We start from the raw sequence: 72,089 nt of genomic DNA, 5'->3' as shown, positions 1-72,089 counted from the left end.
GCTCTATTTCACAGCTACCATCTTTTCATCCTTTTAGGATGAAATATACAGTTTTGTAAAAAAAAATCACACTATTATCTTTCAATTTGGTTAATTAATTTTCAATTCTGTCAATTCAGCTTTATGGGTTTAAAAAGACATTAATAGTCTTAATGTGGTACTATTCCTTTGGTCAGGGAATTTAACCCATTCATATTAGTGGGTGGGGCCTAATTCAGTCTTCTGTTATGGCAACCAATCAGCTGTCATCACAGAGTTTTAAAGCTGTTGTGGTAGGCGTTTCATCTAGAGAATCATGCATTCTTTAGTTATACCTACAAAGCTTTACTCCTGTTCTTCAAAATCTGTAAGTGAATCATTTTTATTCTGGCCCAATAAGATGTGTTAAAGTTTCATTAATCTAAATATGTGAATAGTGTAACTGAATTTATTTTATTTTATTTTATTTTACCCCAGGGGATACATTACTTGAGGAATTTGCTGATGATTCAATTTTATATAATTTCCTTCTTTTTAACAACTTTAGGTAGTGTATAATATTTAGTGTATCACTAAATAAGTTTATTTTGTTTACATTCGTTTACAGTACATTGCATCAACTATATTTGCTGTACTAATCCATAAACCTTTCCAATTTTTTTTATATCAATGGAGTTTCACTTTTCACTTTTTTTTCAGGCAATACCTCTAAGGAGGTAAATATTCAGTAGGTGGGCTGAAGTTTGTTAGGTTTGGTGAAAATATTGATCTGACTTGTTCATTTTCATCCAGTCTTGCTTCAACAACTGCATGGTTCAAACACACTCCAGGAGAAAAGCCTCTTCTGATTGCCTCTGCATACCACTCTGAACCAGTTTTGTACTACAAACATTTTAACAAGACTGGACACCATAATGCTATAAGAAATGGAACCAACTTTACTCTGAGTATGTCCAATGCAAAACCATCTGATTCTGCAACATACTACTGTGCTGTTTCATATTATTCACATATTGGATTGGAGGACTGCACAGTTTTAGTGCTCAAAGGTAGGTGCTGGTCTGTTAAAATACTAAATGCACTTCATAATTTGCCATGAAATAATTTACTGTACAAATCAGACTGTCTCCCTCAATAAACACAAAATAACTTTCTCTATAGATACACCTGCCATTCACTATGATGTTCTCCAACATCCTGTTTTAAATCCTGTCATGACAGGCAGTAATGCACCTTTGAAGTGCACAGTACTCACAAAGAGGTATGCAGGAGAGCACAGTGTTTACTGTTTCAGACATGGCTCAGGAGAATCTCATCCAGGAATCATTTACACTCATGGAGACAGGAGTGGTCAGTGTAAGAATTGCTCTGAGGCTGGCTTTTATACACAGAGGTGTATGTACATGCTTCCCAAGAAGAACCTCAGTCTCTCTGATGCTGGAACTTACTACTGTGCTGTGGCTGAATGTGGAGAGATAATCTTTGGCAATGGAACTAAATTGAACTTTGCAGGTAAAAACTAAATGAAACGATTTGAATAAATAATAATTAAACAACAACAACAACAACAACAACAATAATAATAATAATAATAATAATAATAATAATTAGAATTTCTTCTGTGTGTAACAAAAACAAACTCAGCATAAGAGGAAAAATGTATATCTTTTTTTTAATGCTAACAAAACATTTTTAGATTTCAAATTAAATATTAGTCTGACAGGCAGCCATTTATTACCATTTGAGTTGGATTAAAACAAAAGTTGTTTTGCTATGACTTTTCATAAACAGTGAATGTTCAGTGCATGTTTTATTTATTTTATTCTGAATCACATTTATCATTTTGATTTAACTATAAGTATTCTTATTTGGTTATTGCAGACAAAGGTACTATGGACCCAACTATTTTTATTTTAGCAGCATCAAATATCATATGCCTGGTTGTGGTTTTATTATTATGCAGAAGATTACACAACAGTCATCATAAAGGTGCATTTTATTTTTGAGACGTAATTGTTCATTTCTCATTGTGGGTGAATGTACCTTCCATATTTCACATTGGTTTAATTGATCTAATTATCATTTGTTTAAGATTCTTCTGAAGGTCAAAGAGTTAAAGTAAACCAGGTGATTATTTTGTTCTATAATAACTTTAGTACATTAGGTTACATGTGCTAAAATGTTACATATGTTTAAAATGCTCAAGCATTCTCTCATTGTGCTACCTGTTGGGTTGTGATTACTTTCAGACTGAGGACCCAGGCACCTTGAACTATGCAGCTCTGAGCTTTGCTCATTCTCACTCTCCCCAAAGAACCAAAGCAAAGTTCAACAGTGATCAGTCTGTATATGCACAGGTGAAGGCACTACAGTAGAAAATCAAGTAAGGATTTCCTTACAATATTATTTTAAGAAATGAATGTATGGTGGTATAATTTATGTAAATGATTGGATTTCAGTTATTGTAAAGTTCCTATTGCTGAAATAATAACAATAATACTTAAAACCAATTATTATTATGTTTCTTGTTAGTAGTACTAGCAATGTGGGAAGTCTGTCTATTTTTTTAGCTCCAAAACAGCTATACATGTGGTACAGCACCTAGCTTTTAATCAGTCAGTTGTAATTCTTATGTGTTTATGCAGTTTGTTTTGTACAGTACTGTTTTAAAATAAATACTTATCATTTTAGGATTTCTGTCCTCTAGCACACTTTATCCAGCTTTTATCCAGGACAGTAGCCCAGTGGTTAAGGTACTTAAGCTGTAATTGGAAAGTTGCTGGTTCAAGCTCTTCTACTTCCAGCGTTGGGCCCCTGAGCAAGGCCCTTAACCCTCAATTGCTCAAATTGTACTCAGTCATAATTGTAAGTCATTTTGGATAAAAGCGTCAGCTAAATGCTGTAAATGATTTAACCTTTTTTAATTAATATAAATGATCAGTGTTTTGTTTGATCTGCAGATCACTTGCATTTTTTTTTTATTTTAAATTTTTTTTTTTTTAAATCTGTGAATATGAAGCTTTACAACACGTCAGTGTTCCAATTACAGGTAAATGTATTAGTAGTAATAGTAAGGCTTGGGCATAAGAAGGCTTGAGGTTTAGAATGTTTCCATCCTTTTTTGGGGAGTGGGTGGAGGGGGTTTGATGTGGACAGAACCCTCAGATCCATGTCTGTGTTATCTAGAAAGTAGTTAAAGATAAATATACACTTAAACATGGAACAAAGTTCAAAGGAAAAGAGGTTTTCACAAAACATTTTCAACATACACTTAATTCTAGCATACTGTTTCTAATATATGTGCTGAAGGAATGTATTAAGGATACAAATAAGTTCTTCGGATGAAAGATCTCCATGCTTGAGACTTGAGCAGCCCTGTTTTATCCCAATCATCTTATTTCCACCCATAGGACCACTCAGTTATGGCCACAGGAACATTGCTGAGACCATGCTCAACACAATATTGATTCAAGCATGATAATAGGTGTTGAGTCTGTGCAAGGATTTTTTTTACACAAATCAATTTTTCAGTTTGGTTAAGAGTGGTCTGCAACAGTGCCAACCAGACAACAGGACTATTATTTTTAGAAACTGATGTAGCAGTTTTAATACTTTTAATAGATTGTCAATTACAATGGATAAAATTACTTGGGGCAACAATTTGATTAAAAGGAAAATGTATTAATTTTAATACATTTATTAATGATTGATAATCCAGTCTGAACTCATGAAAGTCGCAAGTTTGGTACATGATTATTTCTCAACTACTAAACATTTGAACATCACTTCTCAACTCACAGAATAATAATCAAGGGATATTTATTGAATAAGCATAAATAGGAAAAACCTGCACAACAATCAGTGACTAGAATTCTATTAATGATCAGGAGTATTAAATTCACTAGAATAACCATCCTAACAGGCAACTAAACAGAATGTAACACTTAATTCATGGTGGATGGGGTAGGCAATTAGGCTAATAAAAAACAAACTGTTTAAACACCCTCTGGGAATGATCAACTGGGTAATGTACTTATCAACCAAACCAAACTAATGCAAACGTATTAATCAAACAAAATTCATGATCCAAGCATAAAAGGAAGATAAGGGGAACAAGGGCCAGCCTTTATGACACAGTGTACGGGAAACTGGGCTAATAGTGGTGTTAATGAGGCTGATTCACAGATGAGCGGAAAGATTTAACTAACCTAATTTAATTAGTAAATAATAAAGTTACTATTGATACCAATTGATACCTACCCATGTATGTGCCCACCATTTCACTGCGAGTTATACTGTGTATGACTATGTATGTGACGAATAAACCAAACTTGAATTTGAATACCAACTGGTAATGTAGAAGGGAAATGCAGGATGTTATGACACGCTGGCATCTGAACCATCTGTCAAAGCGTGTGTTTCAACAAAGCCGTCTGGATAGATGGGTAACCCCTTTCATTGGAGTTGTCTGATGGCTATGAGGGAGAAGTTCAGTCTCCATCACATCGCCAGAATGGGTCATGCAGACAGAGTCCATTTCCTTGAAATCATCTCAATAGCGTTGCATGAGCTATGAAGGCTGATGGCAGAGACAGGACCAGGATTCTTGGACAGGGGGTTGCTCAATATAAGCTGTGATGTGCAAATTACACAACAACAATAAGAAATTAGTAAGATAATAATGAAAAGAAACAAAAAATGTAAATATAAAATATGGTAAAACAAACTAATATAACCTGGATTTGAATCTTTCTAACCACTTAGCAAGAGGTTATTCACTTATTGTAGGAATGAATTTCCGCTGAAGTTCTCTGTTGGGGGGGGGGGGATATGCCTAGTTCAAGCAAATTTAATAGCCTTTGTCACGGTATCTTTCTTATTGTCTTGGTTTCTCTGTCCAGTGTAATTATTTGGCTTCTGTGTTTCATTTTCTCCACCCTTGATTTGTAGCAACTTTGTCTTGTTAAGTCCTCATGACTGTTAGAAACTGGTTCAAAGTGACCAGCCCTTCAGATTTGATCTCCTCTGCCCTCAGTCCTCTGTAGCCGGATCCAGGGAAGTCAAGAGACACTGACACCAAGGTAGTGAATCAAGAGAGCCAATTTTTTGAGGAAAGCACACAGTATATATGTGTCCTATATCTACTATCTAAATCTAAAGGTTGACAGGTAAAAGTGAAGCATGTTCTAAGGGTTTACGTAGATAGGAAAGAGACAAGATTAGTAAAGATTAGATGTTCTATGTATGAACGAGCCACGAGCTGTTCCCGTGCCCACCATGAGCCACTCCTGTGCTTAAAGAGAGACAGGGAGAGAAAGAAAGAGAAAGGGAGTGGTAAAGGAGACAAGAAGAGGGAGCGGATGACCTTTGGCGACCACCTGGCGGTCAAGCCGCTATGTCATGACTGATAGGCAGAGACCTTGCGTTGGGTGCCTGAAGACATAAAGGCTCCAGGATCTAACAATTACACTGTGTATGTATACCCTGCCTTTTTGCCTGTGGTTTGGCTGGTCATTGTGAATCAAATCCTCTGTTTGTAGTCCATGCCTTGTTCGTGATTCCTAGCCTCTTTGTTATAGCCTGCATCATCTGTTTCTCATGTGCTTTTGTTTGTTTAAGATGTATTCTCAGACTCTGTTTTAGGTTGATGACCGATTAGGGCTCTAGATTTGCCCATAATAAAACTCGCTCTTCTCCGCACATGTCCGGCTCCTTTGCGTTCAACGTTAAAGCCTTTGTATTCAAAATTGAGGAAAAATTATTTAACAGATATAGGAATAATAGGATCCACCATGAATCAACTATAAAGAAAATAAATGAATAAAGAAAAATAAACAAAATCAAATATTCCTACCCATTTCTGCCTCCTCATCTTAGAATGAAGTTTATTAACAAACCCTAAGAGGTGTAAAGCAATTGGATAATTTCCAATTTTCCAGAAGTTACAAACTACTTACTGTAATATATTGTCTAATTGGTTCATATAAAATTTCTGGTAAATGCAACTAGGAGTGAGTAACAATTTGTTTACAATATGCATGAGGTTACGCAACATACAGATGAAGTAATCTGGATGAGTACTGCAAATTAATACGGAACAAATAATGAACAGAATAATGTGACAATAGATACATATAAAATAACAGGAGCAAATGTCATGATTTGGAGATTATGTTAAAATAACCATATATTACTATTTGATTATCATTTGACATCATATTAGAGTAAATGGCAAGTTGTTACTTTGTGAATCTGTGGGATGAGAAAAGATATTTGCCCTGGCAGGGATTTGAGTGAGTCTGATGGAATTTATGGTCACAGTTTCTTGAAGTATAACCAGGCTAGGAAGCTTTCCTCCTTCTCATACAGGAGTTTATGACTTCAAAGGACAGGGGGTTGAGGGTCAGAATACAAGGCTATCTTGACAGCTAGGCTGTTTATGGCTGTCTTGCTCAACCTCAAAACACCATTGGGTCCTGGGTCTGGTCAGTGGTCCGGGGGTAAGATAGGGCCCCCCTTTGACCAGGTCAAAGTTTCATCAGGGGAATAAATGGTAGTCTTATCGTCACTACACTGAGTATTCATGACTAGGGGATGGCTAACAAAAAAATAAATGCCAACAGACATCTACAACATGATTCTAATAAAATGTCCAGTGAATGAATACAGGGTTAAAGCTGTATATAAATGTATCCATGTGCTGTCCTTGTGTGCAGTTACTGAGGGTACCACAAACATTTTTTTTTCAGAAAAACAAAAATCATGCCAAAATATTTACTCTGTTATTTAATTCTCAGTTTGGTTATTTCATTTTTATGTGTATATGCCAAAATAATTGATGAGCCAAACTTAAAATGAAAAATACATAACAATATCCTTTTATATAATTCATTGTCAGTTAAGGTGGTTTCTTTGCCTGACAATTTCATAATGCATTAAGTGTTAACACATGCTTGTGCAGACATTTTAGGCAGGGAATAATGCACGCACATGGCACATTTGTATTGCATTGAAGCGAGGCAATTTCTGCTTCACCTCTCATTCATTTCTAAGAATGCCAGCATGATCTGGTGCATTTTGTCATATCACATCAAGCCATAAGTTGAAACCTGTGTTGTTACAAGATGGAGGAGAGTTGACCAGGTAAAGTTGTTAATTGGTATGGGATGGTCCTCGTGGTTGACTCTTCCCTAGTGTCTCTGTTACCTTGGCAACCCTATCTTGTGTCCTTGTTTACTTCATGGTTTCTTTTCCATGAGCTTCCTTGTTTTGGATCCATTCCTTATTTGTGTCTGGTTCATGATTGTTCCACATTACAGAATGACCAGCCCTATAAGGATGCAGCAAGAGAGCAAGACTCTGTTATATGGTTGTTCCGCTGGGACAAAACTGCTGCTGTTTATACACAGTTCTGGTTTGTCATGTCTCAATGCCACCAAACCAGAGACAGCAAATCCCCTAGCACTGCAGGTACAAGGGTGTCTCTTCATTTGCAGAAAACACAGCAGGTAGTTTCACATGCAGCTGGTTTTTGTAATGAGACCCCAGGTAAGCGTACCCATCTTGATCAATGCTACAGGGAGGAACGACCTGTAGCACAAGATGTGGATCGATGGATAGAATGCTCAGATAGCCCATTCTATGGTACGCAGTCGAATCTCAAGTGGCACTGCAAGCTTCTTATAGCTCATGTGAGCCTTAAGAGCTGCTGAGTGGTTTCTGTGTCTGTGTGTTCTTCAAGAATCAGAGCACTGCACATTTGAAATGTCATCTTCCCTAACAAACTTGAGTCAAGTTATAATCTCAGAGGACTGTTTGGGTAAGTTGTGATAGGTTGGACGACTAAAACAGCTTTACATCATCTTAACCATTGGTAAAGTAGCTTAACTTCAGATAGCTTAACATCAGCTCTATATATGTGGGTATGTATACTAAACAGGCGTATATTAGATTTTACCCATGTCATTGTTCAGGTGCATTCAGTTAGCAAGATTATTGTCAATATGTTTAATGTTTTACTGAGTGTCCTGTTTCATGTTGCAGGAAGCTTTTAGATAAGATTGTAATTCAAGACTCTGGACAAGGCTTGAGCATGCTCTTTCAAGTAATACTCCTGATTTTGTCTACTTACTCTATCTTGTCAATAAAGAAAGAATCTTCATAAATGCAGCTGGTCTTAGTTTGCTACCAGATGTATTGAATGAGGCATTGGATGGGCTTTACTCGAATTACTCTAGAAAACCACAAGTACTTTGTTCCTGGACCATTGTGCATGCAACACATTCACACCAATTACAAGCTTATCAGGCAGGTAGCCAATAATGTTGCATGCAGGGTACTAATATTATACCTTTAGTTATGTGCCTACACAGTTATTATCAATCATTCTTGTTTTCAGCTATATTTGTGCTGGTATATTAGAATCAATAATACACACATTTGTATACCCATCATTTTTCCAAGTGTTTTATTTAAATGTAAGTATTTGGATATCGAGTGTTACTCATGAAGGGTGTTTGTTGACAGGCTGAATGATTTGACGATAATATCCAATTTCAATTTTGATGTTAATGTTTACAAAGTCATTCAGAGTAAGGTTTGGTGTGGTTCATTGTAGAAAAACTTGCTGACTCAGATTTTTTTCCAGTGGTGGTGAAAGTAACCAGGGGTCATCAAGAGCACAAATATATCCAATTCTATGTCCAAAACTGTCAGTTAAGTAGACATGTCTTCTGAGTTTTTATATGTAATGTTGATTTAAAAACAAAAAAACCTGACACCTTGAATGTATTTCTTTACCATGACCAAATAATGAATGTATAGTTGTGGCCAAAAGTTTTGAGACTGAGACAAATTTAGATTTTCAAAACGTTTACTACCTCGGTTTTTTAGATCCTTTTGTCAGATGTTTATATGGTATAGTTAATTAAAATTATAAGCATTTCGTAAGTTTTTTTTTTTTTTTTTTTTTACTTTTTATTTTCAAATATATCCATGTCAAGCAAAGACTTAATATTTACAGTGTTGACCCTTCTTTTTTAAGACTGATTCAACTTGCCTTGGCATGCTGGATATCACCTTCTGGGCAAAATGTTGACTGATGGCAACCAATTCTTGCCTAATCAGTGCTTGGAATGGATCACAATTTCTGTGTTTTTGTTCAATCACCCTCTTTTTGAGGATTGACCATAGGTTCCTGGCCATGGACCCAAGTTTGATGGTTTTCACAGAGTAATTTGCTTATCACTTTTGCCTTGTGACATGGTGCTCCTTCATGGTGGAAAAAGCAGTGAGCATCACTAAATTGCTATTGGATCATTGGTAGAAGTTGTTCTTGGAGGATGGTTTGATACCATTCCTTTTTCAGGGCAGTATTCTTAGGCAAAATTTTGACCAAACCCAATCCCTTTCATTTTTGGTTGATTTATGCTTATATAGACTACTTTTATCAAAACGTCTGAGATCTGGCCTCAGTTCCACTATCATTATCTCTTACTGGGATGCAAAGTTTACCAAAGAAAGTAAGAATGAAAGAAGTAAAATACTTTAGAAAGATTGCTTTAGAAAGATTCCCCCCCCCCCCAACACACACACAGGGTTATAGTTTTTAATCCTGTTAGTGTATTTTGACTTCAGAATACAATGAGTAATGATTTCTTTTTTCTACAATTCTTTTAGAGGTTATTGGCCTTGGAGCAAAACTTAATGATACATAATTCACAGCATCTTTGTCTTCACCCTGATAAAGATAAATAAAGAAAAAACACAAACATTAGTTTGCTTTTGTGTGTTTGTAAACTATGTAATATAAATAATGTTAAGATTATTAAGATTTTATGTGTGAGCATATTCTCTCTATATTTCCATTTGTAAAGCATATATATTTGTACAGCATATATATTTATATACATAACTCCAAAATGCATAAATACATATTGATTTTTAAACAGATGTTCTTGGTTAATAGGCTATTTGTGCTTAGGGCACAGACAGGGCTATATAGCTTTTTGTCTTTAAGAAAGTACTTTGTTTCTACAAATTAAAACATTTTTCTCTTTGAGCTCAAACGTTTCCCATAGTATCATTGTGCATGCACAGTCTACACACCACATCATACGTGCTGAGGCCTCATGTATCTTTTTTGGCTTCCACAGGCAGCTGACTTTTCTGTTTTCTGTTGTTTCACAAGGGAAGATACTACACATCACCTTGTCAATATGCATCCAGAACCACTAACTATGTATGAACCCATTCTCTCATTCTCTATTTCTTGGGGCTTGGGGAACATCTCAAGGCATTTGTGGACTCTGGAGCAGCGGGCAGCTTTCTCGATGCTGGGTTGGCCAACAAGTTAGCCCTGCCACTGGTCCCACTGGACAAACCCATTGCTGCCATTGATGGCAAATCCCTTGAGCCAGGGGCTGTTGGTCATCAGACCCATCCAGTCACATTGCGAGTTGGAGCACACACCCAACACATTGTACTGTTCATTATCCATGCTCCCAACTGATTTTGGGGTATCCCTGGCTTCAGCGACATAATCCTCAGGTAGACTGGCTCAGCCGGTTGGTGCTGTCATGGGGTTCGACATGTCAAACCTCCTGCCTGCAGCCACCCAAACCCTGGTCTGGGGCTGGTCACAACCCCAACGGTCTGGATCTGTCTCTAGTCCCCCAGGAATACTGGGACCGTAGGGAGGCCCAACTATTGCCGCCCCACCGGCCATATGATATGCCCATACATCTTATCCTGGGCTCCAGTCCCCCTAGAGGCCACTTGTTCTCCCTTTCAGATCCTGAATGTCAAGCAATCGAGAAATGTATCCAGGAAGGCTTAGCCCTAGGATTCATCCAACCATCTGCTTCCGTGGCTGGGGCGTTTTGTTTTTTTTTTGTTTTTTTTTTCTTGGGAAGAAAGAGGGTGGGTTATGCCCCTGTATATACTACCGGGGTCTTGACATGGTGACTGTCAAGGACCGTTATCCTTTGCCCCTCATGACCTCCAGCATTTGAGGCATTGCAACAGGCCTCCATTTTTACCAACTTGGACCTGCATAGTGCCTACAACCTGGTGAGAATCCGAGAGGGAGATGAATGGAAGACTGCTTTCGTCACCCCCTCTGGGCACTACAAATACCTGGTTATGCCATTTGGGTTGATGAACGCACCTGCCATCTTCCAGCAGTAGATCAACGAGGTCTTAAGAGAGGCCCTTGACAGATACGTGGTCGTCTATTTGGACGACATCCTAATATACAGCCAAACGGTAGACGAACACATCACTAATGCTAGGCGGGTGTTCCATACCTGTACCATCTCCTTTTTGGGATTTGTCATCTCCCACAATAAATTGTGCATGGACCCCACCAAGGTGCGGGCTATAGAGAACTGGCCTAGACCCACCTCGGTGCATCTGGTCCAATGCTTGCTGGGCTTCAGGAACTTAACCAGGAAGGTGTTAACCAGGAAGGCGTTGGGTCGGTTCTGCTGGTCCACCGAGGCCCAGCAGGTGTTTAATGAACTGAAACGCCATATGATCATGGCCCCTATTCTACAGCTCCCTGATGCCGAGCTTCCGTTTGTCATTGAGGCAGATGCATCTGAGGTGGGCATTGGTGCACTTCTGTCCCAATGGTCCAGAAAGGATGACAAACTGCATCCCAGTGCCTACTTCTCTCGATGTCTGTCCCCATCAGACTGGAACTACAACGTGGGTGACTGCAAAGTGCTGGTGGTCAAGCTTGCGCTCGAGGAGTGGAGGCAATGACTGGAGGGGGTAAAACACCTCTTCCTGGTCTGGACAGACCATAAAAACTTGGCCTACGTACAGCAGGCCAAGCAACTTAATCCAGGTCAGGCCAGATGGGGACTGTTCTTTGCCAGTTGGATTTTTCCATATCTTACCGGCCAGGCACTAAGAACATTAAACCGGATGCCCTCTCTCGGCAGTGGGAATCCTTGCCACCTTCTGCTCCACCCATCTTAAAGATGGCACTGGTAAGGTCAGCTGCCATCACTACTGCTCTGTCCACACCTGGCACTTTTTTCACTCTTTTTTTGCTATCTTTTTCGTTCTTCCCACTACCCCTGATTTCTCCGCAGCCCTTCTTAAACCACGACGCATATCTCATACACCAGAGATGCTCTTATTTCTTTTAATCTACATAACACTCACGTCAAGCCGTCTCTAACCCTGAATACAAGATGGCCGATGGAGATTCTGAGGCAAAACAAAGGACACAACTCGAGGAAAAGGCCTCAAGGGAAGCGAGCCGGCATCAGGAACAGGCTGAGGGCTCGGGACAACAAGCTCGATGACCTCCGGGCCAGGATAAAGTTCCAGAGGGACATTCAGGACTGCAACCTCCTCTGCTTCACAGACGCTGAACCCAGTGGTACCAAACCATGCCATCCAGCTGGCCGAGTTCTTCTCGGATTACCGCATGGACGGGACGGCAGATTCGGGGAAGTCTAGAGGCGGTAGAGTGTGTGTGTGATGGTAAACAACAGCTGGTGCAACAATGCCAATGTTGTTACTCTCGCCTGCTCCTGCTCACCCAACCTGGAGCTGCTCGCCCTCAAGTTTTGTCTTTTCTACTTTTCTTGAGAGTTCACTTCAGTCATCATCAACACCATGTACATCCCACCTCAGGCCAACATGGACACTGCACTGTAGGAACTTCATGAGGCTCTCATGCAGTTTCAGGCACAACACCGGGACACTGCACTTATTGTGGTTGGGGATTTCAACAGCGCTAACCTCAAGCGTGCAGTGCCCAACCTTTACCAGCACGTAACCTTCCCCACCAGGGGAAATAGGACACTCGACCACTGCTACACCCCATACAAAGACAGCTACAAGGCACTAGCTCATCCACCGTTTGGTAAGTCGGACCACGCCGCCATCTTCCTCCTACCAAAATATAAACAAAGGCTGAAACAGGAAGCTCCAGTTCAGAGGTTGGTCGAGTGCTGGACAGACCAATTGGTGGACGCTCTGCAGGATGTTCTGGATGACACAGACTGGGACATGTTCCGGCGCAGCACTGATGTCAGTAAGTTTATGGAGGCAGTAGTAGGGTTTACTGGGAAACTGGTGGACGACACGATTCCAAGAACCACCATCATGAAGTTTCCCAACCAGAAGCCCTGGGTGGACAAAACCATCCGCGAGGCTCTGAACTCTCGCACTGCTGCCTACAATGTGAGGATCAACAGCGGGAACATGGATGAGTACAAGTCTGTGGCATACGGAGTGCGCAGGGCGGTGAGGGAGGCAAAGTGGTGCGACGAGAGGACACCAGGGACACAGTTCCAGCAGAGTGATTATAGATCCCTGTGGCAGGAACTATGGGTGATCACAGACTACAGGAGCCCACCCTCTGGACTGATGAGTGCGGATGAGTCTCTGGTGAATGAGCTGAACACATTCTTTGCTCGCTTCGAGGCTACATCTAGCAGCGCTAATGCTAACAGCCCTTACGCTAACAATGGTAATGGTGCTATCGGCGCAGCCAACGGCGCATGCGCATAGCCCACCATACAACAGCGTCCTCTCATCATCACAGAGAGTGACGTGAGGAGAGTGTTCAAAAGAGTGAATACCAGGAAGGCGGCAGGGCCAGATGGTATCTCCGGGAGAGTCCTCAAAGCCTGCGCAGACCAGCTAGCCCCGGTATTCACCAACATCTTTAATCTCTCCCTGATGCTCGGTATCCTCCCATCCAGCTTCAAGCATTCCACCATCGTCCCCATCCCGAAGAAACCTAGACCCTCCTTCCTCAATGACCACCGCCCTCTTGCCCTCACATCAGTCTTGAAGTGCTTTGAGAAGCTAGTCAGAGATTTCATCACATCTTCACTGCCAGCCTCAATGGACCCACTGCAGTTTGCATACCACCACAACTGCTCCTCTGATGATGCAAGTGCACATCTGCTCCACACCACACTGACCCACCTGGACAAAGGGAGGGGTAATTATGTTAAAATGCTGTTTGTAGACTACAGTTCAGCATTTAACACCAAGTTGGAGGATCTAGGACTGCATCCATCCCTGTGCGACTGGATCTTCAACTTCCTAACAGACAGACCACAATCAGTATGGGTGGGCAACTGTGTCTCATCCACCCTCACCCTCAGCACTGTAGCTCCTCAGGGTTGTGTCCTAAGCCCCCTGCTCTACTTACTCTACTTACCTACAACTGCACAGCCACTTCCAGCTCCACCATCATTGTCAAGTTTGCTGACGATACCGTCGTCATGGGCCTGATCTCGGACAACGATGAAAGGGTCTACCTGGAGGAGATTAAACACCTGGAAAACTGGTGCCAGGAAAATAATCTCCTTCTAAACGTCAGCAAGACAAAGGAGCTGGATTGCAGTAAGAAGCAGGAGCGGCACTACCAACCTGTGAGGATCAGTGGAACCATGGTGGAGAGAGTAGATAGTTTCAGGTACCTTGGTGTTCACATCTCGCAGGACCTGTCCTGGTCCCGCCACACCAACTCCCTGGCAAAGAAGGCTCATCAGCGTCTTTACCACCTCAGACACCTAAGAGTCTTCAGACTGCCCTCCAAGGTAATGCGGAACTTCTACACCTGCACTATGGAGAGCATCCTCACGGGGAACATCACAGTCTGGTTTGGGAACAGCACTAAGCAGGACAGACTCCAAAGGGTGGTGTATTCAGCAGAGCGCATCACTCATATGGAACTTCCTGACCTGTAGAGCATCTATTACAAGCGGTGCCATACCAAGGCCAGGAGGATTGTGAAGGACCCCACCATCCCAACAATAGGCTCTTCTCTCTGTTGAGGTCAGGGAAGCACTTTCGCTCCCTGATGAGCAAGACAGAGAGACTGAAGAGGAGCTTCTTCCCACAGGCCATTTGGACCCTAACTCAGGGAAACTAATAAACTGTGGGGACCACCACCACCATGTAACTGTAAATATTCAATTTTAAGATGGACCTGTACATTGTGTACATACATATTCATATAGACATTGTACATTGTGTATATAAACATATTATTATACATATATTGTACATACATTGTTAATATATTTTGTGTGTATATATATATATAATATAGATAGATATTTCCCTATGCACCCGTTTTTTTTGTTGTTTTTTTTCCTCAGTTTGGACAGAGCACTCAAACCATTTCACTCCGAGTTATACTGTGTATGACTATGTATGTGACAAATAAACTGAACTTGAATTTGAACTTGACCATTGTCCCTGGGGCCGCGTCATAGCGCCAATCCAGTGGTGGGTTGAGAAGGCAGTACGTCAGGCTCTCCTTACTAAACCAGACCCGGGAGGAGGCCCACCAAGAAGGATGTATTTCCCTAAGGTGGTTAGAGCTCAGGTCCTCGAGTGGAGACATGCATCCCCATTTTCTGTGCACCCAGGAGTCAGAGGGATGCTTGAATTTCTCCGTTGGTGGTTTTGGTGACCCCGCATGGAACCCGATGTCTCGGCGTTTTGTGAACTCCTGTCGCACCTGTGCTCAGTGCACGGACCACAGGACAAGGCCTGCTGGTCTGTTGCGCTCACTAGCTGTGCCTTCACGCCCTTGGTCTCACCTGTCGCTCAACTTTATTACAGGGCTGCCCCCATCAAGGGGCAACACAGTGATTTTAATGGTCGTAGACAGGTTCTCCAAGGGTGGCCACTACTTTGCACTGCCTAAACTGCCATCGGTGAAGGAGACAGCTAAGTTATTGCTTACCCAGGTGGTCCATCTTCATGGGCTGCCTAGCGACACCGTGTTAGACCGTGGGCCTCAATTCACTGGCCGGTTCTGGAGGGCCTTCTATCGGAAGCTCGGTTGTCCTCCGGCTTCCACCCCCAATCCAACGGCCAGACGGAAAGATTAATCAGGATTTGGAGTGCAAGCTCTGCTGTCTGGCCTCTTCCTGTCCATCCTCTTGGTCTGAGCACCTATTATGGGTGGAGTTTGCCCACAACACCCTAGTTCACTCCTCCTTAGGCATGTCACCATTTGAATACCACTATGGTTATTCTCCACCCATGTTTCCTGATCAAGAAGTGGACATGGGTGTTGGGTCTGAGAGAGCAGATGGTCAGGCGCTGCCGCTTCACCTGGCAACAGGCACGCAGGGCTCTTTTGTATGCCGCTGCTACTCAAAAACATTATCGGCCGGGGCAACGGGTTTGGCTATCAGCCAAAGACCTGCCTTTGCGTGGTTATACCCGCAAACTCGCCCCTCGCTACATCGGGACAATCAAGGTTCTTTGCCGCATAAACCCTGTTTCTTATCACCTTGCCCTTCCCCTGTCATTGTTTATCCATCCCACTTTCCATGTGTCTCACCTTAGGCCCGTGTTGTGTGCGCTGGGACCCTCCAACCTGCCAGGTCCAAGCATGGTGGATATTGCACCGGCATACACGGTCGAGCGCCTCTTGGACGTCCAGCGAGTTCATGGTGGAGTCCAGTATTAGGTGGACTGGGAGGGATATGGGCCCGAGGAGCGGTCCTGGGTCCCCTCCCATCACTTCCTGGACCGTGAACTCATTCGGGCTTTTCGGCGGGATCGTGCGGCTGGCCTTGGGACATCAGGAGCCACCCCTTCCGGGGGGGAGAGGGGGTACTGTAATGGTCGGCACCAGGCCGAGTCCCCCTCCAGCCACCAGAGGGAGGCCCCGAGTCAACCATACCACTAATCAGGATCAACACCCAACAGCTGGACTAGAGCTTATATATGCCAAGTGACCCAATCGTTCAGTGCTGGGTCTTTGCCAAGGTTTTGAGCCAAGCTCCTAGCCAGTAACTTCAGGTACTGAAGTCTGTGAGCCCTCATGCTACACTTCACTTCTTGTCTTCAAGGAAGTTTGTTTTTACATGTCTCCTCCCCTCTCAAGTTTTCCCTCTCGATTCTGTCTCTTTTTGAGGCTTCGCTTAGCCATTCAAGTTCCTCCCCATTTCTGGTTTTGTTTGGGAAGTTATAGTTTGGTTTTCCCCAGTGCCTCAGGGTTGCCATTTCTTATTGTGGCATCCTTTGTTCTCCCTTTTTCCACACTCGGCATGGTGTTTAGTATTTTCCTTTTGTTTTACCTGAACCAAGATCTAACTGTTCTGCACATGGGCCCACCATTGTTGGTGTGGTTGCTCACCTAGCTGTCCTCACCTAGCTGACGAGGGTTCAAGCCCACTTTACAGAATAGGAGTACAGCATTACTAAACAGTCTCTCATATGCTGCAGAATTTGAGCGATAATTTCTTGATTTGAGGAAAGGAATGCAAAATGTTGATACTTCCATGGATGAACATGAAAGGTACCACTCCAGCTCTCCTGTTTACAAGTAAGTTCCCAAACTTCATAGATGCTAAGAAATTTTAATCAGAGTGGCTATTGTTTGCAAGAACCTCATCATTATCCAAGTTCGTCTCAAGGTGATTCCGGATGTAGTCAAGCCCTGTGCCAAGACATCATTTTCAAATAATTTTACTCAATTATTGTATAGGCTAGCAGGACACTATTTTGGAGCTATCTCTATTAGAATGCCTACACCGTTTGAGTAACAAAAATCTTTGACGTATTACTATTGTAAAGACTAGAAAAGCATGCACATAAGAGAACTATTCAGTTTTCCATTTGTACAATTGTTCTACTGTTGATTTTTTTTTTATATTTATTAATGCACACCACCCTTCTTAATTTCTTTAATAAAGATACTTTACCAGCTTTCAATAACACTTCCTCTGTGGCCCAAGATGTTCTGAATTGGGTCTTTATCCTCTTCCTTTATATCATCAGAAAACACTGAAAGTATGGTTCAAGGATCGAACACACTAGTCAGTACACTTACTGCAAATGTCATATGTGCTGCTCACTTACATTTCAGAAAACAACTACAATGATTCCATTGTGCATATGAGTAGCTAGTTCTTGTATTATTTTGCTTTGAAGGTGAAAAAACTGATTAAGTATTTTCACTGTAAGAATAAGTCTCATGCTTGTCTCATACGTACTTGCATTCAAAAGTGTAATATATGTCATTCAAGTACAGTGTTATAGGCCTTTAGTCTTGTAAATTAAGTTTCCTTCTTGCTTGCCTGGTTTGGTGTTCATGTAAGTGTGTTTTGATACTTTTTGTTTTTCTTTTCTAAATCAAAAGTAATAAATAATGAATTCAGTGACTAGGGTGTACCCCTTGAGATGTTTTGCTTTGGCAAGGTACTATCAGGAATTTTTCAGTTGTAGCGGCAGCTCTTACCTAGGAACAAAGGTTTAAGATGGAGTGTACACTGGCATATCAGCAAGCTTTAGATGATCTGAAGTGACTCCTTTAGGTAACCCCAGATGAATCAGCCCTTTTTCACATCATTTTGATGCTTGCAACATTGGTGTTGGAGCTAATTTGATGTAGTCTTCTGAGCACAAATGGGTGTAGCCCATCCTGTGGGTTTTCTTTTACTAGGAACGTCAGTTTGTATCAGTTGGATTATTTTGTGATAGATAATCTAAAGAAAGGGTTTTGCAGCATTTCAAGGTCTATGTGCTAGCCCTCTTGTGGTATGTACAGATCATAACCCTCTCACTTCTCCCCATTCCTTACAGAACCCCAACCAAAGGCTTATGAGATGGATATATTACACATTAGGGCATGAAGATCATGATTGCTGATGCCTTATCCCCTATTGCTTAGACCTTGTGTATTTATTTATTTTTGTTTGTTTTTGGGCAGTGTTTCATCCTGCTCTCTACCTTGCGTTCAGGTTCTACCTTAAATTCTGTATTTTTGGTTGAAAGCAGCCCCTCTAATTTTACTTGTGGTAAATACAAATTCTGAAGCCTTTGCATAATCATTAGCCCAAGTTAAAAATACCTTACTAATTTTTAGCTATTAGGAGTCAAATTCCTATTGCAATTCAGGCAAACAATTATATTATACAATTGTTTTCGATCTGCAAAATAATTTACTCCCCCTTTTATTTCCTGCACTCGTGCTTTGCTACTTCAAAATTGCACAGCCACACCCATCTTCGTAATCTGAAAAAAATCCTGATACATTTCTTGTTACAAACCTGACCTCTTATTTGAATACATTTCAAATATCTAATCAGATGCATCAACAGAAGTTCTACATTAATTAGCCAAGAAATTGCTTAGTTTTAATTTGTTTATCTTGTTTATTATTACAGTTATATTATTACAGAACCATAATCCCACCCCCACACATCTTACACACACACACACACACACAAGTACATATGCACACACACACAAACATTTATGTATCCAATGATAATCAAGCCTACAACCTTAAAACTATGAATGATTTTAAATTAAAACTCAAATAAAATTCAGGAGCCTTTTCATTCAAGATCCAAACAGAAGACAAAATTAAACTACAAAATATAAAAATTGTTTAATTACCTGAACAAGCCTAAATTACTAAGTTGCTTCTCTGTGGCATTAAAAGATAGGACCAAGGTTGTTGACAGGACCCTGTTCACATTTTACTAAGATTCAAAGGTTGCCAGAAGAAATCTTTCTATAGCTGATTAAGCTTTAGAAAGAAGACTTTTATTTAGATATAAAATTGCTTTCTCTGACAAGTGAAGGTTTTCAGTTAGACATTTAAAAAGCTAAGATAAATTTGTAAGTCGTTAATGTTTGCTAGAATACAATATGCTTTAGTATAAAAGAAACGAATCCAATGAATGAATGCAAGACCCTGTTTATTTAATTTTTCTGCATTAATTACATTTAACTGTATATATACATACTGATTCATACTGAGAATCATACTGAATCATACTGATTCTCTATGTGGCCTGATTTTATAGTTTTCATGCTGGTGTATTTTCACCTGAGCAATCTTAATTTGTACTTGCTCCAGTTGTTCTAGAGATGGATGGTCTATGAGGAAAACTTAGTGAAACATAATTCAAGGCATGTCTGTCTTCAGCCTGTTATAGAATGTGAATAATTAAGATAGACATGGTTAATGTAGAGATATGTTTAGATAAATATATGTAATAGAAACTGATAATATTTCAATTTTTTACAGTCATAAGTAAGTCTTACACCAGTACAAAATAACATTCTTTTGCAAGAGAGGTGAAGATTATGTATGAAGACTAAGAGACTGCATACCAACCACAATCCATCAATAATGCTACTGTCACAGTAGGCCAGACATACAGCAGGAGGGACATGCCCACACCTGCACATACTCATGCACAGCACCTGCCCCACTCCCAATCACCAGCCTACTAATTACATTCACTTGTTCCTTATTTTCCCCGTCTTATTTAGGCGTATAGGGTATTTGCCTATTAGCAGACCTTAGAGCTACGCACTATGACCAAGCGGAACACTGATACAACGCTTGTTTTGTTTTCTTTTGGTCATTGCTTCATAGCCATTTTATTGATGGAAAATAAAGACGTCTTTATTTCAGTCACACCTCTCAATCCCTGTGTGCTGCCACTGTCACAATTTCTAAAGTTCTAAAGCAAATTAAATTATGCCAGTGTCAGTCATTAGAAATTTGTATGTCTAGAGCAGCATACTTTTTTCCTGTTTAACATTTGAAGTAACAGTTCTTATATATATATATATATATATATATATATATATATATATATATAAGTTCCTATGCTTGTGTAGAATATGACAATCCAGTATATGACAATAATGCAAAAACTAAAGAGCAGTACTGAAGTTCTTAAAATGGAAAAAAGAACCAAGTTGTTCATGTGTGCAGAGCAACCCACACCTGAAACAATATTGCACATATCATAATTGATAAATTATAATTTTATCCCACAGTTTTATTTAGAAACACAAAGTGCAAGTTTATATATTTTTAAAATAAAATCACACGCAACTCACTTTTAATACTCATCTTCACTTTAGTCCCATTTCCAAAGAGTATCTACCCACACATGGCCACAGCTCAGTAGTAAATTCCCGCATCAGAGGAGTCTCTTGGTGTCTCACCTGCTGCAGCAACATCATCTGACAAGGACTGTGCTACCCTGAAAAACCCTGTTTGTTCACAGACTCCTGAATATTGATTGCACCTGTGGCTTATGAATCTGTTGTTTCTTTGTGTATATACATTCCTAGGACTTTGTTCAATCTTTACAAAGTCTCGTTTGCTTTCTTTGCATTTCTAAGTGATATTCTGTAGTTGTATTGCTTCTTTGGTCTCTTAACTCTTTGCACATGTTTTTGGATTAATCTTTTGCCTGCCCCTTTTTGGATTTGTTTGCCTATCGTATTGGACCATTTTAGCCTGTCTGTTTCTCAGACTATGTTTTGGATAGCCCTTTATTTTTAAATTGTTCAGTATTCCTGCACACACTCCATCCCTGTTCTCCCCATGTTACACTGAGGAGCTGGTACACACAGCTCTGTGTAGGAAATCCAGCCTCAGAGCTCTTCTTACACTGATTACTCCTGTCTCCATGAGTGTAAATGATCCCTGGATGAGATTCTCCTGAGACATGTCTGAACCAGTAGAACAGTCCATGTCTGTGTTCTCCTGAACAGCTTTCAGTAAGGACTGTACACTGCAGAGTCACAGCATCTTCTTGATGAACAGGATTTAACACAAGTTGCTTTAGAAGTGTTGGACTTTTTGATGCTCCATGAGGGAGAGAGAGAGAGAGAGAGAGAGAGAGAGAGAGAGAGAGAGAATAATTATATGCATTTTATAGTGCAGTATATTGTTACAAATTATTTTTAAATATACAAAACACTATTCACATTACCATAAAGGATTAAAAATGTTAACTCATATATTTTATAATTCAAAATGAACAGCTTAGTGCTGATATTTATTTTTGAAAACATGATGAAAACATGATATTGAATTAAACTTTAAGTTCAGCAACTCCAAGTGGAAAACCCCAGAGGCTATAAAACTTGCTTGGCATGAAATTCACTGGCTGATTATCTTCTAATTCTGGCAAAATCAACTATTTCTTCCATCATGCTCAAAACGACTATGTGAGCAGAATTTGTGACAATGGACAATCTGTGACAGAAGTTCCACAGAGAGAGCCCAAACCTCAATGGAATTCCTCAGGAATCTGAGGAAACTGAAATATCCTCAGCCTGTATGGTTAAATCAATAGCACTCACTTTGAAGACTCCCCACTCACTGCTCATCTTCTCTATATAAAATATGTCCACTATGACTAACCAACTATACTTAGTGCCAGGCCAAAATTTGCTTTCACTGCAGTAAAGCAGAAAGGATAAAACACAATCCATAGGTGAGGGCTAAATGCAATACTGCTTATGTAGAGAGGACCTGGTGATTTGAACTGAAGTTACAGCATATCCATTAGTTTAAAAGAACACAGGCTAAGTAGACGCAATGGCTTATTAAACACCTAGCCAGGAAGTGGAGGAAATCCCATCAAAACCAAATCTAAATTATAGTGTACAATGGAATATAGTGTAAGTATATGTGATCCATCAAGAACCAGTTTAACACTGCATTGTTCATTTAACAGCTTTACTGTGTATATTGCAGTATTAATTTACAGCAATACTCCTTAACTACATCATAAGCTATAGCAGATTTTATAGCAAAATCCCTTCTACAATTACCAGGTGTTTGTCCACCTGCAGTTTAAATGGTGTCAGTCCAACAACGGAAATTTCGCTGTGTAGCACTGACAAGTTGTACATGATATACCAGTCTGCCTACGCCTATGCTTTCAGATGGAAGCTACAGCTTTCAGAGGTTTAGCTACAGGTCCCAGGCAGGAACAGGAGAAACAGAAGATGTAGAGGCTGCGTTGCAATGGACAGGCATGAAAACGTAACACAAAAACGACCACAGATAGGTGTATACAATAATCGCTGCATACTGCTATAGGCTGCATGTAAATAGAACTATAAGTCACCACAACGAAATAAAAATGTCAGCACTTGTACCTTGAACATAAGTAATTAAAGCTGTTCAGAGTGATATGTTTATCAGGAAAAATGTTAGCTAAAGGCTTTAAGCAATTAAGTGTCTGTGTGGCGTCCTTAAACCCTTAATGATATACTTACTGCACTGCACATGGTTGTATTTGTAATTTGTAATGTATTTGTAATCCATTACACTATTCTCTAGTATAGTATGGATTAACAAATTAATCGTAGGTGGTTGCACATGTCTACTTCCTTAAGTTACCGGGTGGCTTTTCGAACAATGTATGAGTGAGTGAAGTCCTGATTGTCGTCAAGCCAAGCCTTCATCCTTTCGCTTTCTGAAGGAAAACCTTCCATAGCTTGATAAGAAATTATCCCACAGTTACCTCCAGCAGAGACCACAACCTGCTTAGCATCATATCTCCTCTGGTATGATAAGGGGTCATGTAAGGTTGCACATCCTGGAGAAAACTGCAGTAGAAATGTTCCTGAGTGAACAACTCTGAGCGCTCTGGTGTTTGGATGGAAAAGTTCAGGAGGAGGTATGGATGGTGGTAGTGCTGGTGCGGGGAACAAACACTTCTGTGCTCTCACCCCTTTCTGTCTCTCTCACTCTCCAACTCTCTCTGCCTTGCTCTCTGACTGACCTTCTCTGTGAGCTTGAGAAAAAACAGAGCCATCCCTGCAGAGCATCAGTGGGTCCAGCAGGTTTTGAAATAAATAAATATTGAAAGCAGGGGAAGGGCCATGAAATAGTGGCTGCAAGAAACTTGCTTTGAGCCAGAATGGAGGTTTTCTTGGCTGGTTTACAGAGGCCCTGAGGCAACGTCATAAACCTGCCTCAAGTGCAGAGCACATTGTTTGCATTGTAAGGCATAAAGGTCACACTGGCTAGGCAGGTGGAATGGTTGGGACTGTCCTATTTAAAGTAATAACACAGTATTGTTAACTTATCATGGTAATTTGGAACATGTAATAACTTTTTTCCTTTCAGATGTTATTGCTAGTACTGAGCACAAAGTTGCATCTGACAGTTAAACATGGGCAAGTCTTGTTTGTTGTCGGTGCTGTCACCTTGTCATCTCCCATGGCAATAGATTTGGAACAAAAGGCAGGCAGAAATTCAATGGAAAACTGATTGCAATACATGTACATTCATATGACGGTTAGTACTTAAAAAACTTGGTACTTAAAAAAAAGCAAATTCGTAAATTTAATGCATTCATGAAGTGGTGGATAATTGTATTTCTCTGCACACTTGTGATGCACCGTTTTGCTCTCCATAATTTTATGCAAGACCTTTTTCACCAGGACTGTTTTTTGGGACTGGTAGGGAAGCTTGATAAAGTGACTTGAAAATGTAGGCTGAAATATCTAATGAACATAGTCTCTACATAGGGTGTTATGCATGCAACTCATTTTACAGAGACTTCACAGAGACCTATGGGAAGCTCAAAGCTATTTATAGTGTTGTTTGGGAGGAGCCTTGATTGTAAGGAGTTGTAAGCAGATTGTAAGTAGAGGTGAAGCATGGCAGAGCAGAAGCAGGTAGAATAGCAGAAGAGGTGAAGGTATATGGGGGTGTTATATGGGGGGCTCTTAAAGTCCTAATATTTTGGGATTGTCTAGTTAAAACCTTTGTAAAGCAAGTTTAAAGAGGAAGAAAGGGCACAGAAATAAATGTCACGAGTTGTCATTTAATATTTGCAGTTTAGGAGTAACTTCTTAAATCTTAACAACAGAATCCTATGCAATTCTGCTTTAAACTGACTTAATAGATAATAGTTGCTTGAATATTACTGTAAAAACATGAGACTGTGACACTGACTATTGGCGATACTGTCAGTACAATAATTTAAAATCATCTTTCAATGACAGTGAATTCCTTTACAGTAAATTGAAGTAGCTTCAGAAAATTCCAAATTGTAATTTTTGCTTTTATGAATATTACATTAACATCACAGGCCAACTCACAAAGAAGTGTGCATGCATTTTGTAATCTAGTCTTCTTTAAATGTGATCAGTGAATGAATGAATGCTAAGCACCTGTTTGAAAATGGAAGCAACACAAGCATAAATCATAGGCAAGCCTACTTTGTACATATTACATAAGTTCAACTGAGATGACCACTTTTCTAATTGGTATGTCACTAGGAGTGGACTTTGTTTCTTTTCTACACTGTCTCTTACCCACATTTTATGAAAGATGATTGTCAGCCTCTCAATAGCCTTAAGCATTTACAGCCATCTCAGTAGGTATAACAAAGGTTTAATTCAGGGCAAAAAAACAAGCTTAGGTTAACAGTGGAAGTCCATCTGGAACTTATTTGTCAGCCAAAGGTAATACATTTAACTATTTACAGTCTTTCAGTTGAGTGTGTGCTTTATCAGTTACCTGAGCTTGAACCCCATCCTTTTCTTCCAGTGGATACAAAATGACAAATCAATTATTCATTATTTATAACAGAGTGTTTCCATTATTGATCTGAAGTTGAGCTAATGGCTGCTTCATGGGGCATTTTAGATGTGCACTCACTGACCATTTAATTAGAATCACCTCCTTATATTTATATTTATATTTACTCCTTATATTGACTTTAGTAACTTCCACAACAATATTAGCTTCATAGCATCGTTGTTGGCATCATTTGGGGAAAATACTGTACTAGCTACTACTACTATACTAGATAATACTGTCAATGGTGGGGAAAATGCTGTAATACTATAAATAAATAGTAGTATAATTTCTCATTTATACTTTGATTTATAGTAGGATTACGAATTTTTCCAGCATTGAATGCAAACACTGAAGTTATTCCATGCTAGCAGCTAAAATAATCTATGCTAGCAGTCAAGCTATTCCATGCTAGCAGCACTCAAACAACTCCACATAAACTTCAGCTAAAATAAGCCTATTCCTTTCCATAATGTCCAAACATATTGGCAAAAACAGCGCCAATCCGATGTGCTATGCTATCTGTTAACAACACTGTAGCACTGACAGTACACAGTGCGCATACCTTTAAACATTAAAGGGATGACTAAATAAGGCAAATGAGGGGTCTACATTTTCATCTAAGCCTCCTCTATTTGATGAAACTGCTACCAATCAAGCAGCTTGCCCTCGAAACTCTTGGAAACATCTGGAAGTAAATGCTAGTCCCCCTTCCGTCCCTTTCCCGCTTCACACACAGGTGTGAATTGCTGTCACTCCAAGACAATGGCACTGCAAAGACCAAGAAAAATCAATATAAAATAGAAAATTGGGGTCTAATGCTCTGTTCAGAAACACTTTTACATCAGTATCATGCATTTTCATTTAACCAAAGGCGTGCATAGTTTGGGTTTGTTACGAAGGAACTGAACTGAAAGAAAAATGTTGCTTTTACATAAAGAAGTGAGCACGCAATTAAAGAACTTTAACACTCTGTACACCATTTAAAAATGTCAGTTGCTTTGATGGTAATTGAATTTTTTTATGACAAAATCTGAACTTATCTTATACCGGAAGAATGTTTTAAAAAGCAAATTAAAAGGGCAGGTACATTTTTGTGGAAATTTTACCTGAAAAACACGATGTCTTCAGCGTGCAATTTCTGGCGAACAGATGCATGTAGATGGCTGAAAATCGGTAAGCAGGTATTTGTACTAGTCCTAAGAAATGTTATGTTGATTAATGTACTGTACTTTAAAAATGTTCGATGTAATCAAGTAATTTATTTGAGTATGCCCATTTGGGCCTGCCCGCGGGCCCACTAGGGGGCGTTGGTGCATATAACGGTTAAGAAGTGCAGTTAGTGCTCAAATTAAACATAATAATTAGAAAAATGTGATCTGAGTTACTGACAGTGATGTGGCTTCCAGTGCCAGTGAGTGGCAGTTTGGGGAGTTATTCACAGAAGTCACAGCATAATGGGCTGATGGGTTCAAGTTAAGAAGTAGGCCACATTACCTCAAACAGCCATTCTTTTCAATCATTATTTACAGCAACAAACAGGAGTCTGAAACCACAGTGGACACAGGCTCACTAAAACTGGACAAGAAACACGTAAGTGACAAAGTGACAACACTCAAACACATAACATATAAGTGAGCAAAGTTTATTTGATGCTTCACCCGTATCTGGGTAAGGCACCACCACTAAGCTATGTGTGATATTGATATTTTTATATTTCATTCATATATTATTTCACTCATGTATTATGGGCCTTAGCTCTCATGTGAGAGAGCCTTAGCTTGGGGGTTAAAGTACCTGACTAGCATGCAGAAGGTAGCACCACCAAATTGCCACTGTTGGGCCCCTGACAAAGCCCTTAACCCTTAATTGCCTGAATTATATTTAGTCATAATCATAAGTCACTTTGGATAAAAATGTAAATGTTCAAGCTTTTGCAAGGGTCTACCTTCACCTTCACTGCACTGCAACATAAATAATGCAAGGATTGATATGCCCTGAAGGAAGCAACAACTCACCTGTTTGAACTGGGCAGAAATGTAGTATAGTATGTCTCTTTTTATGAGCAACTGGTTAAGTCTTGTCTCTGATGACCAATGAAGGGTGACAACACACATGATTGGGCCTTTAAAATGTATGTCCAAAATGCCTTCCAAGAGATGGTTTATGCTGAATAAATGCATGCTCTCTAACATCACTAAGACTTTGTGTGTTTCTTGATCAAGACACTAATAACAAAACTAATAAGAACACTAATATCCACCACATAGATAATACACAAATAGCTAGAACAGTACCCAATAAAATAGACAGGGAACAAAAGAGAACATGAAAGAATTTCTACATAGATAAATACAACTATTGATTAAAACTGACAAGATAAAAAAAACTGTGACATGCACATGTTAAGGTCAAAATTTGATGTGAACAGCATGAATACATGGACCCACCCAACAACTGCTAGGGGTATAATAATATGGGAAATGTTTTTGGCACACAATAGGCTCCCAAATACCAAAAGAACATTGTTTGAATGCCAAAGCCTATTTGAGTATTTTTGATTTTGGTACACTGTGTTCTTCATTTCCTTACAAACAATTAGTAAACCTGAAGAACAATTGAGAGCATGAACAAAGGTTAACAAAATGTAATTTTTGTGTTCTTAGTGCATTTCTAAAAACAGAAACTATGCAACTATCATTTGTTGCCAGGCAACACCTCACCCTGGCTGTGTGTCTTTTTTAAAAAACAATACAGGGAATTCAGTTATTAAATTGCAGGACCTCCAAGTAACCTCAGAACCACATGGATCTGAGTTCATCAACATTGTGTTTGCATTCATTCAATACACTAAAACTCTCCATACGTGTGTACATTGAAGTCATGTTTGCATATAAATGTCATATAAGCACAAAATCATTGTAAGACATGAATTTCTGCAGGCTGTATATAGAGTACTCTTAAAACATTTGCAGTTAATAAAAAGCTGTAATGACTGTAATGATGCAATAATGACTATTAATCAGATGTCCTCTCTCCCAAAATTACTTATTTTGTATATTACTACTAGCATACTAACATACCAAATAGCTTTAAAACACAGAAATGTACAACAGTTCCAAATATGTTGGCAGGAAAAAAAATGTGGCAGGGGGACCCCTATCTGTACTGTTGCCATATGTTGCAGTTAGGCTTAACTCTAGCTAAAAAATTAAATAGAATATAAATTATGTTACAGGTAATACTGAGAAACAGTACATTACCATCTGCCTTTCATTGCCCAAAATGCTAATAAGATAATAGAAAGACATCACGTTTACTCATAAAATGCATATGGAAAAGTTTGCACTTTCATAATATGGTATGTCTAAAATGGCACAAATAGAACAAACAAGTGACTAAAGTCAGGTCATGTGAGCAAGAAAGTTTGTATGTACATCCACAAAAGTTATATTGTTCTTATAGCAGTTATATGTTGCTATATGTTGCAAAATTCAGAGCAAATCAATATGCAGGGTGTCCTTGATATTGAAGATAGTAGATTCATATCTCTTTTTTACAGATTCTAATACTAAGTGTAACAATTGCCCAAGTGCCTCAGGGAACAGCACGCCAGAGTCCCTCGACTTCGTGAAACATTTAATGACATCGAACGTAAAAGACAATGGTGGCACTCAAACGTAACATTAACAGTGAACATAAACACACTTAACACTAACAATAAAGATGGTAACAATAACATAGGCTAGACAAACAATAACAATGGCTACACAAACATGGATACTAACATTCTACTCAGACGCTAACAAACAATGACCAACAGTGAGACACGCACTGATGGGGGTTTAAGCTGACAAACACTAAACATTAAACCCTGTCCAGGTGCATGCCATCACGGGGGTGTGGCTACAAACAAGTCTGACCCCCCCACACACTGCAGGTCATACCATGTGACTTGTGTATGTGTGTGTGTGTGTGTGTGTGTGTGTGTGTGTGTGTGTGTGTGTGTGTGGACACTGTGACAGGAATCCTAAATCTCTAGAAAATGTTATCAGTCTATTTGGATCCAAGTGTTTGGTTGTAAAAAATATAGCACAAAGCTAAATGTCCCAAATGTATATATTTACAAACACCAATGCTTAGCTGTTTTTATTTATCCAGTGAACAAAGTGTACATATGTGTTCATTCACATGTGCACAACCAATCCAGTGACTGTGTTATACATTGGCAATATGCCCTTCGGTAGCCAGATAAAAATATGTCCTCATTTATCTGTGACAGTCTGCCATACATGGATTTGCCTTTTGAAAATACAGAAAAGTACATATTTTAAAATGAAAGTCTGTGAACCTTTGAAAATGATTTGGATTTATACATGAATATATATATTGTCTACATGATATGTTAAAAATATTTAATTAAAAATAACAGGCACAACATTTTAGTGTAATATTTTAACTGAACAATATGTTTGTAAATGATCAAGGTCATAGACAATTTGCATGAATCTAATAGCTTTTTGAAAAGAAGGTGGTTGCAGTCAAGTGTGCCTGTTATGTATACACACATTACCCACCATATTACAAATATTCATTGGAAATGCCTTGCAAATGTCTTGCGAGAACCTATAGGCCATTGGATGCCAGAAGCAATTTGTTAGCAATCTTAACATGCACATTGGGTTAACCATTATGCAACTTCTGCACTTTTAATTTGGGCTTTAACTTAAAATTAGTACATTATCTACAGTAATTGTTTCAGCACATTGCACTGATTGACTACTTGAAAAATAAACTTGTTTAGCTCTATTAATTGTTTTCCTCACTCACTACAAATATCACCTGCATATTATTGTTTCATGCTTTAAAAAAAAAATATCTGCAAACACACCCATACTGCAATAATATTACCGTCATGTGCAACAGATACCAAACAGATACCATGTGTACACATGACATCAAATGATATGACTCTAGATTCAACAAACACTGCGTGATTAGAACTAAACTAAAGAACCTGAATCTATTAAGGATTAATTTATATTTTTGTGTCAGCTTGGAAAAGCCAACAATTTGTTATTTCTATATATTTATAATTATTATTATTAATACTATTATTGTTGTTATTTTTTATTATTAGACCTTCAAATGTTCTCTAATTAAAATGATCATCATACATTATGCCTACTTAAATTGCTTGTGCATTTGAGACAGATCAGCTATCTGTCTTAGCGATTAATCAAAATCAGTGTATTTGCTTTTATTGAGCTTTGTCACACCAACATGAAGCTTGATCACAAACTACTTATTCAAGGTATTATAATTATTCCAGTTAAATTTCCAAACATCATTATGCATTTCTAAAGATAAATTCATCCAACTTTCACATTTTATTCATCTAATTGTCACTGAGTTTTCATGTGCTTTTGGAACTGATCAGCAGTGCATTTTTTGTGCAGCAACTGATCTTAGCCGAGTTTCTACCCTAGGCCTTTTTCTCCTTTTGCACTATTTGTCAAATGTTTTAGTCTTTATTAATAATCCCACTGACACAATGAATTGACAAAATTGTAATATTTTACAAAAGGTTTGGTTTCATTCTATTTCATGTTTCAAGATCCATCATACTTACTATCGACATGTTTTTCAAGCATCAGCATACTCCCATTTCCAAAAACACAAAGTTTCCACAAACATAGCACTGAAGAGTGGTTGGGAGTCCAGGCCTTACCCTAACTTCTGACTCCAGCTGCGATATAAATCCAGCAGCAGATTCACCTTAAAATGATAAGATGCACAAATGTAGGAACCATCTCATAAATGTGAAATGGAATCAAAGATCATACAAGAAAATACATTTTTTGGAACTTGTAGCTTCACAGATTCAGCCTCTAAACTTTAGACAGGTTAATTCTTTATCCTTTAACTGTTTAATCCTTTCCTTTTGTACCATGAGTCTTTGTTAGGAAAGGGAATATTTACTTTAAGGAGTGGTAAAAATGAATACTTACACTGGCTAATCACTAGAAAAGTTAGATATAATAATTGAGATATATTCATAATGGTGTAAAGAAATCCCTCCAATCCTCAAGTGTAAATTCATTTAAATTGCACAGAAGGTAACGAAAAGGGATGTGGTGGGGGCTTGCTTTTCCATGCAGCTTGCTGATTGGCCAGTTGCAGCCAACTGATCAGCTAAAAACACTTTTAGTAGATGCCACTGTGTGTTATATGCATTATATAAACTGGTTTGGGCACAGAACATATTTACTCTATAACTAAATAATCGGTATTTTATACGAGACACTTTGACATAAGACCCAAAGTACATAGTCATAAACAACAGCACATTATTTTATAAGATTTTAGTTTTGTACTTATTGTTGTATTCAGGAAAAAAAAAAAATTGGTTAACCAGATGTCAGATGTTTGTATGTAATACACGTTGCAGCAGAGTATGAATAGGAAAAAACACAATGGATAGAGGGATAGGAGTCGGGTATTGGGTAGATTCTGCATTCAGCCAGTTTTCAAACTTATCAAACATATTCCATTTTTTAAATACAGAGTACAGTAATTATAAATTTAAGAAAATTCTTTAATTTCTGCAATTTCTCTGTCAATCTCCCCATCTAAATCTTTCTGATCTTGAGAGATGCTATTGAAAAATGTCACGGGACACTCCCCCCCACAAGTCACGTGGTATGGCCTGCCGCATGCTTATTTGTAACCACTCCCTTTGTAATTGTACACACCTGCACAAGGTTTAATGTCTTGTGTTTTTTGTCTATTTAAATCTCGGATAGTGTGTGTACTGTGTTGGTCATTGTTAGTCTGCTGTTAAATGTAAAACTCATATGTGATCATCATTCAGTTTTATTTTCGTCTATGTTTCGTTAAGTGTATGAGTCATGTTTTTTGTTAACGTTATGTATGAGTGCCACTTGTTGTTTGTGTCTTATGTTAACAAAATGTGTCACTTCATCGAGGGAGTCTGTATGTCCTGCTCCACACCCATCGATATTCGGGCGAGCAGAAACATTACAGAATGACCAACCACCACAGGATGCCAGCTCCCTCAGCTAAGGACTTCATAGTGGGAGGTGTGTAAGCACCCCCCACACTGCAGCCTGGATCCCAGGAGATTTGGGAGAGGACCACGACCGGTGTCTTTGTCCACTCTGAAAGTGGACTGGAACACCCCCAGGAATTTATTGGGGGGGCCTACAGCTATCGAGCCTGGGCCGAGGAGGACCGATGTGCCCCACAACAACCAGAAAGAGGGTGGTTGTGTGAATCCAGCGGGATCTCCAGAGGGCAGAGTTGAAGCCTGAATCCTTTCCCTTCAGGGCACATCCCGGAAAGACTAGAGGGGTCTGCCCAAAGCCTCGGAGGCAAATGCTCCTAGAGTGGCAGGAATAAGGAGGACCATTCAGGGGAGGAGCATGACCAGAACCGGGGCGGGCATACACCCCCATGTGTCCATTGACGTCGGGGACATGTTTGCAGTGCCTGCACTGACTGCAGGCACTGCAGCACCACGCCGAAAGTGTTTGTATGATGGCACTTTTGTTTGTGTATGTTTCCACTTCTTGTTTGTCTTTAGGTGTTTCGCTGCACGGGAAAAGCGACAGACTGACCTGAGAGAGGCAGGCACCCTGCCTTTATCCCTATTTGGTGAGGGTCTCCCAGGTGGGAGGTTGCTGGCCTGCCTTGTACTGGTTGGGCATCGGGCATAGCCATACTGTGTGTGTGTGTGTGTGTGTGTGTGTGTGTGTGTGTGTGTGTGTGTGTGTGTGTGTGTACGGCAGCCTGGACTTCGCTGTCCCTGAAGGGGAAAGTGTCTGGAACCACATCCATAGATCCATAGTCACAGTAAGTAACAGAAAGAGTGTCAGAACCAGAAAATTCAAGACAAATCAAAATTACATCTGTTGTACCAATACAAAGACAATCCAGATAAAAACCACAGGGAGCAGGCAAAGGCAACCCCCCCCCCAAAAAAAAAAAAAAAAACCCAGAACAAATCAAACAGGTTGGCAACGAGAAAAACAGCAAAATGTAGTAAACACACTGAAAGAATGTATGCACACACTGAAAGAATGGCAATACTTCATAAAAAAAAGTGATTGACAAAGGCATGGCATAAATAGGACTAGGAAATGAGCTTCAGGTGGATTCAGTAGTCTGGTGATGAGGAACTTGTGATACAATGGATGGAAAGTTGGGAGTTGTAGTCTAGAATATGGTTAGCAAAGGTCGGCTTTGTGACAAAACAAAAGTGAAAAGAGTTGCCTTTAGAGGGGACATTTGAGATGTGTCAGTCACAGAAGTAGAGGGAAAGGAGATGAGGGGTAAAAAATGGTGGTTAGCAATATTAAAGTCATTTTAAAATGAAGGAGATGATGTCAAAGGTAAGAAATATCAGAATGATACAAATAACAGGCGGCAATAAACCATATCTTGAAGCCAAAAGAGGCCTCCCACCCTATGGATCGACAATGACTATAAGTCAGTGCACACTTAGAACAGAAGAGGTGCCAGGATGGGCAGAGGCAGAGATAGAGATAAAATAGATAAGGTATTTCAGAAATTGATGAAACTAACTTCACAACTGAGCAATGTATTTAATTTGCAATATTTCCAATAATTTCTTGTTGCACAAGCAATACTATGTGCAAGCACAAAAGTCTTTTGTGGCTTAGCTAAGTTTCTGAGCCATTTTTGTTGATTTTGTTTTTGCTGTTGATCACTTACCCTTTTCCACACTTTTTTATTATATTGCATTTTGTCTGCATCTGATATCCTCGTTTGCCCCTGATTTGAACTTAAATTATTTTTTTTGCTTTGCCTTTTGCTTGCCTCTGATGTCTGCCTCTAATCGAGCTTGTTTTTTGTAATAAAATATTCTATTGTCACTCACACTTTCTTCCTGCTATTAGCAGGCTTGTTACAGGAGCCCACTGCATCCACCTTTGTTAAATATGAAATGCCATGCTGCCAAGAACCTAGCTATGAATAATGTGGGAGGAAATACGATCAGTTTTTGCACATGTCAAATGCTACTGCCTAATGGTAAGCCACCCTCATGTCCTCCCTTGTAGGCTTTTTAGAGAGTGCAGGAAGACTGTAAAAGCTTCCCAGTGATTCACATGTATATTGACTCAGATTGAGTATGGACCTCATGTTATGACCTCATCTAGGCAATAAGACCATAACAGTAGTGAAAAGGAAAATGCCAGAATAAAATTCTTTGCACCAACTTAAGGTAATACAGCATTGCTTAAGGCTGGATAAAGAAGATTGGTTAGCCAACGATGGGTAGCATCCTGGTTGTAACTTAGGACAACCTAAAGCAAGCAAAATTGTGTGACATGCCATAAAATGAAAGTGAGCAAATATAGGTAAATGAACCTGTCAATGAATGGGATCAAAGGAGAAATGGGAAGAAAAGATCAGTCCCAGCTACTAGTGGAGTCATACGTTCCACCACAATGAGAACCAGACAGTTGGAACTTATTGCTAAAAGATAGTGAAACCTTTAGAGGGTTGATATGCCTGAAGATGTGTATACAGTCCTATAGGTATGCATGAAAAGAAAGTAATAACCAAAGATTGCCAACACCAAATGTCAACAGATACTCTAATAAATTGTGTAGCTAACAATCTATATTCACTATATTCTGATTGTTTATAGTACATGTATGTTGTGAATTTTGCAGCCACATGGAAGGTATTGTGTGGGAGATTTCGTTCCTACTCTGTGAATATGCTAAGAATATGTTAAAGCTAAATAAAGATATGTAACCAGGAGCCAAGCCCAGGTGTGTTAAAGAATACTTGTTTTGCTTTGAAAACAACTATATGCCAGGGCCACATTTTAAAGATAATAAATAATTGTTGGTTTTCTTGTGCAGTCCAGGGGAGGGCAGAGGTAGTAAGATAAGAGGTATAAAGATCATCAGTGCAGTGCACCCCTCTCAGAGATGAGACAAAGAATAAAAAGGAGTGCAAGACTCAGGGGAGTCAGCTGATCTCAAGGCAACTCATTTAATAAATGCCCTTTAGTGGTATTTTAATGATTCAAAAGAACTTAGATGCTCATGGATAAAGTTTTGTGATATTGGTTTGAGAGAATGGCAAATCCAAAACCACATACAGACCGGATCAGAATCCATACAGAGTGGTCAACACAGTAGCTACAACAGTCCATGTGAGTTGATCAAAACCAGGAAGTCAAAAAAACATGCAAAGTACTACAGGAGAAACACCAACCACAAACAGTCTAAACAGTATGGCTTGAGTGTACCAAGAAAGCAATTCAGTGTGCATACTACTGCTGTTAAGGCCCTATTACCTATACCTTTTGTGATCTTGAATTATAGGAACAAAAAATAGGCACAACATAAAAAAGAAATGCAGAGATGCACTCTATGCATGATATATAATATATTATATATATATATATATATATATATATATATATATATATATATATATATATATACAACATAAAGTGAATCTAAATGGGACAGTTTATGCAGGGTGGGCTTTATGCCAACAAACAAAAATTTACTGAAGCAACTCAACCACTAAAGCAACTAAAACGATCCCAATCCCGTCCCATCTATAGACAATATTTTCGTAACACTGATTTTAGGGTTGGATGAAATTGTTCCAAAGCCCCTCGATATTCACTTGATACCCTATCCTTGTTGAACAATGGTTGAAAAACATGGGCAAATATTTTGGATAAAAATTTGGATCCTTGGTCTGTCATAATATACTGTGGTAAACCAAAAATGGAAGAGGTTTATCAAGGCTTTAATTATGGACATCAATTTTATGGTACCTAATGTAATAGCCTCTGGAAACCTTGTAACTGCACACTGTCAGAAGATACTGATGACCTGTTTTTGTTTTGGGCAAAGGTCCTATACAGTCTAAAAGAAGGAACACCCACCACAGGTATAGGCTGAAGCGGAGCAGGCAAAATCTTTTGATTTCGTTTGCCAGTTACCTGAAAGGTGTGACGAGCGGCAATAGTCTCTTACATCAGACTTTAATGCTGGTCAAAATAAATCTTGTAAAATATGTTTGTTTGTATGTTTTGTTCACCCCCAAATGACCTGCTAGTAAATGATCATGTGCTAAAGCTAAAACCTTGGAACTGTACTCCTGAGGCACAAGTGATTCAATAACTGTATTCTACTTCTGATTTTCTCTGTGCATAGGCGGAGTCCACCTTCATATCAATACGCCGTCATCCCACATATACGTGGGTACTGTAGAATCAACATTGTGCAATCTATTTATACTCTCTGTGCAGTGTTGCAAAGAAGGATCTTTATGCTGTGCATGACTAAGCTGTTCTTTAGTGGCACACAAATCCACTTTAGCAAACTCCCAAGTAATTTACAAGGTCGACATGATTCGGTATACTTCTCAATATCAAGCTCATCAGGCTTAACAGATACACCTCTAGGCTCTGCAAGGAATCAATCTGACTCATGTATGTCTACAACATTCTCAAATTTATGACTCTGAGCACAGGTAACTACACATACATATTGATAGCAACTCTGAGTGATGTCGAGTGCAAGAGTAAAATAATAAAAAATATTGATGCCACATTAATTGCTTCTAATGCTGGTATCAGGATCAGATCAACCCCACTGTCTTTCTCTTCTTTGTCTTTGAATGGAGCAGTCGTTTTATGGAAAAGAGATGTACATTTACAACTAGATTTACCTTGAAAACCATTTTAAAAAGAGTTCAAATTAATGGATAAAACTTAAGCAGGACAAGACACTGTATTTGAAAATATCCAGTGACAGATTAAAACTATGCAAAGTGAATGGACTAATGTTGAAGAACTAATGTAAAGAACCTTTATCTATGAATGGTTTATTTATATTGGCATGACAAAGCCAATATTTTTGCTCTTCCTATATCGATTATTATAATATTTACTTGATGAAGCCAGCATCTTGTTCATCCAACTTGTACAGTTTTCAAGCAACATTTATTAAGCTCCCATGTGTTATTGGTATAATACTAACTTGTTTGTGCTTATCGGACTTTTCAGCAACATGGTTCTCACACCATCGATGATTACTCCTTAAAATCTGCTTTATAATTTTATTTTTATTATTATTATTATTTAAACATTTTTAGACACCTCTGCTTGTACTGTTTTCAAGCTACATTTGTCTTTCATACATCAATCATTGCACACATCAGAACCCACTAAGGATACTTGCTGTTTTGGCACTGATCAGCCTTATCACAGATCATAGTCTTTATTTTAAAATCCAATCCAGTTTAAATTTAAACCACTGATCCTGCTCCTATATTGACTACCTGAACTCTAGTCCTTACTGTAGGGTACTATTTGTTTTCTTAGATAGAGCTTGTGTATTTTGCACTTCTAGGCATCAGTATTGATGCTTTTATTTCAACAGTATTCTAGTTAAATGGTATCTTGAACTCTAACCTACTGAACTGGCTAGGATACATTCATATGTAAATGACAACACTTCTGTAAGTCACTCTGGATAAGTGTATCTGCCTAATGCTGTAAATGTAAATCCACTTACATGAACAGACAAAAATATGTCTTTATTGTGCGCTTCCATATTTTGTTTAATCTTACCTTCAGCATCCTCTTCAAGAATAATCTTACTCCCATTTCCAAATGCAAATGTTCTATATTCATATCACCCACAGATGTACGTTGCAGCGTCTGTCTGTTCGACTGATAGAAATGACAAATTGACGGTAACTCTGTTCCATGTGACGTTGATTCTGGAGTGGTTTTCAAATTGTTTGTACATTTTCACAGCATCCACATATGATGTAACAGTGGCTATACCCTCTTGGGCTCTGTTCAGAAGAATCTTCATCCAGAATACTGAAAAATCCCCTTCTGGCAGAACATGGCACTGAAGAGTGGTGGGATGTCCAGACCTTACCCTCACTGTGGACTCCAGCTGTGAGAGAACCCCAGCAGATACACCTTAAAATGAGAAGATGCACAAATGTAGGTAGGTTAAATGTCATACAGTGAAGCTAGGATCATACCATCAACTAAATAATTCTCCATAAACTAGATAAAGTCTCCATCAAAATTCTAATAATTTTACTGTTTAAACACTTTCTTTTGCCCACCAATCATTTATATAAATGAATTATTATTTTGACAAATGATAAAGGTATATACTCACACTTGATTATGTCTAGAAAAGTTAAATGTAATAATCCATGTACATTCATAGTGGCATAAACAAAACCCTCCTTTCCTCTAATGTAGATTCAACTAAAATTCAAAGCCTTGTCAGATAAGAACGGAGGAGTCGTGTTTTCATGTGCTGAGAGCTTATTGGCTGGCTGCCACTAACTGATTGACTATATTACACTTTCATAACATATAGATCTCTATGTGGTACATACACTATGTACACTGGTTTGGATGTTGAAAATTATTCAGTGAATGAATATAACTTCTGTGGTGGAATTTTAGATATACAGCAAGTCAGATGTGATTAACAGAGTAATTAAATAAAGAAAATAGGACACACAAAACACAGCTGTGTGAGAGCTAATGCTTGCAAGTGAAAGCTCTAAATGGGTAGACTGACTCTACTCCTTATATCTAAACTTCAACCCCCTTCCCAGGGAGGGGGTGCTCTGTGGTCTTATTTATGCATTCCCTGCTCCATTTGGTGATGAACATTCCTGCATATGCCAGGACGCTTCAAAGGACAGACACCATTTGCAAGAAAACAAAAGCCTAATTCCTCTTTACGACCCCTGCAGGTCACAACACATGCAGGTCATAAAGCAACATTCCCACAGTCATTTGTTCACACAATATACAGAGACAGAGTATGCAGACTAAACCATTCATATAGGATTATACGATGGAAAGGATTAACATGATTATATATGAATCATTACATATGAATAACATGATAATGCATGATCAAATAATATTTTCCATCACACTTCACAATCTCTTCAAGGGACACTTAACGAAGATCCGGGGAACTTGATCATAAACAGCAGCACTAACTTATCCAGTTGTTCTGTGCTAAATCAGATGTCATAGACTCTGTTTGTGCAATATGTGTTGTACCATACCATTGTAATGAAAAGGAAAAGGCAAATAAACATTTGAATGCGGCTTCACACAAATTCTGCATTCACCATAAAAAGCATACACTTATCATATTTTCTTATATTTTAAGATGAATAAATAAAATGAATTTAAATGAAGACCTGCTACTCTAAGTTCAAATGAGGATGACTGAGATTTTACTCATAGAACAAAATACATGAGAGGAGCGCCATTGTGATCTACAAATAAACAGCTAAAAGTTATGTGTCTATCTAAGTGGTATTCCTCTGCGGTTCTAGGGTCATAGCTGCTTTATACTCCTTTGTACCAGTACTCTAAAGGCCCAGCAAAAAACAATTTAATGTTAATTTTGGAGGGAAAAAAATCAGATGGTAAATATAAACAATAAAGAGTGAAATAAGTAATGAGAAAAAATAAACAATGAAAGCTATTCTAATGAAAGCTAATAAAAAAAAATATATTTTCACAGATATTAAAAAACAACTGTGCAGATTCTTTAACTTCTTTTCTACACTACATTCAGTGGTAAATTAAAGTGGGAAAAATAATGTGTTGCATACTATTAGTGTTACTAACACTATCTTCCCTAGCTAAAATATTCAATGTAATTCTTTGAACACATACGCATGGACCTTATTCAGTGAAATATCAGTGATGTAATAAAAGAACACTAGATATGAATGTAAATCTATTTGAAAACATTTCTAAGGCTATCCGAACTCTTCACTGGCTTCTGTACTTGGACCTGAGCTGGAATAATGTTTTGTTAAGGTTTATTATTAGGCAAAATGGGTGTGCCAGTATCAAACTTGTCAGATGGTTGTGGATATAAGGGGTTTTTATTTACAGCACCATTATCATTAATTTCGTTGTTGAGTATACAACAATGGCCAATGCGACAAAAATCCTTTGTGTATAGCCACACTCGGTCTCCTGACTGATATTCTGGGACCACCTTTCTGGGACGGTCCATCTTCTCCTTGTTTTTCTGAAAAACCTGCTCCACATGTGTTGCTTATTCTCCTCCCATACCTTCTCATTGTATCTCATCCACTCGTCCACAGCAGAGACATCTTTGCCAGTCATAGTGCAGGGGGACTGATAATGGAGGATTCACTCAAAGGGAGTAAGACTGGTGGCCGAGCTAGTAAGTGAATTCTGTACCATTTCTGCCCATATAAGATATTTGGACCAGTTCTTAAGGTGCTTGAAACAATAAATCCTTAGGCATTTGCCCAGCTCCCGAGTCATTCTTTCACATTGTCTGTTTGACTGAGGGAAATAGCCTGATGTTAGACTCATGACCACTTCCAGGTGTTCAAAAAATACAGACCACACCTGTGATGTAACTGGGGGCCTCTGTATGACAAAATATGTTGCGGAATACCTAAGGTCCGGAACACATGGTTAAAGAGGGCTACAACTGTTTGATGGCAGTGTGGATGAAAGATTCAGGCAGGTCTGTGATAAAATCAATCTCTATGTGCATCCAGGGGCATTCTGGTACTAGGAGGTGCATAAGATTCCCTGCGAAGATTTAAGGGTTTTATATTGAGAGCATATGGAGCATGAAGAAATGTATCTATGAACAGTGATGTATCTATTAGACAGTGATTCCCACCAATAATGGTTAGACAACAATTGTATTTGCAGGTCTTCCCTGTGTGTCCAGTTGTCAGAGATGAGTGTGCCCAGATTAACAGCTTCTCAACGTGGAAATGGAACTTACCCTCCGGACAATCAGATGGGATATCTGTAAAAGTTATTTGCTCTTTGATCTCATCAATCTCCCATCTTATTGATGCCATCTTTACCTGTGCTGGAAGGATGGTGTCTGGTGTATCTGGTTCCTCCTCTCCCTCCTCCAGAGCATCAGTCTTAGTATTGCGGGAACCTCAATGGTAAGTAATTTAAAAATTGAAGCATGAAAAAAAAAGGGACAAATGGGCCTGATGGGAATTGAGGTGCTTGGCCGTGTACATGTACTCAAGGTTCTTATGTTTAGTGATAACTAAGAAATTGTGGCTGGCTCCCTCAAGCCAAAGTCTTCACTCCTCCAGAGCTAGTTTCACAGCTAAGAGTTATTTCTCCCCAATGCCATAGTTATGCTCTGCCAGTGTGAGTCTGTGGGAATAAAAAGCCACAGGGTGTAACTTGGAGTTCTCAGCTCTGTGAGATAGTACTGCCCCTACACCAAAGTTAGAGGTGTCTAATTCTATGAAAAAGGGGCAGAGGATGTTTTAGAACAGTTGGTGTAGTAAACACTTTCTTAAGCTTGTTGAAGGCCTGTTCAGTCTCAGGAGTCCAACACAGCTTAATGGAACCCCCTTTAAGAAATGCTGCAAGAGGAGCTGACACACTACTAAACTTCCTAATGAAATGACTATAGAAGTTAGCAAAACCTGGGAAACTCTTTAAGGAGGCAGGTTATAAGTAAATAAAATAATTGGAGAGAGAAGTCAACATGCACTGAGCAAACAGAACTAAAGGAAAACAAAATATTAGTTTTCTTTATTCGTAAACACACAGAATAGGAAGTAAAGAAACTAAACTAAATTAGGAAGTCATCATGCATTTTACCCTTATGGAATCAAGTCAAGATCCACTTAACTTCCTTCAAGTGGTCTAAATGCTACAGAAAGAAGAGAAAGAAGAACATTAAACATTTCCAAATGACCCTTTAAATATAGTCAGCAGCTTGCTGGAGCAGAAAATATATGAATAGACCCAGTAATAATTTCTTCTCATATCTTCTCCCTCGAGATTAGTAGTTAAAATCAAGCCTCAAACAGATTTTTGTCAGTTTGAACCCCCATCAGTAACTTTAAATCTGAAATGAGTAGTTTTAGTTTAGCCAACCTTAGTTTTATTCATAGCTATGTCAGGGCAGTGGTAGCTCAGTGGTTAAGGTACTTGATTAATGCTACACTGCAACTGTTGGGCTTTTGAGCAAGACCCTTAACCCTCATTGCTCAAGTTGTATTCAATCATAATAATATGTTGCTTTGGATAAAAGCATCAGCTAATTTGAAATGTTATGGATTCTGTAGCCCTGAGACAAGTGTGCTATAGTATAGCACCTGTCTTACAATGTTAATAACTAGTTTTATTCATTAATCAATAAACTTCATATTTATTCATTAAGTTAATCATCGTGGCAAGTATACTTGAAGAAATATACTTGCCTCACTGCACAAACTATTAACTAATTCAGAAATGAGAATGATATAACATAAACTTTCAGTAATAAACCAGTAATAGTTGATAGATGTTTCCCTATATTTAGGATTGTGCCCCCTTTGAATAATTCATAAACATACTTATTTTTGTTAGCTATACATGTCTGTAGGGCAGTTCTTGTTTTTGGGAAAAAAAAAAGAAAAGTGAAGACAGATTGTAAGAATCACATGTGTATATACTGTGGCCAACACAAAAAAAAATCAGCTAAAATTGTACTCAGAAAGACTGAAGATGATGATAAAGGTGACCTTACGATAAAAATATGTAAGTATGAAAGTAAATGTTAAGTTACTTGCCCCTGAAATACAAACACAGGCAAAAGATTGAAATGGAGTGAACACACAAGCAAAGAGCACTTTGTGATGTGTTTTTCTTAACAAATGTCATCCACTACCAATACACTACCAATACTTGCCTTATGGAGTTGCCTGCCTTGTTTTTTTTTTAATATGTTCACATATCTCAGATCCCTGTTTCCTTAATTAACATAATTTATGAGATTAGTTCACATTAAAATGCAGAAACATACATAAACAAAACTAAACCAACTATAAGTATTATTATTGGTAGTGGTATTATTATGTTAGATGTATAGCACCTTTCACATACCCGAGGTTTCTTTACAATATGAAAGAAAGAAACACAAAAGAAAAAGTAATGAAGTCAAATTATATGTGCTGTAAACTGGCTATGATAGGCATGATGATTGGGGGAAAAACACTTTTTCTAAATTGTAGCGATTTACATGGGAAAGGCAGATGAAACCCAATTATTTCAATTACTTTCTTACTATTACTTATTGTCTATTAATGCTGAAGTTGATTTACTTGTGAAAGTTAAGCATATTAAAATATTAATTTAATATATATGAAGATAGGACTGACAAATATCAATTTTTTATTTCTCTAGGGGGTCAGGTATTGTATATATTGCCCAAACACACAGATGAATTTCACTGAAGGACCTATATTGATTTGCAGTGATTTTCCTTCAAAGTTAACAGTCACTGTTCTGTGTTTCCCACTACCCCACCCCTTCCACAAACTTATCCAATGCCCTGGGCATTGCCTCTTGCCAGATGTGTTTCGGACACATCAACACTCATCGAAACAAGACTAGGTCTTCTAGAAAACTGGAATAGCTTTCATTGTTTATTTTTTTCTCATTACTTATTTCACTCTTTATTGTTTATATTGTTGCTATTGTGGTGTCCGTTGTCTACCCGCTTTGAGTCTTGGCTCCTCTCAAGGTTTCTTCCTGGTGCTCTATGGTGTTTTTCCTTGCCACTGTCACCTTCGGCTTGCTCACTGGGGGCTTGGTCTTGGACATCTGTAAAGCTGCTTTATGACAACAGCTGTTGTGAAAAGCACTATATAAATAAATTAGAATTTTTTTTTCCTCAATGCAAGGTTAAGATCTTCATTTTACAATTAATGTCATTCCCATGCTCAGTTTAAACCACTAACAGAGGAGTATATGGTTTTTGAGAACGTGTCTCTTCGTGTCTCTTGCCGCTTGAATTTCCTTGCAGGGAAATGTATTGCAGCATAGCTCAACTCTTCTCTTTCCACACTCTAAAGAAGAAACAGTTTTGCACTGAAAATTCTGGATACCATTTTTAGCTCACTATTAATGTATACATATTTATACCAGCATTTTAGCTTTTGAATGTTCTACTTTTTTATATTTTTAAAATACATACATTTTTTATCTTAAAATATTTTTGCATTTAATTTAATTGTAATACAATCAAATCTAAAACAACTCATTGTTTACTTTTCATAGTTTGATTCTGTCATGGTACAGCCCCTTCCCCCTCAAACATCTCCATGTGTGTGTGTGTGTGTGTGTGTGTGTGTCTGTATTGCTACACCCGCTCATGTCGTTCACTTTGTTGTGCGTAATTGTCATGCATGTATATAAATCTCATGTCTTATCGTTGAGGTTGTCAATGTTTGACCTAAGTAGTGTGTATGTGTGTGTTGAGTCGTGAATGTTATATGTAAATTGAATTGTATGTTTTTGTTCAACGTGCCTCGTCCGCACATCCTGTTTAACCCTCCAACATTAGAGATTTTCATTGACGGTATCAATATCATACCTCATTCATGGGAGAAATGGAAGGAACAGATGGAGTATGATATTGCTCAGGTTCACCTACATGTTGGATGTAAAATTAGAACATCCTGCAATGACTACTTATTACTTGCAGTCAGAACTGAAAATGTTACCATATTTAATATTAGCATTAGTCTGTACAATTATTAAGTAGTAGTACAATATCATAAATGTCAGTTTAAAAACTTTGTTAGTATATGATTGTGTGTTCATTCTGTAGAACAAATGTGAATTAAATGTTAACAAATCCTAACCGTATTGCAATTATTGGGTTTTTAAGATGAATAGGGTGTTTAACAGTTTAGGGAATCAGTCTTTCTCCTAGGTTATGGTCAAATATAGTTTTTTTTTATTCATATACATACATGCATTTAATACTCAGTGGGAGACTTGCTGCAGATATGTGGGCAGGTTTAAGAAAAAGAAGGCACTTACCAGCCACTTGCTGCTTTATGGTCATATTCCTTGTCTTTATCCTCATGCACAAGAGGGCAGAAAATATAAATAGGCAGAACGCATTGGATGCTGCCAAGACAATAATTTGAATGAGTTCTGACTTCTGAGAGGGATCTAAAATTCACAGATTGCTCTGCATCAGTGATATGCTGTTATACGGAAAAGAAACAAAGCACATTTTATGCATTTGGTCAAATGCTGACACTGGGTTCATGTTTCTGCTCACCAGCAAATTCAAGCTTACTCCCATTCCCAAACCATATCTCCCCACACATGGCCACAGCACAGTAGTAAGTTCCAGCATCAGAGAGGCTGACACAGGTTTGTGTGGGAGATCCAACCTCAGAACTCTTCTTACACTGATCACTGCTGTCTCCATGAGTATAAATGATTCCTGGATAAGATTCTCCTGAGCCATGTCTGAACCAGTAGACACTGTGTTCTCCTGCACAGTTCTCAGTGAGGACTGTACACTGCAGAGTCACAGAGTCTCCTGGGTGAACTGTCTCTTTCCATTTCAGATTGTTGTCTGTCTGGTCAAGTAATACAAGTCCACTGATATAATGGTGGAGCTTTGAATTAGGTCCTGGGGGTAGAGATTGGATAAAGTTAACCAAAAGCATTAAAATTCAAATACCAGATGTTTTTTTAAAACTTAAGATTACTAACCTTCATATTTGAGAAACACACCATTACTGAAAACTACAAGGTTATAGTCCCTTACAGCACAAGAATAGATTCCAGTATCTGCTTGCTTTAAATCTGAAATCGTTAAAGTATATTGAGTTTCGCTCTTGTTTACTTTGAATCTTCTATCATGTGTAAAGTCTCCATGAAACACAGGAAGAGAGCCAGCATAAAGAGTACTGATACATGTTGGTGCTTCTCCGAGAGACTGCCTGAAACAGAAGTAGTTTTAATGATATTTTCAGATTATACAGTTTAAAGTTATAGTACCACCTGACACAAATGTCTTCAGTGTTTCAGTTTGAATTACAGTGATACCTGTGGCAATGTCTGAGAGAAAAACACAGTATGAGTCACAGTAAGAATAATGTCTTTTGAATGTTGTCCAGGTGTTATTTTTTCATAAATGGGAAAATACACCTTACAGCAGTTGTTTAATTTAATGAATGAATTAATTGCATTTATTAATAGAAAATCACCTACCTGCTCTTAGGGAAAGCATAAAAGTTAGGATATGTATAACCAGTTTAAGCATATCTGAATATCCCTTTTTTACAGAATAACCCTGTACCCACTATATACTGATGGCAAGAAAAGTGAGAGTCAGACCTTGCAGGTTGAGGTGGCTTTTTATTGGTCATTTGGTTGATGTCGGCTAAGTCTCATTGGCTGTTTTTATGTCAATGAAAAATGCTTTCCCTATTGACTTGCATGTTTTCCCTCTTTGTTTCAGTTGACCACAATTCATAATATATCTTATATAGTACAGCAAACTGCAGACATTACAAAGGCACTTACAGGTTCTGTCATCATTATTAATAAAGTTTCTAATAAAATTGTCATTTTATTAAAACATCACCAGGGGGACATATATGAGGGGGACAGATGCTTATAGCTCCACCTTAGCTTTAGACACACTGTTCTGACCAGCTTTCTCATCCACCTACAGTTATTCTGAAGTCACCAGACAGCCTCCAAAGTGCTGACTTCCCTGAGCATGTTCAGCTCCTTTGTTTAGGACCAGTGGTGAGCACATGCAGAGAAGCACATGCAGACTTCTTGAGCAGTGGCTTCCACAAAATAAACACACCTGATTTCACTCATCTCTACACAGTGCCAGGCCTATATACCTGTTCTCCTGGGAATGTAATTGTAATTGGAATGTAATGTGATTCTAATTCTCTTCTCTCTCCCAGTCCATACAGTATCTCATGATAACAATATGCACAGGCTGCTGAATGCACTGTGACTGCTTCAGAGATTTTCCTGGAGGCCATGCATTTCTTCCTCCTTTATAATTTCTAGAACAGTTGCAGATAATGAAAAGAGCATGAATGGGATCTATATTTTTGCCATGACTTCCACATAACTACTCATGCAGCATGAAACAGGACCTCCATTATAGTGGATGAACCATTACATTCCTGCCACAGACTTTTGTTGTGTTCCCTTTGGGAGGCAGCTTTCTGGTTTTCAAGCAGAACCTGTGTACTCCTGAGGTGATGGCTGTCCCGTTAAGAATGCAAAAGAAGAAAGCTGCCTTTTAAGACTTTTAAGACTAAATCATCAGGCTGCTCAAAAAACTGCTGTCCCTCAGCTACTGATGTACAAGTAGTACAGTCCAACTACTGGCACGACCCGTTTTACTTCACGCAAACACTCAAGGACTGTTTATGCCACATGTTTTATTCTTTTTGTTATGCTGCTGCTTATGATGATCTGCCTCTCTCAGGCTTCTCTTCTTACAGCAACCACTGTACATGTATTGTACCATTTGATACTGGGCTGCACTGCCATGTCTAATAGTTTTGTTTTTTGTTTTTTTGTACTGTGTTACACATTACAGGTATGTTGTCAGTTGCCCCAAGACTTGTAGAATGTGCTCTTTAAATGAATATGGAGATGTTATTTCTACAATCATGGCCCTCCACTCTAACTTCAGAAGACTTTGCTGCCTTCTTTGTGGATCTTTTTAACAGGACCTTTTTCTCATGTCTTCATTTGCCACCACCATTTTTACATCCTCCTGTTCTTAGGCCTCTACTCTACAAATGAAGTCCTACACCTACTGATATACAGCAGTCCAACTACCTGCTCACTGGACCCCATCGCATCCACATTGCTCCAGAGGATGTGGATCTCCCAGAGCCTTCTCTTCATCAGTCTCAATATAAACATCTCCATCAGGTCATGTACCATCAATTTCATGGATTCTCCTAACATTACCATGCTGATGATACCCCAGTAATCCTGTCCTATTCACCTTATGACATGCAGGTTTCAACTGCATCTTGGCATGTTTGACCTGTATCATAGATGGCATCACCTGAATCTGAGTCTCAGCAAGACCCAGCTGCTATACATTGCCAGAGCAAATGCTCCTTGCTAGTATTTTGCCATATCTTTTGAGAAATTCTTGATCACTCCATCCGAGAGTGCAAGCATGTTATTCAGTCATGAGTCAATTGTAACTTGAGACTGACAGCTGGTCATCCATAGTTACACCAAGGTTTCTTGCATTCTCAGACAGAGTGATCAAAGAATTCTCAAAAGAGATGTCAACATCCCAGCAAGCACCAATTGCTCTGGGGATGTTTAGCACCTTGTTCTTGCTGAGATTTAGCTGCATGTTTCTATTCAACATTCACAGAACTTGCCTCTTCTCTCCAAGGAGGCCCTCCATATGTTATTCATTCTCTTGTCATCTCCAGAGAGAGAGAGAGAGAGAGAGAGAGAGAGTCCATTCAAATATTTTATGTAGAGATCTTTACAACATGCATTGTCACAAAGAGCTTTACAAATGTATGGGTCCAAATCCCAAATGAGCAAGCCAATGGTGACAGTGGCAAGAAAAAACGTCCTGTGTGGAATTAAGGGAAAGAAGGACAAAGACTCAAGTGGGAACCATTCCTCATTGGGTGACCCAGCTAATACAGTCCATGCTTTACTACATTATGTTTAATCCAAGTAGCCACTTTGCTATAAATGTGGGATCCTCAGTTACTCCAGTGGGTCAAGGGTGGGCAAGCAGTTTCTGCATCTACTGGAGTAGATTGGCTGGCTGGGTGGATATGGCAACATCAGATCATCTGTTGGTGGCACTGGGACATTTTTTGACATCATGTTAAATGCTTTGTCACTGATGAGCAGGGGTAGTCCAGTGTTGACATCATCTTTGAAGTAACATGCAAATAAAATAGAAATATATAGTTAGATCTGTAAATATGAAACAATGTATGAACAGTCCACATAAAGTACATGTGCCAATGATCAGCATGCAACTGTGGCAGCATAACTAAATGGGAGGGTCAGAAGTTAACCACAGTCCTGAGGCCTCATTGAGACATTGCATTCCACCCAACATCATCATAAACCCAAATGAATGCATGAAGTAGCTGTCTGACAGTGTCAACATCTCAAATTACCTGAAAACTCCATGACCGGGAGCCCTAAGCCTTTAACCTAGATTTTAAAATGGGAAGTGTCTGAATCCCAATTTAAAGCTTGGGGGAGAGGAGAACATGGAGTTCTGTCATAAGAAAAGCATTCAGATTCTGGGGTTCCAACAAGCAAGGTCAAGCATAATGTGTCTGATTGCAAACCTTCATATTGTATGTTTTAAATTAATGCACAATTCCTGATTTTTATGCTCTGACATTTTTGCCTTCACCAATGGTTTGTCTTTCATGCAATATGTTGCTGCTATTCCAGTCATTTTCTTTTTCTCTTGACATGTCATAGTCACTCAGGTCTGTTCTGCTAAACTTATACTCACTTATGTTTGTAAATGACATATATCTGTTGTCGGTTTGAACTGGAGTCTTGTGAGTAGAGCATAATGAGAGCTGTGGGGAAAGTGCTATGATCTTGTCTGGAGTGAGGAGTAGCTTTTTGGAAAATTGAAGTATAGGTGTTATCTCTCATACCACCATCACTCAGCCACATGTTCATAATGCAATTTCTCATTTTACACTCAGTTAACAGTTATATGCTAACATATTGAATATCATTAGACAGTCAAGATGCAGTGTAAACCAAATCTTTGAATGTATTCATTTTCTATTCATAAGTTTGCTATGGAATGGATAGTGTTGGGAAATGTACTTTAAGATGTATTTAGCTAAGCTAAAGTTTAGACCTGCCTACAAAAAATGTAGTTGCGATTACATTATAGATATTCTTCAAAAATATATAAATTAACTAAAATCTATATGGTAAAAATAGTTTAATTACAGTTATGACTGCCACCACTTCTGCTAAATACTTATACCAATCAAAAACAAGCTGTCTGACAAACAGTTTGGGCAGATTATTGGCTACTAAGGTCCATGAGTAATTTCCAACTGAAGCAATTGTATACTGTGATAGAGTGAGTTCATTAAAAAAGGAGTGTTCATGCATCACTATTGCTGAACATGCTTAAATAGCTTCACTACCTACTTGTAGCCAACACTATGACCAAACTATTGGAGCTGACATGGAGCTGGTTACCTCTCATTTGAGAAGGGAGAGGGTGAGAAATGAGAAATAGACATCATGGCATGGAGTGATTATGTAACTGTTTAAGTGAGGAGTTGCTGTTTCACTCCACTCTCATAATCCTGTGTTAGCAGACTTCTGCATGTGAAATATTTGTGGCTGAAGCAGGGGAACCAACCATGAGTTCTGCCAGCAGACTTAAGTGACTCTACTTCCACCTGCATTGTGACTGCAGCTTAAGCACCACGTTATTTTCAGGTATTTGCAGATCCAGTCTGAGATGGTTTTGTCATGCTTATTTCTACACATCGAGAGCACTAGAAAGATCTACAATAACATTCAAATTGACACAACTTCACAAGCGGAAATGTTTCTTGATGGAACAGATGAAAGACTTACTGCAAACTCTACAACAAATTTCGGTGCACATCAATGTACATTTTAATGTATAGGTACAGGTCATTATTGATTACTCTAATCTCATGCATGTCATATCTGAGAAGTATACTCTCATGCATTCCTCTGCCATTCAGGCAGTCAAATATCTGATTACCATTCAGACAGTCACATGACCCATCATGTCACATGCCCCATTACTGCAAATGGTACTATGAGTCAAATGTTATGAGTCATATGTTAATGTAAAAGAGACCACAGATGTGAAACTAACTAATGTGCAAAATAATTATATATGATAGAATAGAACAAAATCCTAATGGTGCTTTGACCATTGTGGCTGGACCGAATATTTTGAAATTTTAAATTTTTATTCTCTAGGCCTTACAATAAAATTGTAAAAAATAAAATAAAATAAAAATCTTGTAGGCTTGCTCATCTGACAAACATATTTAAATATTTAGTTTCTGCTTGGCCAAAACAGGTTCCAAAAACAGTTGATGTGTTGGAGCAAAGAAAATAAGAAAGGGTGCAAATGGTTTCCACCACAGGAGTTCACAACTGCAATGCACTAGTATATACTGAATGCACTACTACATACTGAATCTGATATATGATGGTCTTTGCCTTGGCAAAGGCAAAGGATTTCATTGCAATAAACAACAGTGATGCATGAAATAGACTTGTGAGAATAAACTTTTATATAGGTATTCTAAATTGACCCTAAATTGGCCTATTCCCAGGTAAGAACCTGGTTTAGAGTAGCAAAGTCAAAATGGCTAATGAGATACGTAACATGTACAGAGCCCAGCAGTTCAGTTCAGCATGTGCATGCTTTTGGTACCTGCATTTTGTCCCTCTGAAAGAATTTCTGGAAACTTTTAACCACAGATGTGTGTAAGACACAGCTGGCCCGCCTGCTGTTTGTTTCCATTCAATTTTTAGAGCAACAGGGTGACCGCAGATTAAGATGTGCAGCTCAAGCTCAGCATCCGTGCCAAAAATAGGCCAGAACACATCACCACTAAACAGTGATCATCAGTAACCCTGGGGCAGGTGCATATGTGAAAACCCATACATGTTTTTTTCAATACTGAATGTATAAAAATATTCAGATGCAATATATAATTTGTACAATTTGTAAGAAGATTTGCCAGAGATATTGCTTTTGCTATAGTACCTGTAGTCCCTGAGGGCAGCTTTTTGTTTACAGCCTGCATTGCAGTTGATATGAGACCTCATTGCTGATCTGCACAAAGTCCTTTCAATGCACACACAGTTATCAAAGATCAATTAAAATTGGATGCTTTACCACAGCTATGTCGATATAGTCATTGAAAGAGTATATTAATACAAAACTGAAAGTTGTATAATTTCTCTGATTACAAAAACCACAAACTGCACATAGTTTAAAAGGATTTAAAAGTTTTTTGTTTTGTTTTTTTTATTTATCAGTGTTGACCTCATTTGACAGTAATGCATCACTTTTACATCCATCAAGCTCAAACATCATTTGTGTCATTTTATTCTTATTGAACTTTGTTTTTCCAGCTCTCAGCAGCAGGGGGAGATAGATAATCAGTATCTAGGCAAACAAACATTTATGCTACAGAAGATTATCAGTTATGCCACCTGCTGACCTCTTGACCCTACACTTCTTCTTTCTTAAGTTGTTTTAACAAATGCCTATTTTTGAATAACAAACTATTTGGATATACCATTGCCTATGTGTGATTCTTCTTTAAAAGAACAAACTGCTGCTGAAACAGTGAAAAGTACATATTTTACAGCAACTGTTTATATTAACAGCAAACTTTACAATGAAACCTGACTACTGCAAATTGTTAAACTCATTCAAGTTATTAAAATCATATCTTAGCTCAGCCAAAACAAAATCACAGCTCTCTTTGATGACAGAAATATGTAAATCTACTTTTTCTTAGTAGGCCATTAATCCTGGAAAAATCCAACTGTCATGTATACTGTAAATAGATCTCTCAAGTAGAATATTCATTGTCTTGCCAGTAGTTTCTCAGTGGCATGAACCAAGTACATGCGGCACAGCCAGCTTCTACAGTAGTCTGTTTCAATAGTATTTATAAAACCGCATGTCTATGTTAAGGGTGGCAATACACTTTGACTAATGACAGCTATGAACACCTAACTTCTACTTATCTCCCTTATGTTTCAGGGCAACCATGGTATTATTCTGTTTTTACATATTTTCTGTCTGATTACAGTGGTCCTCAGTGATACTCACTCATTCCAGTATACTCACATGTTATTATAGTATGGAAAAGTGGTACTAAGGAAATTTGATCTCCTTAATATTGACAGACTATTGCTGGACACTTAAGAGGGATGATCCTGAGGCAAAAGCCATCCATTGTTCATTTCAGAAGTGTAAAAACAGCCTTATGTGTTATAATGAAATAGATACATGTTATAATACTTTTTTTTTATAGAGAATCATTTATAAACATTCTGTTTTTAGAATGTTTCTACCATGCATGGTTTTTAGGTTTTATGATATATATATTTCTATACAGTTTGAAAAAAAAGGTCAAATTGTGTTGCAATTTTTGTGTTGAGTTTTTTTAAATGTGTGTGCCTGCTAAAAGCAAGCATGCAAATATCCTGCATAACAAATGTAAACTTTACTTCACAAAGAGTGTTTCTTCATTTCTTTCCATCTATGGAAGCTTAATAAATATTGCATTTAGTTTGCATTTAGCCTTTGTTTTGTTGCATTTACCCTTTGTCATATTTATTTCTTATAAGGCTTAACAGATGAGATCAGTCAGCAGTAAACAAGATAAGTTTTTTTGTTTCTGTTTATGGAAAAAGGTCTAGGGTCTCTGGTGGGAACTGTGTTCTTGTGGTTTTACTGTCGTGTGTGTAAAAAGAAAGGCCGATAGTCAAACTACGACACATACACACACCCACACACTCATACTGGGCTTCTAAGTTTTGAGTACGCTCTTGATACACGAAACATGTGAATTGTTTAATGATGACTAAGATAACTTTTTTTTTTCTAAGAGTAAAAATATTTATTTGCAATTCTGTTTTATAACAGAATTAAAAATATGTATTTTACATGGGATGAACACATAAATCAGTCAATTTAAGAGTGTTTTATGTTGATGACAATAATAATAAAAAAAAACCCTAAGGAGCACAATTCTAATAAATTTGTGTCCTCATAAAAAATGTATTACTGAACTTTTCATTTTGCTTTCATAGATTGGAAAACTTTTGTGTGACATAATTTGTTACAATTTAGAAGAATTTAGTAGAATTTAGTGAGAATTGTCATATTGATGCATTTTATTAGAGACAGTTCTTAAAATCTTATCCTTGGCACAAAACAAATATAAATATAATTTCATTATAGTCCAAATCTATAGTAGGCCTATGCTTTAAATTGTCCCCCTGTGTGAAGTGCTATACAAATAAATTCACCTTGACTTGTCTTGCCTCTGTATACCAAATTAGGATAACTCAAGTTTAAATATATAAATATGTGTTTATTTCCTTGTTTTAATGCTTTGTGAGAGGTTCTCTGCAGATCCTATACCAGAGAGATGTTTACCTCTGAGGGTTATCTCTCCTGTCTTTCCATTACAGTTCACACTTACTCACAGTTCACAGTCGAGTTAACTCAAGATACATATGTGACTGGAATAAGTCCAAACAGGAAGCATATGTACCAGTTCACCACTTAAAGACTGTGTATTAAAACACTCTGTGGACTGACAAACTTATTGGAATTCACCTAAGCTTTCCCTAAAGTTAATAAACGCTTTTAAAATTTCAGCTTAATAGATTTTTCACTGTGGATTTATTTTGTGTGTGTGGTGCTCAGCTACCCTATTTTGGTGTTTAAGCCTATATCAGTCAAGCCTGCCCTCCCACAACTTGACTACTCTTCTCTTTTCAATATGTGTACAAAAATATATATTTTTTAAATGTGATATAAATGGATTAAAAGGTCATAAAGATGTGAAATAATGATATAGTTTGTCATAATGACAGATGCTAAAGTAATATTTAGCATTAATATTTTAGGTACAAAGATGTGTGAAGATTCTAAACAAATAAAATATTTGAAAGCCAACTTTAAAAAAATAAGCTACCAAAACAGTCTTGAGTATGGATAAACTCTAAATGCAAAACAAAAAGCATCATGCTTCTCCTTTTAGTTCTTTTGATTTAGTTGGAGTAAACAAGTCATTGTATTTTATATTTCAGTGGTTGTGGAAAGAGAAGCAAAGTGCACTTTGTGCTGCAGCACGGGGTGTGAAAAAAGTCAGGCCTGGTCAATTTTGTGGGTGGAAACACTCAAACCAAGGGGCCCTCTCATGCAAACCTGCATGTCTAGCCATACAAATGCACATCAGCAGCCTGAGCCTTTGCTCTATATGTGCAATTACACGTAACATTTTAGCTGGATGAATTAAACAGTGGAGAGATTATTATGATGATGACACTAATAAGAATAATAATAAATGTTGAGAAAGTACACAAGTCATCTACTGATGTGTATGTGGAGATATCAATCAAAAGAACTAACTAAAAAAGTAGCCATAGTATTTATAATTCCTGTTGATTGTACAAAAGTAAAACGCACAAAAATACTTGCTTTTAAATGTCCTTTATTATTACAATAAAAGTATTGTGTATTCTATTATTATTGTATTATTCTATTTAGAAGACCTTAAGAATAAATTATTTTTCCCATTTAATTATTTAAACAATGTCTCATATAAAGCCAAGAGTGGAGCAGTGTCCACAGGCAATACAACCTTAGATCTGTTTGACATTTTTCTGACCCTAAACCTGTTGATGTATGGTTATATAAAGCTTTTTAGCTTCAACATGAGAGCAACAGGTTGATTTTATTGGCCAACTAAAAGATGCACTGGGCTGTTAGTGGTTCAATTTAAAATTTCAGATATTTTAGGTTATCCAGTCTCCCTCACTTTAAAGTAATGAGGATGGATCCATGCAGCAGAAAGTTGTAGATGTAAAAGCAAAAAAATATACTTGTATAGTAAAATGAAAGCAATTCTCTTCAAATGTGAATACTATTCACTTTTAAAGTAAGACAGTTAAAAACATATTTAATTATGCTAATGTATTTTAGTATGGTGACAAATATAATTAAAAAAAAATTTAATCCCAAACAATCAAATAAAGTTACTTTCACTAAAATAATAATATTGATAATAATGCCTGTTTTTATCAAATCTGTCAAAAAAAAATCAGCATTTAAAAATAATGTAGTTATTTACTGATGACTGGTTAATGGTAAACACCTCCAATAAATCTACCGGTCCGCTGTTGTTCAGCTCAGCGGTTCTTGCTGTACAATGAATAGCTTCTTCCTGTCCATCATTCAATAGGAAGTGATGGGCCACTTTCTGACACCTCCTTTTCAGTTTTTTTCCACTTACACCAGCTACTTATAGGGGCATTTGCTGCTGTCATTTGAACAGGAGCTTGTGGTTTGTCTAAACACAACCTCCGCCTCTATCTAATTGATCTTGAAAATAAAAATACTTAGTCCGACAAACAGAATATATATATATATATATATATATATATATATATATATATATATATATATATATATATATATATAATCTGACAAAAGGGAAATGTTAAATAGTCTAAATACTCTTTATACATAAAACTTAAAATATACTATTAATAATTTTAAAATAATCTTTAAAATGACAATTGTAGTCACTGAGAAATACACTCCCCCATGCTTTGTTTCTGCAAATAGAGATTTTGCAAGTTATGGTGAATTAAATGAGAAAATAATTTGTAGTTTTATTTTCTATCCATGGCATAGAAGTGTCAAGGGGTTTTTGTTTGTTTGTGTTTTTAAGCACATACCTTACAGGTGTTATCCTGCAAATGCAGCAGGAACAAAAAGCCAGCCTGGAGAAATGGAGCATAGAAAAATACCATAAAATCAAACAACTCCATTTGCATTATTATAGCATGTGGCAGAAAATGATCCTGCATTGTTAACGTGTTGTTGAAATCATGTGCATGTTCAGTGAACTTTAGATAGTATTCAGGAGTCACTCTTTTACAGGAGTAGGTTACAAATGCCTCAGTCTCATTCTTCCTGTCCCTCACTCTGCAGGAAACCACAGCTACATTCTGTCACTGAGTTTTCAGTTATGCCACTCTCCCTGCCAAATTGTGTAGTCATGTGCTGCTGTCATTTGACCCAGGAGCTCGTAGCTTGTGGTAAAAGTACACAAGGCTTCAGGTCTTATCTGATTATCTGTCTCCCACAGAAAGGCCTTCAAATGCTTTCAGAACTTTATAACGCAGTGTGCACATGTTTGTTTGCTTGCTTGTTTGTTTGTTCATGTTTGTAAAGAAAATATCTTATATAGAGTTCTCAGTAGATTTGTTCTCAAAGGATTTACTGTCTCTCCAAAAAGAGGGGGATAGTTTGTGGTCTTCAAAAGACATAATGAAAATAAAATACGTTAAAAAAACTGAACCAGAGATTTCATTTAGTTTCAGATTTCATGCTCAGTCTGAATTCAGGAGCATATCATAACCTTTGGTTCACCGCAGTCAGCAAATTAAGTTGATCTTACCCATCTCTCAATTTAAACAATAACAGTATCCTGGCAGGAGAAAGAAAAAAAAGCCAGCATGACAGTTTGGGTGTCTGCCAGACCACCTCAAATAATGCAATGAATGGGGATGGCTCTTCTACTTTTTCAGATATCCTAGTGAAGGTCTCAAAGATGATTTCCCAGAATGCGTAGGACATGAAAATTGCTAGAATGTGTAAGACATTTTTAAAACATGTGCAGCAGAGAGGCTAGACCTGCCTGCATTGTTCACATGTGGAGTCTATGATGGCATTAGAAAGTCTGACTTTAGACCAGTGCAGATGGTATAGAATTTTTAAATTGCCTAGAAGTCTGTTTCTCTTTAGAAGAAATTGCGGTCTTTGATACTCATAAATCTCATCTGTTTGGGTGAGCCCACAACTCCTGTCCTCTCTTCATTACCACCAAGCACTCCCCTCACTCGCTACCTATGTTGTTTATGCCCAAGTCCCCGCTCACCTTCACAGGAGTGTAGCAGGTAACACCATGTGTTTTGTACCCCGCTATTTTGGTTCAAATCTTGTCCTAGTTGGCTTGTTTCCTCTTCAGTTGTCCTTCTTTTTTTCCATTCCTCATCCTTGTTCCACCTAATCTGCATTTGAGTCCATCTAAGAGTTCCTATTCTGCTAGGGTGTTCACCAGGGGCACAGTCTCTCAGGGTGCTTCACCCCTGATCAACCCTGCTCCATTACAAAAACTTGTATGATCTGGTGATATGATGATGGGAAGAACCCCCTCTGAACAATTTATCAGAATTTTATCAAGGATTTTAGCACCAGTGTTTAGAATTCGATGAATGAGAATTCACTCAAGAGGTTCACTCAAGAGGGTTTTTTAATTTATTGAGGATTAAAGAGATAATCCTACCTAGTACCTGTTTGATGGGATTTTGATTTTTAGGGATTTTGATGAAAATAATTTTTCTGACTGATAGCAATAAAAGGGAGGGGGGTGATCTGTGTGGTCACTGCAATTTACCACATTTCATATATTTGATTACTAAAGCTGTCTCCATAGCCAAGAAGTCTTTGTCCAGGTTCATGCTAAGTTTAAAAATATAATCCAGTGAAATATTCCAATATTTTTAATTATTATGCGTCTATGTTTTTTGAGTCTTGCACATCATTGATAACTTGAATGACTTGATTGGCCATTGATGAGTGTGTATCTGGCCAGCTGTTCTTTAGTGGCGATTTACAACAGGACCTGAAGCATAGGAGGTCATAAATTGGATACCTACACCTAGTTTGCCTGCATTAAAGTCTAACCCTAATGTAAAACTATTAAAGTACAGCTACGAAGAATCAACTGCTTGTAAACAGATCTCTTTCTGCACGTCTGTTACAAAAAACAGGCCTCTCAATAATAGAAAAACAGTTTGATTGTCTAATGCTGATGTAGAACCCTGCAAACCACAAAAATGGTGAAGTAACTGTTGCTGTAGTCAACAGTGAATCTAATCAGTAATTCAGCTATAGATTATGACTTAGGCGGCACAGAGGAAGTGAGAGGCAAGGTCGAACTGATATGTTCTTTATTTTCCATGTAATTTGAACAAACACTAAAAGAAGCCACGTTAAATCTCCAGGAACAGAGTAGCATTGCACTGATGGGCGCTCGTGGTCTTGTCCGCTAATGTGCAGCATTTTCCCTCTGAACCTGTAGGAGTATAAATAGGGAGATATAGAATGAGGAGCAGGTGTCTCCTATTAAATGACTGGTGACTGAGAGTGGGGCAGGTAAATGGTATGGTCCCTGCCTGGAGTGTCCCTCCCGGTAGGGGACCAGGCTACTGTGACACAGGTACTTTGTATATAGACTTTATATAGATGTGTATAAGGCTGACTTCCCACTGCACACATCATGATTGTATTTTGTTGTAAGCCAAATCATGCATGGTGTATGAAAATCTTTGGTTGTGAGTTAAGATTGGTGGACATATAATGCATAGTGTGACATACTCTGTTTTGGCCAATTTAGTGCTTCTGAGACTTTTGTGTGATGATTTTCAGTTCTGGTAGTGTCAGAAAATGTAAAAAATCAGAGTGAGACTGCTCCTACAAGGCTAATCTACAAGGCCACCAAAGAGAGGATGTCATTGGGAGACGTGAAACCCACAAGGCATCTAAAATACTGGCCATAGTGGGCTCATTGATGATGTATGCTGAATGAAGCAATTTCATTTACTTTAATCTACCATTAGAGAATCTTATCATATAGTCAACTTCAAAAACAATATCACACTGTTTGGCATAGAATTCTGCCATCTTTTACTAGCATCATCTTGTACAGTCTGACATGTAACACACTTATAAAACCAATAAAATCAGACAGTGTAAACCTGGCTTAATACAAATACACACAGTAATCAAACAAATAGAAACCTTGACCTTATGTAAGATATGGGCTCTCCCTTATCATTTATATATTTATAACTACATAAACAGATGCAACAGCAATTCCAATTAGACACATGCTTTGTATGTGTTGAGCACACTGATAATTTTTTTAATTTTCTGAAATTTGAAAAACTGTACAGACAGCATCCTAAAAGGTATAAAACAAATGGTCCAGGACCAAAGACAAATCATCAAAACATTTGCTGTGGTAGATGTGGCCCTTGGAGAAGTTAGGTGGCAATTTGCAGACAACATATTACAATTAGCATTGCCAGTTCAGGCACACATGCCTGTACGCTTGCCTGTACGTTGAAATACTGGGCAAAAAATTGCCTTATTGATGCCAGAGAACAGAAGAGAATAGCAGACTGGTTGAGGTGATAGAAAGGTGATAGAAAGACCACACTGAAGGTGTCACTTCTGTCAGCTAAGAACTGGCAACTGAGGTTACAATTCACATGGGCTCACCAAAGTTGTAAAATGGCAGATTGGAAAAAACATTGCCTGATTTGATAAGTCCCTGGTTCTGCATTGACATTCGAATAGTAGGGTCAGAATTTTGTGTTAACATGAAAGCATGACTCCATCCTGCCTCGTATCAACAGTTCAGGCTTGTGATGAATGTTTATGCCACCTTAAGACCAATTGAGCATCATTTTAATCATGTCCATCCCTTTATGATAAAAGGGTACCTATCTTCTGATGATTAATTCAAGCAGGATAACATGCCATGTCACAAAGCTCAAAATATCTCAAACTGGTTACTTGAACATAACTATGAGCTCAATTACTCAAATGGCCTCCACAGCTACCAGATCCCAATGTAATAGAGCACCTTTGGGATGTGGTGGAACAGAAGAGTCACATCATGGATACGCAGCTGTATGATGCTGTCATGTCAATATGGACCAAAGTCTCTGAGGAATGTTTCCAGCACTTTGTTGAATCTATGCTATTAAATTTACATTTACATTTGTGCCATTTAGCAGACACTCTCATCCACAGCTACTTACAAAGGTGCTTTGTCATTTAGTCATAGAATACATCCTAGCCAATACAGCAGATTAGAGTTTAATATACAAATGATCTAGAATACTGTAGAAATACAGGGATCACTGCTGATGCCTATAAGTACAAAATACACAGAGTCTCTCTTAAACAATGATAAGTGTAATAAACAATAAGTGATAGAATTCATTAGGCAACATCAGTGTAATAAACAATACCCTACAATAAGTATTAATTTAGTCAGTCATGGGAGCAGGGTCAGTTGTCATTTACATATTCCACAAATAGATGGATCTTCAGTCTGCGTTTGAAGACTGCAAGGGACTATGCTGTCTAGACAGCAAGTGAGAGTTTATTCCACCATCTTGGACAGAAAATAGTCTCAGTGCTTGTCGTCCATGAGACCTGAAGCAAGGTATTTCAAGCAAAGCCATACTTGAGGTTCGAAGTATTCAAGGTACAGATCGGGCTTTGAGCACTGACGTCATGAATGGAGGGGCTGGTCCATTTTTGGCTTTGTAGACAAGCATCAAAGTTTTAATTGGCTTCCAGTAACTGCATACATCAGATTTAAGGGAGCGCAGCAGCAGAGTAACATGTGTGAACTTTGGAAGATTGAAGAGCAGCTGCTGCAATCTGGACAAGTTGTAGAGGGCTGATGGCTCTTGGAGAAAGACCAGCAAGTGGCGAGTTGCAGTAGTCTATCTTTGAGATCACAAGAGACTGCACAAGCACCTGGGTAGCTTCCTGTGAGAAAAAGGGCAGAATCCTTCATATTTTACAAAGGAGAAATCTGTAAGACCAGGTTAAATTTGAAACATGAGTTGAGAACGACAACTATTTGTCCAAAGTTATGCCCAGGCTACAAGCAGCTTCAGACGGTTTTATCAGGGAGTTCTCGACGGAAACTGAGGTACAGTTGGGAGTACCTGGGATGTACAGAAGCTCAATTTTACTGGGGTTGAGCGTCAAGTGGTTGGCTGTCATCCATGACACAATGTCAGTCAAGCATGCTGAGATCTGGAGACCAGCGTGTCAGAGAAAAGAAAGAAATAATAAAGTGTCATCAGCATAGCAGTGGTAGGAAAAAGCATTAAACATTAAGGCAATTATTAAGGCAAAATCGGGTCCAATCTGGTACTGGCAAGGTGTACCTAATAAAGTAGCCAGTGAATGTGTGCTGGAATGTCAAATTCCCCTGCTTCTCAACTATCTAGGAGAAGGTAATGAGCTGGTCCACTGTTTCATGAGAAGCAAATCATTGTCTCGCTTGAACCTAAGGCTCAACAATCAGAAAATACTTTGCCTCGCCATAGACTTTCCTAGGGAGACTGAGAAGTGCTACCTCTATTATTTACAGAAATTCTCCTGATCCATTTCTTAAAGATGGTGACCATCACCCCAGTCTCAGAGAGCCTTCAGGACTGTGGTCACCCTCTGGCCTTCCCTTAGTTATGCTGCTACAGATAAACCTACTGGAGCTACATGCTAAACACTGGCATGTCTACTGTATAAGGACTATTCATATGATGCTCATATTTACAGAACTAACCTACATCTTTCTGTTTTATTTGCTACTGTGGAGATAATACCAACGCTAAACTAGTACTGCTCATCAGTGACAAAGCATCTAAGAAAATGTTCTGGCCCCACCTATAGATGAACTAAAGTAGACAGTAGATGAACTGATGTTGCCATGTCAGAAACATTCCACCCACAGACCCACTGGCATAACTGATGCTCCATCTACAATGTAATGTAATAAAGCATGGACTGGCTACTAATTGAGCTGCCGAATGGTAGGTGGGCTCCCTTGAGTCTTGGTCCTCCCATGGTTTCTTCCTTAATTCAGCCCAGGGAGTTTTTCCTTCCCACTGTTGCCTATGGGTTTCTCATTAGGTATCCGGACCCAGCTTTGTGACAAAAGGTTGACAAATGTCTTATATAAATTCATTTGTCTTTGACTTTGTTGTGAACTGGGACAGGGCTAAAATGTGGCCTTTGGGGGGTTTCCAAGGTCTAGAATGGGAAAACTGTTCTAGACTTATTAAGTAATGAGAAATTCATTGGAAACATTACATGACATGTAATCAGCAATTTGTTGTGGAGAGAGTTCAATTGACAGAGAGCTGACATATCTAAGGAAAACACTATTGCTGGTGCGTTTTTTGCTGTCTTCAGCTCAATATTGACCATTAATACTGTTATAGTTTTATACTTATGTGCAAATCTCTGCTTTGTGCACTTTGTCATAGTGCACTAGGCATCCAGACTGAGGGACATGCCAACAACCACACACACACTCTCACACACACCACAATTTCCAAAGTCTCCTAATTAGTGATTACATGCACCTGTCCCTCATTTACATTTTGGTCTCTCTATTCAAGCCAACAGGAAGTGTTAATCAACTGTGGCCCAGTGCTTTGAGAATTAATGCAAGTGCTTTGCCTCTTTTTTCACTCACTCCTCTGCTTTGTGTTTGTTTTATTATGGAGAATATAAACATTCTGAATGTGGGCTTGCATCTCGTTCCCTCCGTGCACATGTCACACACTCCATCTGACAGTAGTACATCCTGTTTCCCCACAGATTATTTTAAAACAGAAGCATGATGTTCTATCAAGACATTGAAGTTATATTTTATAACATTTTATTTAAACATCATTTTAAACACTGTAAAACATGAAAACTAAGTGGCTAGTGATTCAAATGTTTTGAATCTGTTTTTATGTTGGTTTCATACCTATGAGAATACACACACACAAACACAAAGCAAAGGCCTCGGGAAATTAGTGAGAGAGTGATAAATATGCTGAATCAACATATTTATATACTGACTTGTGAACTATAAATATTAAACTGCAATAAAAACAATTTTATTGTGAGGTATTTTATGTTTTCATGTGTATTTGTGAGGTAATTTATGTTTTCAAGTGTATTTGGACAGGTTTTATCAGATCTGTATCTAGTGTATTTACATGTTTGCTTATAAGGAAAATAAAACCTGCAGTTTTCACAGTCTGACTTGTGCATACACAAACTTGTCTTTAATGGGCTTTGCTCTTGATTTTTTTGAATATGCCGGCTTATGAGAAAAACTCCACGCAGCATAATTCAAGGAATCCTTGTCATCAACCTGCAAGAGTAATAAAATAAAATAAAATTCATAACAATGCGAAACTTTAGTTGTCAGATTTCAAATGAACGTTCTGTGTCATACAATGAGAGACCACTTTTTTGAAGTAGGTTTATTGAGATTTGAATAACATCAATTTAATTATGTGGCAATTCAGAAATAAATACTTACCTGATTCAATTGTATTGTTTGAGCAGTTAAAGAGTCTTGAAAACAATCAGAAAGTATAATTAACTGTAGTTTCACATTTAGAGATACTGGATATTCATGTGCAAATATATAAGAAAAGTTGACAAATCCGTACCTTTTTGTCCATACTTTTGTAACATTCTGATAAGCATTATAACCACAATTACAATTATGATGTTTGATGATCCAATAAAGATCATCAAATCAGTATTCTAGTTCAATGGCATCTTGAATTGTACTACTGTACTGTACTGGCTTGGATACATTCTATGAGTAGATGGCAAAGCACTTTGTAAGTCGTAGTTCATTGTATTGTCCTATCCTCAACTATCAATTAATCTGGTTAAAGGCATAACTCAAGAAATCAACCTATGGCTGTTCTATCAGAAAATACCCATAGTTAATTTCACTAGTCAGAGTCAACATCAAATATATGTATATAGCGCTTTTTACAACTGATACGTCAATGAGTTGTTCTTCATGCTGTGTTATTTTAAGATTTGTTTTACATGGATGCTACAGAGATACTCATCAGTATAATTATAATTATAATTATATATATATATATATATATATATATATATATATATATATATATATAAACAGTTTGTTATTGTAGGGGAGGGTGCTGTGTTCTTTCCTCTTTGTTGTTGTCATGCTGCCAGACACAAACAAACTACAATACCCAACATGCTGTTCGACTCTAGGAGGGCTACTGACCCAATCATCGACAGTTCATCACAGCCTCATCACCTGCATATTGAGTTCACCTGTTTCCCATGTATATAAGCCATTCTAAGACTGTTTGTTTCTGTGAAGTATTGCCTCCAGTTTACCTGAACATACTGAGTGTTCTTTTCCTTTTTTTTTTACCTAGTTTTCCCGTTACTCTCAATTCTGATTTTTGCTTTCCCCTTGTTGGATCAATTGTATGCTCAAAATACCAACAGATGTGTCACGTTTAGTCCCTCCCAACTTCTGTGTTCCATGTTTTCCCTGTCATGTGTATTTTAGTTCCATGCAATAGTTTCGTTTTCTCCACCCCTCGTTTGTTTGTCCACACCTTCTACCTTGTTTAGTTCATGTATTTAAACATGTATTTCAATCCTAAACACCCCAAAATAAACTATTGTTAACCACAGAAGTTAAATGCATTTACCTCAATAAGAAAGAAATAACGTGACTGCTTGAGAGTACATTTTTAATCTGATATATGAGCCAGGCCTTCATTGTCATACAACTAATCACTTCAATATCAATATTATTTGATCTTCTTACTTGTCTGCAATCAATCTACAATCTACAATTTGATCTACAATCTTTAACCATTTTTCTCATTTGCACAGAATGATGATGTCATGATTCTCCAGGCAACTAGATAGAGGGACACACACACACACACACACACACACACACACACACACACACACACACACACACACATACTGCACCTGCCTTTTTCCCATTCACCAGAATACTAATCACAGTCACCTGTCTCTCATTAGTTCTTGTGTTCTGTCTCCCCATTTCAAGCCCACAGGAACCCAAGTCCAGTGCTGATGCTCCTTTTGCACATTTGCACACAGATTAGTAAGTCATAGATGACTAGTAAGAAGATCAAATAATATTGACGTTGAAGTGATTAGTTGTATGACAATGAAGGGCTGGCTCATATATCAGCTTAAAAATGTACTCTCAATCATTGTCAAGTTATTTCTTTAATATTGAGGTAAATGTTTTTAACTTCTGTGGTTAATAATGATTTATTTTTGGGGTGTGGGGGTAGTAGATGGTTGGGGCAGTCGTGGGTGTGGCTCAGGGGCTGCAATCTTAGGCATCACATGTGAGGTCTTTTTTATGGTATTAAAAAATTAGAATGTAGTCATTTAAATGAATGTGAATAGTATGTATGCAAGCTCAAACACAATATGATCCTTTTACATAAAAAATAGAAAACAAGAAAAAACATAAAAGAAGCAGGTTTTCTATCCACCAGGTTTTTGTGAAACAAAATTTGAAAAAAACCCAACACATCCAAATATGACATAAAACAGTTTATGTTAGAACAAGGCAGAAAAGTCAGAATATCAATAAAGCCCAAATAAAAAAATAATGATGGAAAAGGGGTTTTTGAATAAGCAATGACATATCAAGCCTTAAGTCACATGATTCTGATGGCACAGGAGACCTTTCACTGGAACCCACTGGCCCTACAGATGTTCTGATCATGATGCCTAGCTTTTTAAAGTTCTACTTTAGTTCTACTTTACTTTAATTATTATATCTATACCAACTCCCTTATACAGAATCATTCACACAAGTCTAACTACACCTCATACATACAGCTAATTCCCAGAAGTTCCTTCTACCAAACAATGCTAAATTAACCAATAAACCTATGGTTGGCTAAATACCTGTCCAGGCCCTGCTCTCTAACTGGAGCCTCCAGCTTCCAAGGCCCACCAGGCTGGTGCCCACTAGAGTTTCTCTTCTTTACAGTTGGTTGGGCAAAAAGTTTTTTTCAGTTATGTGGCAGTTCGGTGATATCTGTAACATCTTTGTAGGTTTTGCTTTCATGTTGTGGAAGTAGGTTTGGGGTCCTTGCCGATAATTGTAATGAGTTGCAATGTAAAAATGTTTTATAAAAAAGCATTTGTTTTATAGGCCATCATTGCACATTTGTTTGTCTGGTGGATATAGACATCCTACTGAGAAATGTCTGTTTAATCGTGCCTCTTCGCCACATCGTATTTGCAACGAATCGTCATAGAAACACCAACCAAAGAAGGATGCCCAGGAAGGGAAAGAAAAAAGGGAAGAAGGGGAGAAGTATGAGTATGAAGAGCGAGGGGAGTGCAGTGATGTCACTCTGGAGTCGGACCCGGGGTCCGATCGTGAGGAGGAACCTTCGATGGAGGTGGTACCTCAGGGGGATCCATCCTCTTAGACTAACGTCATGGGCTGCAAGGGTGATGAACCCCCAGCACTTCGGGCTCAACCTGCTTAAGGGTTTACCTCCCGCCCCCTCCTCAAACGTCTTCATGTCTGTGTGTGTTAATCTGTGTTGCCATGCCCTGTCGTCATCCACCTGTTCTGTATTATGTTTAATCATTTTGTGTGTGTATATGTCTCCTGTTTTGTAGTACGTGTTTGTTGGTGTTTAAGGTGTACAAAGTGTGTGTATGTGTTGTGTTGTATGTATCATTTGTCTGTAGGAATAAGCGTCTGTTTAATCATGCCTCTTCTCCGCATCCTGTTTGCAGAGAGGGAATAAATTAATATCTTTGAGGGTTAATTGCCATTCAAACATATTTCTTATTTTACAAAGTCATCTATTAATTTCTCTGTCAGTATGCTAGCTAAAAGCTATGTGGAAGAACAATTAAGCACAACTCTGGCTGTATCAAACTTAAAATATGTATGTTCCTTTGTGTTGAATTGTCCATTAAAAAGTCAGTATATGAGATTCAAACACTTAACCTTTAAACCAGACTCAAAAGTTTAGTTTGTATGTGATTTATTTGTTACAGTTATATTAACCCTTTTCTCAGTACCAAACAATGCTTTATAAACAATTCACAGGATCCAGTCAATCCACAATTGAGAAGCATCACCCACAATATTCTCAGCCTGAAACCATAGCCCCCTGGGGGATGGCATCAGGCACTGGAAGGTAGGATAATACGCAGTTCACCTAACCTCCATGTTCTTTTGGACTGTGGAAGTAATTCAGAGACACTGAAGGAAACCCACCCAGACACAAAGAGAACATGGAAACGCCACCCAGAGGAACACAAACCCAATACCCTAGTACTGAGAGGCAAACTTGTTTACCACCAAGCCACCATGTTGTTCTGAATGAGGTATGTAAATCTTCAAGCTGGTTATTAAAGGGCCCATATCCTACATTTTAAAAAATGTTTTTTTCCTTTATGTGGACTTCCATTTGTCTGGATTTTAGTTGCAAAAACAAAAAGTAATTAATTTTAGATTTACATTTACCTAAATTGCTGTACCTTGAATAGGCAGAAATATGTAAATAAGCTTTTCCTTCAGAGACAGTTATTTAAAAATGGGCTGTTTTTGCAGCTTCTGTATTGACTAACATTGTGCGAACATTGTGTTTTGAAACTTGAAAGCATATTTAGATATTACTTCAACATTCTTTATTTCAATGAGGCAAGGGAAATTGAATTTTCCATGACAATAATCATAATGCATCTCCAGAAGAAATCAAATAAAGTGACATGTATCATGTGGTCAAAATTTAACAGACTTTTAAAAGTGGAAAGAAGATATGTAAAGATATATGTAACATTTTCAATATTTGTTAGGCATGTTTTAATATTTTTTATTTAATTTAAAGAAACAATGGAGCACTGTAAGAGTAATAAGCATGACAGCAAGAATCAGAGATCTTAAAATGGAGAGCCTGGACAACATATTCATCTGTTGAATACAACTTCCACCTGCATGGAAAAGAAAGCAGCAATTATTTACTGTATTTCTTTGTACTGCATATTGAAAGTCATATGCAATAACAGTAATTTAGACTTTCGCCCAAATAGTTTATTTCCGATAAATAAAAGGAATAAAACTGAATAATTATAGATGATGTAATCTTATGTATTCATAAATAGCTGAGAATACACAGTTTAATTAATTCATGTTTCAAACCACTTAATCCAATTCAGGGGGACCAGAACCTATCTCAGCAGCACAGGGCGCAATTTTGGGACCAACCCTGGACAGGGCACCAGCCCATCACAGGCACACATGCATGTTGGGCTAAGACACCAAGTTATGCTAACATGCACAACACTGAAATGTGGGAGGAAACTAACTCCACTCAGTATTTTACAGTAGTCTATAAATATCTATAATTTTTAAAAGTATGCTATCTATAAGTATACTATGTATTATCTTTAATCGATCTAACCTGGTGTTAAAACACCAAGTAGGATGTTGATCTAGGGTTTGCTTTTTTCAACTGACATTATATTGCAATCCTTACCTTTGAAGAACAGTGTAGTTCCATTCCCAAACAGTATCTCTCCACAAAGAGCCACAGCACAGTAGTAAGTCCCAGCATCAGAGAGGCTGAGATTCCTCTTTGTGAGCTCATACACACAGCTCTCTGTAGGAGAGTAAGCCGCAGAGCTCTTCTGACACTGACCCTTGCTGTGTCCATTGATATAAATAATTCCTGGTTGAGACTCTTCTGAACCATGTCTGAACCAATAGACGCTGTGTCCTCTGGCACAGATCTCAGTGAGGACTGTACACTGCAGAGTCACAGAGTTTCCTGGATGAACTGGCTCTGACACAGGCTGCTGGAGAAGTGTGTAGCTGGAATAATGTGCACCTTAAAAAGTAATGAATTAGAAGCAATAAATAACTTTAACAAAGAAGTAATCAACTAATGTGTAACATAAAATATTACCAAATAAAATGACCTTGATCCAAAATGTCTGATAATAAATATCTGCAATAATATCCAATTAAAATTCTTATTTCTGCATTAGCATTTGGGTTGAAAGTGTGACTAACCTTCAGAATCTTTGATCACCAAAACGGTTCCATCTCCAAAAGTAATGATATTCATAAAAGCCACAGTACAGTAGTAGGTCGCCGAGTCAGACTGCTCTGTTTTCACAATGCTCAAAGCACAACTACTGTCTTCAGTTTGTACAATATAATGGTTTTTGTCAAAATCATTATAAAATGTGGCTTCTTTTGAGTAGCGCTGAGAGTCTGCAACTAGTAGTGGTCTCATTCCGATAGTCTGCTTGTACCATGAAACTGTATTCATAAATTTGGAGGAATAATTACAAAGAATTGTCACATTGGCTCCAAGTTCAGCCATTATAAGAGGGTCCTTTTGCATAACCACCACCACCTGACATTGTGCATCTGAAAATGCAAAGAGAATATATGCATAAAAATTAAATGAAAAAGACACTGTAATCATATGAGAAACTAAAACAGAAAATCTAACTTACAAAAGCAGTCTGAGTAAAGGGATATAATCAAGAACAGGAACCTCATTTTTCAATGAAGTCTGGAAGAAAAACATTTTTTGTAGAAATATATGTTTATGAAAGTAAATTTATGCCAGTGTGTTTAAGAACAATATCATATTAATAGACTGGTAGAATCCAAAGACAGATCCTCTAAACAGTTTAACCTTAATCTGTAATTTCACTTTTAAAATATCCACATAAAATCATAAATACTTGATTATTCTGATGGTCACCTTTCATATCATTCCAGTACTTAAGAAATGCATCTGTTTTCAGAGAGGCATGCACAAAACAAATTTGTTCCACTTACATGCTCTTTGTATAAAGATTTGGTGGAATAATCCTTTAACTCTGCCCATGTATTCATTTGCACAGAATAATGACTAGTGAGAACATCAAAGGATACTGACATCACAGTGTTTAATTGGTTGTATGACAATGAGGGGCTGGGTCATATATGTCCTTAAAAACCTAGCTACATTTGTATTTTTTTAAATCACTCTCATTTTCTGGTGATTTTTCTGTTTCCATTTCTCTAAATTATTAGTATTTAATAAGTATAGTATATTAGTACATTTTCTTGTCAATTTCAGATGCATCATATCAGGTGACAACTGTTGACAAAACCAAGCTCCAACAGCTATGGATCCAGTGAAGCAATTCTTCACATATTTATTGCACTGAATCTATACATAAGTTTCATTGTAATAAAATATATACAGCCTTGGAAACCCATAGAAAATGATGTGTCTGGTAACACATGTATTTGAGTGTAGCAGTAATTCACTTCAAATGGTCTCGCATTGTGCTGAATGGCCTCTTCCTGTCTTTTGTTCTACAGAATGTCACTGACTCCACTGAATGTGGTGACTGCTGGGGACTCAGACAGTCTGAGCCAGTGCTTCTCTTATGTACTCCTCCATGGCCTTGCTTCCTAAGCATAACACAGTGGGCAAGCTTGACTGTGGGGAGACTGTGGAATCAGGCAGGAAATCAATAGTACAATCTTCTCTATTAGGTGGAAGAGTCGTGGCATAGATTTTGATGAAATCTACTGAGATAGCAGAAGCTGTAGTATTCTTGCAGCAGCTGAAGGAGTTCCAAAGTATTTGGAAGAGGAAGAGGCCAACCTCGTCCTTGAGGGAGTGGGAGAACCTTCCACACTGACAAGAAAAATCTTAATGTGAAACCAAAAACAAAATGAGAGATTGATGCACAATTCATTTTTAAACTGTCTTGCATAAAAATGTATTGTCAATGTTAAAATATCGTTTAACTGTATAGTTAAGACTGTGAATTTTAATCATTGCATTGATTCTTCCCACAGGAAAGTGATGGGATAATTAGTGTATAAAAGCCAACAGACCATCCAGTCAGAGCAAGCCCGTAGAGGCTGTTATAATTATGGAATTGAGAAAGGTGACTTACCATATCAGCAAGCAGGCTATTTTTATGTTCAGTGCTGTTTCCCTTTTATGTTGACCCATGGAGAAGGGAAGTGATATGTATATACACAACTCTGGAAAAAAGTAACAGACCACTACAAAATTATCAGTTTCTTTAGTTTTACAATTGATGGCAATGTGTTTGACCAGGCTGAGCATTTTTCTTTTATTCTATGAAATACTGGCAACATTTCTTTCAAATTCCAGATGCAAATATTGTATTTTAGAGCATGTTTTTTTTTATGAAAATGACTAAAGGTCAAAATAACAATAGTTACAGAAATAATGCAAAGAAAACAAGCTCATATTCATTTATAAACAACAAAGTACTAATATTTCAACATGGGATGAGTCAAGAAATCAATATTT

At 38.0% G+C, this 72,089-nt stretch overlaps 2 protein-coding genes across 2 annotated transcripts; both read right to left on the bottom strand.

Annotated features, from left to right (window-relative positions):
• Positions 1–40,905: 40,905 nt before the first annotated feature.
• LOC145643544 (uncharacterized) lies at positions 40,906–48,188 on the bottom strand. Its single transcript, XM_081695074.1, is given in 6 exon segments — positions 40,906–41,015; positions 41,218–41,382; positions 45,282–45,416; positions 45,529–45,888; positions 45,972–46,319; positions 48,059–48,188. Coding segments are annotated over 6 exon segments (1,248 nt in total).
• Positions 48,189–68,357: 20,169 nt separating this feature from the next.
• LOC145643501 (uncharacterized) lies at positions 68,358–70,626 on the bottom strand. The gene is made up of 5 exons (XM_081694927.1): positions 70,586–70,626; positions 70,255–70,313; positions 69,803–70,165; positions 69,267–69,617; positions 68,358–68,721 (listed from the first exon to the last, which is right to left on the bottom strand). The coding sequence occupies exons 2-5, from the start codon at positions 70,298–70,300 to the stop codon at positions 68,594–68,596; spliced, it is 888 nt and encodes a 295-aa protein (XP_081551053.1). The 5' UTR covers positions 70,301–70,313; positions 70,586–70,626; the 3' UTR covers positions 68,358–68,593.
• Positions 70,627–72,089: the final 1,463 nt, after the last annotated feature.

Source organism: Electrophorus electricus, chromosome 13 (assembly GCF_041902795.1).
Source record: "Electrophorus electricus isolate QZ-2024a chromosome 13, ASM4190279v1, whole genome shotgun sequence".
Lineage (NCBI taxonomy): Eukaryota > Metazoa > Chordata > Actinopteri > Gymnotiformes > Gymnotidae > Electrophorus > Electrophorus electricus.
Note: the sequence above shows the minus strand (reverse complement) of the source record. Positions and strands in the feature narration are given on the sequence as shown.

Coding starts and splice junctions, on each gene's coding strand:
- LOC145643501 (XM_081694927.1), bottom strand. CDS start 70,300: ATGAGGTTCCTGTTCTTGATTATATCCCTTTACTCAGACTGCTTTT. Junction 69,618..69,802: donor GGTGATCAAAGATTCTGAAG/GTTAGTCACACT, acceptor TTACTTTTTAAG/GTGCACATTATTCCAGCTAC. Junction 68,722..69,266: donor AACTACACTGTTCTTCAAAG/GTAAGGATTGCA, acceptor TTTTCCATGCAG/GTGGAAGTTGTATTCAACAG.